General features: G+C 44.0%; 1 protein-coding gene and 1 long non-coding RNA gene across 3 annotated transcripts; both read left to right on the forward strand.

The window, feature by feature from the left end:
- Positions 1-16253: 16253 nt before the first annotated feature.
- Positions 16254-24767, forward strand: LOC132536213 (uncharacterized). The gene is made up of 3 exons (XR_009547874.1): positions 16254-16272; positions 20245-20308; positions 24737-24767. It is a non-coding gene; the product is annotated as an uncharacterized LOC132536213 (long non-coding RNA).
- Positions 24768-45474: 20707 nt separating this feature from the next.
- Positions 45475-56890, forward strand: LOC132536212 (apomucin-like). Of its 2 annotated transcripts, XR_009547873.1 has the most exons (4): positions 45475-45546; positions 50912-51657; positions 56611-56642; positions 56730-56890. XR_009547873.1 is itself a non-coding variant. In XM_060183795.1 (3 exons), the coding sequence occupies exons 1-3, from the start codon at positions 51543-51545 to the stop codon at positions 56880-56882; spliced, it is 300 nt and encodes a 99-aa protein (XP_060039778.1). In that variant the 5' UTR covers positions 50867-51542; the 3' UTR covers positions 56883-56890. The 2 variants fall into 2 exon arrangements, 1 of the variants encoding a protein (XP_060039778.1); XM_060183795.1 differs by lacking the exon at positions 45475-45546 and having other exon boundaries at positions 50867-51657.
- Positions 56891-71811: the final 14921 nt, after the last annotated feature.

The raw sequence follows: 71811 nt of genomic DNA on the forward strand, positions 1-71811 counted from the left end.
GCAGATGTTGTGGTGCTCATTCATGCATTTGAAATGCTGTCTCCTAAGTATTTCTGCCTGTGACCATTGAGTTTAGTGAGCCTGCTGGAACCTGCGGGGACTGGCGTTTTTCCAGAGGTGACCCCAGGAATGCAGGACCTCAGTCTGCTAGGGGAAGAAGCTGCTCAGCTGTGTGGCAGATGGGCACTGACTGAGGTGTTGTGAAAAGTAGAAAGCTTAGTTCATGAGGAGAGAAGCTGCTGTCAGCAGGTTTCTTTTTGGCGACAGGAACACTGAGCTGGATGGTTGAGGACTGAGGTGGATTTGGGCAGTTGCGCAAGAACTATCCTTCAGAAGTCACAGGCAGCAGTTGCAAAGGTATCACAGCATGGAACTGGATGGTGTGAGAAGATGTTGAACATAGATATTTTAAGCACCTGAACAGAGGCTGTGGTATAAAAGCCAGCCATAACAGGATTCATTCAGAAATATTCAGAAGGTAATTTCAAAAGAATAGAGAGTGTGTTGGGCTGGGGAGATGGTACTAGCATTAAAGCTCCAAACATTCAGTCCCAAGATACATGAAGCCCTAAGTTTAATTCCCAATAAGCCATGGCTGATCAGTGCTCTGTTTGAAACAAAAACAACAAAAAATCAAGCAAGCAAACAAAAACTAAATTAAATAACACTCTGTAGAGGTAGCCATGAGGGGGCTTTAAACAAAGTGAAATCAAATCTCCTACAGCTAATGGTTCTCTGTCACTACCAGTGCCGGCACCTGCCACCTCCTTGCAGCTCTTTGCCTGCATGATTTTCTCTCTTCAGATACTGGCCTGCAAGTAGAGCTGCACAGAGGATATATAAACAGATCACCAGTGCCTCCTTTCAAAATACCCAGTTAATGTATTTGTTTCTCTAAACTGGTCGGTAGGCCTGCATCCATGAAAGCTAAATCGTAAAATCACGGGTTTCTTGTTTTTTACTCAAAGAGATGTGAATAAAAATATTTTTGAGGCCTACAACCCCACAGAGTCTATTCTTCAAAGCTCTTTCTGGACTTTCTCAGATTGATTTACACTGATGGGACCTTGCTTGTGACTACTGGGGAAATTCTAACCTTCCCTTCAGTTATCTTTTTGCCTTTCTGTCATCCCATTAACTCAATCCTCCAAAGTTTTACAGAATGCTTTCTCTAGAAGTCAGTTATAGTTGGAAAGGCTTCTTCTAAACCCTGGAATCACCTTCTCCTATTCCCATATTTCAATTACCAGAAGCCAGGCTCTAAGGACTGAAGGGTAAGCTCTGCACCTTAGTGCTTATTTTGTTAATTCAATATTTATTTTTCTAGAGAAGGAAATTGAGAAGAAGGAGACAGAGACTCCCATATCCCTGCTTTAGAATCTGTGAAGCTTTCCCCCTGCAGGCAAGGTTACGGGGCTTACTCCCTGGTATCCTTAGGCACTGTAGTGTATGTATTTGTATGTGGCAGCCGGGCCATGCAATGTATTGTTTAAATTTCATGGTGAGAGGGTGAGCAGCCCCACAGTCCTGGCACAGTAGTTAGTGCTCAGACTACCTCTGGGCCTCTTAATCCTTTCTCACCTAGGCACATCCACAGTGTGGATTTGTAGTGCAGGCACTGAGCCCTAGAAGTTACCCTGGAAGCCAAAAAAAAAAACTATGCAGGGAGGCAATTTTCAAAATGTTTAATTTTTTAAAATTTCTTCACCTTCTTAATTTAATTTATTTAAAAAAGGAAATATTCACAAAACCATAGGATAATAGGGGTACAACTCCACACAATTCCTACCACCAGTACTCCATATCCCATCCCCTCCCCTGCCAGCTTTCCTATTCCTTATCCCTCTGGGAGTATGGACCAAAGATCACTGTGGGATGCAGAAGGTGGAAGGTCTGTTTTCTGTAATTGCTTCCCCGCTGAACATGGGAGTTGAATGGTCGATCCAGATCCATACTCCCAGCCAGCTTCTCTCTTTCCCTATTAGGGTGGAGCTCTGGGGAAGCAGAGATCCAGGACACATTGGTGGGGTTGTCTGTCCAGGGAAGTCTGGTCAGCATCATGCTGACATCTGGAACCTGGTGGCAGAAAAGAGAACTAACATACAAAGCCAAACAAATTGTTGACAGTCATGGACATAAAGGCTGGAATAGTGCAGATGAAGTGTTGGGGGGTACTCACTGCAGACTCTTGTGTACTTCTGCTTTCAGGTATATATTTTCCCTAGTTTATGGATACATGTGAAAGGCTGGAATAGTGCAGATGGCGTGTTGGGGAGGCGGGCCCTCCATTTTGGAGATAGCTAATAGGCATATTTTAGTAATATTTCAAATGTCCTGTAGCTATACTAGTTTGTTTTTTATTTTTCCTCTGAACCTGAAATCTGATATGCAAGTGGATCCCAGTATTGTCTGGGGAGGTGATGTCATGGCTGGAAAAGGGACAGAAAGCTGGATCAGGGAAGAGAGTAGTTCCATAATATGGGAAAGGGGTATAAATATTGTTGACTGTAAACCCCATCAATTTGATATGGACTGGGGCCAATATTCAACTTAGGAGCCTATGTGAATTCTGCATCCCTGTAGATCTGAGCTCACATTCTGTGGTCACGAGTAGGAGCATTCCAAGCTGCCCCAATATCAGGACCGATCTTCCTTAGGTGTAGCATAGCTTATGTTCTCCATCCTCCAAAGGGAGGATAGAACATTCTCTACCATTGTTGATCCAAGGTGAGGACAAGGTCCTATGGGGGGCCCACATAGGGTTGTTTTTGATAGAGATGACTGGTAACAATGGAGAGAGGGAATTATTTGATGTCTAGGCCCATCATGTCTGTTTGAGAATCTCAGGACTCCCCGAATAGGGCCCCAGCTGATGGGTTGGATTGATAGTGACTAAAAAGTCATCATTAACGTAAGTCAGTCTCTTGCCCTTATTCAGGTTTGCAGTCCTTGCTTTGTTAAGGTTAGCTTTGGAGTGAGTAAGAGAACTGTAATAGGAAGGAGGTGAGGAGGGTATCTAAGTCTAATTAGATACTATTTCATTAGGAACTTTATACTGACTCACTGCAGACTGTTGTGTACTTATGCTTTCAGGTATACATTTTGCCCTAGTTTATGGATGGTGTGAACATATGCTCTATCTCATGGGACCTGGTCTATATCTAGGTTTTGGGACTTTGTTGGGAGTGAACCTCCTGGGATGGAATTAGAGAATACTATGGAAGGAAAGGTCTCACCCAAGTAATGAAGCTGAAAGTTGTCATTCCACACCTGAAGTCTCTTGACACAGTCTGAAGTGAAGCATGCTGAGGTGGTACTCGTTACATTGATTAGGTTGGGACTGGCAAATGCAATATTATCATTATTGTTGTTAGTAGTATTGTTGTTGGATAGGACAGCCAGAAATGGAGAGAGGAGGGGAAGATAGAGGGGGAGAACAAGATAGACACCTGCAGACCTGTTTTACCATCTGTGAAGTGACCCCCTGTAGGGGCGCAAACCCAGATCCTTATGCTGGTCCTTGCACTTCAGGTCATGTGCACTTAACTGGCTGTGCTGCTGCTCAGCACCCAGGATCCTTTCTTTATCCTTACTTCTTTTCATTGTAACTACTATGTGTCATGATGTCTTCAGGTTTGGGTTTATCCTGTTTGGGACTCTCCTGGCCTCTGAAATCTTAATGTCCTTTCTGTTGTTGAGAGCTGGGAAGTTTTTCTCTCTTAATTCCTCTAGGATATTTTCTTCCCCTTCCTCTCTTTTTTCCTCTGGTAGGCCAATTATGAAGTGTTACTCTTTTTGAGATCATCCCATATGTCTCTGTTATTGTTTTCAGTGTCTCTCAATCTCTCTTTTAGCTCTTTTACATCCTTCTTTTATTTCTCTAGCTCATCCTCTCTGTCTAGTAATTCTTTCTTCTGCTTCTGTTAATCTTCGTTCCCTTCCTTTACCTTCCTTCTTCAGCTCAGTAACTTCTTCTGCTAGTTGGCCTTTTAGCTCAGCTATGTCATCTTTCAGTTCTCTAATTACCTTGAGGTAGCTGGTATTTTCCTTGAGGGTCTCCTCTGTTGTTTCCCTATTTCTGATTGTCCTTTCCTCCATAGTTGTCTTCATTTCTGTGATCATCAGGTCTATTAGTGTTTGCATACCTTTCTAATCTAGAATTACTTCTGATTTATCTGGACTCTGTTCTGGGGTCTTGTCCTGATTCATTGTGCTAACAGTTTTATTTGCTCTCAATTTTACCTTCTTTATTTTTTCATTGACGTGGTTTGTAGTTTTCTGTCCTATCATTCTTAAGTTGTTGTGTGTGTGAGTATAAGGGCACACTAGAGTCTTTTCTCAGATGAAGTCACAAACCCCAGAGTGTATAATAGCAGCTGAAGCAGAGATTGATGCAGTTCAATCAAAACCAGTTAGCCAGACAACACCACCACTGTAAAAACAACAACAGACATTATGAAAAGAAGAGAAATGAAAAATGGAAAGGCAAGAATAGACAATTACAAAAATAAGCCATCAACTATAAATTCTGAGATAGTGGGAAGAGAGAGTGAAGGAAGGGGAAAGAGGCACAGGGAGAGAGATAGAATCATAGAGAGTCCACTCCGCTACTGCTATAAGCTCACCCATCTCTGACTCGTTTCAGGAGTCAGATCCTGGCATCTGCTTTGAAGGATTCTGAGCAATGAGTCAATCCTATTTCTGAATTATGCCATTTCCCAGAATAACCATAATAATTCTTTGTTGTGATAGAGATAGATGATACATAGGTAGATTGATTGATAGATAGATAGATTGTTAGATAGATAGATAGATAGATAGATAGATAGATAGATAGATAGATTACAGCACTAAAGCTTGCTTCAGTGAAGTGGGGGCAGGGTTCAAACCTGCATTAGACACATGGAAAAGCCAATGCACTATTCAAGTGAGCTATTTCACCTGCCTAGCAAAATCTTTGTTTCTTAGTCTTTTTAAAAGTTTTTTTTAAATATTTATTTATGGGAGTTGGCAGTACTGCAGTGGGTTAATTGCATGTGGGACAAAGCACTAGGACCAGCATAAAGATATCGGTTTGAGCCCCTGGCTCCTCACCTGTAGGGGAGTCACTTCACAGGTGGTAAAGCAGGTCTGCAGGTGTCTTTCTCTCCCCATCTCTGTCTTCCCATCCTCTTTCCATTTCTCTCTGCCCTATCTAACAATGCTGGCGTCAATAACAACAATAATAAGTACACAAACAATAAAAAACAACAAGGGCAACAGAAGGGGAAATAAATAAAAATCTAAAAAAAATATTTATTTACTTTCTTCTTTGTAGAGACAGAGAGAAATTGAAAATGAAAGGGGATACAGGGAGAGAAATATACCTGCTACACTGCTTCTCCTCTCATGAAACCTCCCCCCAGAGGTGGGGACCTGGGCCTTGAACCTAGGTCACTGTACATGGTAACCTGTGTGCTCAACTGGCTGCACCACCCACCATGCTCTGCTCCATATAATATTTAAATATCTTTGCTAGGGGCTGAGAGAGGTCGGATGCATACCTAGTAGGGTGCTCCTGGCCCAGATGAACCCTGGTACCACATAGGACTACCATAGAACCAGGGGCTGGGCAGAGGTACACCCAGTAGAGTGTATATGTTACCATGTGCAAGGACCCTAGTTCAAGCCCTCAGCCCCTACCTGCAGGGGTTAAAGCTTTAGGAGTGGTGAAGCAGTGCTATAGGTGTGTTTCTGTCTCTCCCCTCTCTATTTCTCCTTCCTTCTTAATTTCTCTCTGTGCTATTAAATCAAATACATTTATTAAAAAATGAGAGTCACAGCACCAAGGGGGAGTTCCTGTATCTCTGAGTGAAATTGGGGGGACTACTTAGTAGTTCATGCAGAAGACTTTAGTGCTTGAGGCACCAGAGATTCCAGATTCAGTCTCCAACAGCATAAGCCAGAGTTAAGCAGTGGTAAGCTAAAGAAGGAAAAGGAAGGGAAGGGAAATACAGAAAAGGAGAGGAAGGAGAAGGAGAGATATATGGAGTATAGTGGTGCTTTTGTATGACCATTATGCTATCTCCTCAGTCTTTTTTTTTTTTCAGTTTTTTTTTTTACCACTTATAGACCAAATTAGAAAAAACCACAAATCCCCATTCATCCACCCTCCAAATATAAACAATAATCGTACTCTGTCTCTCACAGTTTGTCTGTTCTTTTCTACTCCTATTTTTTTTGAAAAAAAAAATTTTTCTCTGTTGTTGTTATTGTTGTTGGATAGGACAGAGAGAAATGCATAGAGGAGGGGATGGCAGAGAGGGGGATAGAAAGATAGACAGCTGTTAACCTGCTTCACTGCCTGTGAAGCGACCCCCCCTGCAGGTGGGGAGTTAGGGGCTTGGACCAGGATCCTTATGCTGGTACTTGTGCTTTGTGCCATGTGTGCTTAACCCACTGTGCTACCGCTGACTCTCCAGATGTCTTTTCTTAACATAATGGCGTTACCACTATAATCGATTTTACTTTTTTTTCTTCTTAATATTGTGTTCAGGATCTTTGCCAGTTAATAACATCTAAACTTGGAGGCTTGGGAGATAACTTAAAGTTTACATAGAAAGCTTTCATGCTTCAGGTTCCAAGGCTTCAGGTTGAATCCCCAGCTCTCCAGCATAAGTCTGAGCTGAGCAGTGCTGTGCTTTCACTCTGATACACACACACACACACACACACACACACACACACACACACTTATTTATTAAGTATTTATTTTTTTACCAGAGCCTTGCTCAGCTCTGCATCATGGTGAGGCAGAACCCTAGAGCTTCCAGTATGAGTCTCTTTCCATCAGCATTATGTTATTTAACCCTGCCCATTCTCACTCTTTTTGTATCATTCCATTTCTCTAGCTTTCATTACTAAACATAACAATAAAATAAAATGTGATAAAGTAGTAAATAAATAAGTAGGGCTTGGGCAGAAGTGACTGCCTAGTTATCATCTTTCTGTCTTTATACCTATCTCTCATTAGTAAAGAGATATTTAAGAAAGTAATGGAAAATAAAAATATTTTTCAAAGAAGCCCTTCGACTGGGAGAGCATTGACATCTTTCTCTCTCCCCATAACTAAATATAATAATACAATAAAATACAACTATTTAAAATAAAAGAGAGTGGGGGTAGAGAGCATAGTGGTTATGCAAAAATACTTTCATGCCTGAAGTTCCAAGGTCCCATTTTCAATCCCTAAGACTACCATAGTCCAGAGCTGATCAGTGTCCTGGTTAAAAAGAAGAAGAAGGAGGAGGAGGAGGAGGAGGGGGAGGGGGAGGAGGAGGAGGAGGAGGAGGAGGAAGGAGGAGGAGGAGCAACATACCTTGTGTGACCCATATTTGAATGTGGTATAAAACTTTGTGAGTTCTTTAAATAAAATAAAATAAGAAGAACTTGTGCTTAGGAGTTCTGCTGAAGCCTGTCATACCTGTGGCTTTAAGAGCCCAGTTTCAGTTCCCCCGCACCCGTTGAGCTTGAGCTGACAGTGTTCTGGTGTTTCTCTGTATGTTTTTCTCCCTGGATCTGTGTCTGGAAAAGAAAGTGAAGAGAAATTTGGGAGAAATATGGGAGCCCTTTGGTTGGCTGTAAGGTGTATTCTGCTCTGTGACCACAAGGTGGCAACATAACACAGCAGGGCCCCTCCTGGGCTGGCCTTGATCTCATTGCACTGCCCCTTGGTCTGGAATAGTTGTTACTTTGGACAGGGTGTTTGCAGTCTGTTCCCAGGATCTGTTCCTGGGAGCTTCCTTCCCAGGAGCTAGAGAGAGGTAAAAGACGGTTCACTGGGCATGGCACCAGGTTTACGAGGCTGAGGCGCCAAGTTCCCTGTCCTGGTGAGGTGGCCACAGAGACAGAAGGGTCCTGGAGCTCTGCCTTTGCTCCCCCTGTGTTTGTGTCATGGGTGTATCCCCTTCCATTTCTTGCACTGCTCCAACCCCTTCCTGGAAAAATGATCTGAACACCTGTGCTGGGCTGCTGGGCTGTGAGGAACCTGCTGGAGTTCCCAGACTTCCCTGCACAAGGACCAGGGTTGGAGGCCTGGGGGTTCCCCACCTGCATGGGGAGGAGAGGTGAGGCAGGTCTGTGGGTGTCTCTTTCTCTCCACATCTCTATCTCTCCCCTTCCTCTCAATTTCTCAGTAGACTTTAAATTCAGAGAGAAAGAACAAATGGGATGTTGTTAGGTGGCAGGAGTGGGGTGAGCCATCAGCATCCCTGGGTTCCTAGTGTTGGAAATGATGTCCAATTAAAAATAGTTGTCAAGGCAAAAAATAGGAATTGAAGCAAGGCATTTATTTATTCTTTTGCAAAAGGGCGTGCCACCCACAGTGGCCTACAGGCAGCAGCATGTCCCCCTCAGCCTTCTCCCATCTTTTATATCTGAAGCAGAACTGTCTCCCCACCCCTGGGCTGGGCTTCAGAGCTCACAATCTCTCCATTGTCTAAAGGAGGAAAGGAGGAAGGGAGTATGAGGGTCTCTGCTGGAGGATTGGGAGGCACTGCAGGGAGCTGACCTAAAGAATACAAAACTACTGGCCACAGGTGGTCACAGATAACAATTTATAAAAAGAATGTTTGTACTAAACAGTTGTTCTATTCGTGTTCTTTTGAAGAGAAGACCTAACCATCTCTCACAGTCGATTGACTTTTTCTCTGCATGTTCTTTCTTTGATAACCACAGGAAGGCTCCCTTAACCTCCATGAAAATAAAGAGGGAAAAAATGTAGATGGGAAAGAGCTGCAGTTCAAGTCACAGCAATTCTGCTGATCCTCTGATTCCTTAGAATAAAGCAGAAGTGTCTAAACTTCTAGTTCAAAAATGTATCAGAAGTACAAGACAAAGTTTCTGAAATATGTTTCCCTAGTAGATAAATAACGACATAGTATTGCTTTAACGTTCCCTATTTCTACATGTCTCTATCTATACATACAAATGCAGTTATTTCTCTACCTCTCTGCCCATTTGTGTACTACAAGAGAGAAATTGAGTAATGAACATCAAGGTAGGAAGCAAACTCTCACAAGAATATACTAAAAAGTTACGTGTCACACTGTTTATTTGGAGTTATTCATGAATTTAATCATAAAAGAGGACTGGAAAAAAAAGCAATGGATGGGACTTGGGTGGTATAGTGTAGTGGGTTAAGTACAGGTGGCATGAAGCATGAGGACCTGCGTAAGGATCCTGCTTTGACCACCACCGCCTGCCGGGTTCCCCACCTGCAGGGGAGTCCCTTCACAAGCTTTGAAGCAGGTCTGCAGGTGTGTATCTTTCTCTGCCACTCTCTGTCTTCCACTCATCTCTCCATTTCTATCTTATCCAACAATGACAACATCAATAACAACAACAACTGGAACAAGGGCAATAAAAAGGGAAAAATAAATAAAAAGGGAAAATATAAAATGAACATAAATAAATTTTAAAAATTGAAGAAAAAAAAGAAAAAAGCACTTGATACCAGGTCTCATTATTAGATATTTTAACTATTAGGCCAGATTTCACTATTAAACATCCATGATCAATGTTGGTAAGTTTGCTTGATAACCCAGTGGACCAGAAGTCATTCTGCTTGTGTTCCTACATTAATGACTGGAAACAACACTATTCATTGTTTCCAGTAAAAAAAAGATTCATTTAATTCTACAGAACTTTCAAGAATGATTAATACCTATTCCCATAACTTCTTATTCAGTGATCTGTTATTGGCTATTTGCTTTCCTGTTTGGCTACTGTAAGCAGTGCAGCTGAGAACATGGGGCTCAGATACCTTTTTTTTTATGTGTTTGCCTCCAGGGTTATCTGTGGGGCTGGGTGCCTGCACTACAAATCCACTGCTCCTGGAGTACATTTTTCCAACTTTGATGCCATTGTTGCATTGCTGTTGTTGGAAAGGACAAAGAGAAATTGAGAGAGGAGGGGGAAGAGAGAGTGGAGAGAGAAAGACAGACACCAGCAGACCAGCTTCACCCCCAGTGAAGCGACCCCTCCCTGCATGTGTGGAGCAGGGGGCCTGGGGCTCAAGCCAGGATCCTTGTGCTTCCATGTGCAGTTAACCTGCTGCAATACCACCTGGCCCCCGGGCTCAGATATCTTTGAGAACCAGTGCTTCCATGTCTTTGGATAGAAGCCTAGGGATGGTATTGCTGGATCTTAAGGCACTGCCCTTTTTGTTTGTTTGAGGACTCTCCCTGCAGCTTTCCAAAGGGGCTGCACCAGTTTGCATTCCCAACAGCAGTGTCACTTCTCAGGGCTCCCTTTGCCCACACTTTCCCAGACCCCAGATCTTAAAGGTATGTTGATGTGTGAGCTGGAGTCTCACTGTGATCCCAATCTGCATTGCCAATGTCCCTGTAATGGGTTGGCCAGTCAGCAGAATTGTTGTGCAAATGACTTGAAAGCCTGGGGCTCTGAGATCCCAAATCCTGTTTCAGCACCAGAATCAGCCAGAGCTGAGCAGGGAGTGAGCAGCTGAGAAAAAAAAAAATCAAAGGCCCCTGTAACCTCTGAGGTCATGACCTTGGTGTCTTCCTGGCCCTTGACTTGGGCCAGTGCTGGTTGGGGACCTGGGTCTCCCCTTCACAGGAGCTCTTGGGGGAGCTGCTGGGCTTTGACACAAGACCTGCCCCTGCTTGCAGCAGCCCCTCAGTCTTCCCTGTGATGGTGGCCAGGAGGACACAGTCCAGGTCACCTGAGTGAAGTGACACTGCTGGGCCTTTATTGGGGATCCCAACACTGACTCACAGCCCCTTCATCCCACACAATTGTTAAAGAGATAATGTGGGGGGGGCATCTGCCCCCATTCTGAAAGTGCCTCACGCCAATCTCAACAATGAACTAAAAAGAGAGCATGATTATCCAAGTAAACTAAACTGTAGAGAAAACGAAACATGTTAGTGTACAAGAGAGGGAGAGGAATGAACTCACTCACTTTCTCCTTGATCACATGGTATTCCCCAGAAAGAGAGCAAGCCCCACAAGGTTCACCACTTTTAAAGCCAAAGGCCCCACCTACAGCTGTAACCACTCCCATTTCTGGGTTGTGCCTTCTCTCCCTCAACACCATGACTCATCCAGGAAAGACTCACCCCTGCTCTCTCTATGCCCTGAGCCTCTGCCTCCTGCTCCTGCTCCCACTCCTGCTCCTGCCTGATTTCATGGTTCCACATGGGTCTGCACTTCTGCTCTGAGAGGAGGCACCGGGACCCGGGTTGGAGACCACACCCCAAGTCCACCAGGAGTCACAGTGCACAGGGGGATCCCGTCCTGCTGGATGGTAAGAAGGGGTGCACTCAGTGATGTGGGTCTGAGACCTCAGCCACATGCTATGACCTTGAAGTCACTGCTTCCCACCTGGAGCTTCCAGAAGCTTCTTCAAAGGCGCTTCTGCTTACTGAGGGTAGGAGACCGGGTGTCTCCATAGGTTACAGAGACAGTGATTGGGATTGTGCCCTTATGTCAACTCTCCCATAAACCTGGAGGCCCCCATTAAGATGATGGCAAAAGGAAAACAGACAAACAGCAAAAGCTAGAAGGAAGGCAACAGTGAGGTGAACAATGAACCTTTGAAAGTTCACGGAAATGTTTAGTGTGAGATGGCCTTTACTCTGTGCTTCATTTTGTCCCTCCAGGGCTGGGACTCCACACCTGCCCAACTCCACCATTCCTAGAGGCCGTTCTTTATCTTCTTCTTTTCCCATTTTTCATTTGATGGAGCACCCAGATGGATGGGGGAAACAGTGTCACACACTATAGAGCTCAGCTAAGATAATGTACAAGGACCCAGGTTTAAGCCTCCGGTCCTCACCCGGGGGGAAAGGAGGCTTCACAGAGCAGTTAAGCAGAGCAGCAGGTGTCTCTCCCTTTCTATAATCTCTCTTTCCACTTTCAGTTTCTCTCTCTATTCAAAATAAAGAGAGAAGATGATCGCATGCAGCACTGCTCACCTGCTCCTGAGTTCTTACCCCTTCAAGAGGGAACCAGGGACTTGAACCCAGGTCCTCTACTATGGTATCATGTGCTCTCTACCAGATGAGCTAGCACCTGAGCCATGGCTTTTGCCCTGAGCCCTCTCATCACACAAGCCAGGGGTAGTGAAGTGTGGATGTAGACACACACATACGCACACACAGAGCCCAAACCTTTTGATTGCTACTGAGTTAGCTTCTGATGTTGGAGTCCTACAGGCCTTACCTATGAACATGACACAGCATAGCCAGGACTGAACACGTTAGGGAAATAACTGAACAGTCTGGGGCCTGGGATTCAGCATCCAAGATACACACAGATGCACTTGCATTTTCCCAGCAGCTGTTAGAAGTTCTCTTCCTTCAGAATGAACTGCATATTAGAATTTAAACATACTTCTGAAGGAAGCTCAGAGTTACTATTATTGAGGTGAGGGAGCAGAGATTAGTGCAGAGCACAGCGTTCTTAGCACATCAGTGTGCAGAGATGAAGCCTGGCTGCAGGTGGGCACCATCTGAGGAGTTTTTAGACCCCAGAGATTCTGTTCTGTCACAGGATGGACTTCCTCTGGGGGGCCGAGCTCAGTGCTGAATAGCTCCAGGTGAAACTCCCTGTGCTGCACATTTATTTGGAGGGACAGCCTCGGGGCTTCAGGGACATTGACATCAACTTAGAGAAGTAGGGTCAGTTAGTCCTGTGAGTGCCCACACACATCTGGTTTGATAAGAGCATGCTCAGTGAATATGAAGATAAGATTAAGACAGAGCATTGCCTGTGGTGGTGGCCAGGCTGGTGAGGAAGCCGAGATTTGGAGATCGGCACCACAGTAACAGTGTGTGGATTGTTGTTCTGGGGACCCTTCTGAGCAGCTCATGTTCTTTGGAAGCACATGTCAGGCTGTTCTATAACTTAGAGTCTTTCCATTTTTCCTTTAAAAACAGAACCTGATGTGACTGACTTGAACCATGTCTAAATGAAGGAGTGGGGCTGGTCTCACTGACACTGTGGACATAGACATGTTCATGTCTGGGTCCAGGACGTAACACCAATTTTAGCTAAAAATATCAGTGAGAAGTGTAATTTTCCCTGGACCTGGACAGTGTTGGAAACTTCCCCTGGAAGCTGCATGGACATGTCTGAAACATATAGTCTTGCAAACCAAGGTCTCATCCAAAACTGTGAATGATGCCTGGCAGAGGCATAATGTTGAGGTGGTTGTGTGTCTAGTGGTAAATAAAAGACAGGCGTCCATCAAGCTTCCTGAACAACTAGAAAAACCACAGCCCACATTTCTCCAGTTTAGGACCTATATAGCCCCCATTTGGAAGCAACCCAAATGCCCTTTGACAGATGACTGGATAAAAAAGTTATGGGACGGGGGTCGGGCGGTGGCACAGTGGGTTAAGCACAGGTGGCACAAAGCGCAGGAACCGGCGCAAGGATCCCAGTTTGAGCCCCCGGCTCCCCACCTGCAGGGGAGTCCCTTCACAGGTGGTGAAGCAGGTCTGCAGGTGTCTATCTTTCTCTCCCCTTCTCTGTCTTCCCCTCCTCTCTCCATTTCTCTCTGTCCTATCCAACAACGAATTGTGTCAACAAGGGCAATAATAATAACCACAACGAAGATACAACAAGGGCAACAAAAGGGGGAAAAAATGGCCTCCAGGAGCGGTGGATTCATGGTGCAGGCACCGAGCCCAGCAATAACCCTGGAGGAGGGGAAAAAAAAGTTATGGAACATATACTCAATGAAGTATCCCCTAGGAAAGTAAAGATGATGTTGTATCCTTTGGGATAAATAGGATTATGCTTGGTGGATAAGTAAAGAGGTAAGTGACAGCTACAGAATGGTTTTTGGCACTGGGTAGAAACAACTCAGCAACATAAATCTCAGGTCTGGTCTGTGGCACTGCATACGCTTGTGTCATGTGTCATTCTATCTCTTGTCTCTCTCATCAATCAACAAATGGAGCTTTGAAGTAGGCTACCTGGTGATCTATTCCTCTCATCCTAAATAAATACTTGAAAGAAACTCTAAATAAATTTATTTATTTCATTCTTTTATGAAAAAGCTATTGAAATCTTTTTTTCAATCATGTGTTCTTTTCTGTGAAGGCCTGAAATAATTTAGAAGGCCCGAATTAAAAAGTTCATCATTTCTACTAATGTATGAGGTTTAGTAATGTAGTATATACATTAAGTGTAACAAAGTATAAATATCAGAAATTCAGCAACAGGAAAGGGACGCTCAGCATTCTCTGAATGGCATTTGTAAACCCAGAAGTGAAGAGTGCAGCCACACTTGAGCCTCAGCTCTGAGGGCAGGACCTTCCTGCCTGTGGTGTGGTGTCTCCAGGGTCAGTCAGCACACACACTGCTCAGGCCCCTCTCCCCACCCTTGCTGAGCTGCCAGATGAGGACAGAGCTGCAGAAGCTCATGGGTTGGGCTAAGAGCAGAGGGGAGAATGACAGAGTGCTTCTCTCTGTCTCTCCGAGTTTGAAAGGAGCTTCAGGATCAAGCACTCAGTGTCCCTGCTTAGCCTGTGGGTGTCTGCCTACTTGCAAAGATCCAGGAGAGCCACCAGCAGAGACAAGAAGTCACTGGTTCTAGGCTGGCCCAGGAACAGCTTCGTGGTTACTTTCTCCTAAGACCTCCATCTTGGTTTTCCATGTGGTCGTGACTTTTACATTTAAAACCTTTTCATCTACTTGTCTGTAAAGCCAATGGCTCAAGCATGAAGCTTTAGTCTTTGTTATTCTCTCTCGTTCTCTTCTGAACATTAAAAGGGAAAAACAAAAGAAAACACGGGTCATCTGGCACAGTGTAATCATGCACAGGAGGCCCACAGATAAAAAAAGGAAATATGGACATCAGTATTTTGTGGAGTTGAACTTATTTCTTCCCAATTTCTTGCACTGCAGGTCTGTGCAGCAAAAACAAGAGTGGCATTCCTGTCTGGAGAGGGTGGAGAGGAAGAGAGTCAGACACCTATAGCACCGCGTCATAGCCCATGAAGCTTCTCCAGAGCAGGTGGAAGCAGGGAAAGGAACCCAGGTCCTTGCTCTTGATAACATTTGTACTCTAATGGGTATACCACCTGCATGCTGTGCAGTTGGTTTACTAGGGAAACTATAGATATTTATGTTTATGGGAAACTGTAAAGGCATAGGAAGCAAAAGGAATTCTTAGTGGCTCTACAGCCTAAATATAGAAATAATGTTGCTTATTAAATTCCATAATGTTGATCAGGCTCTTCCTGATGTCAGTCATCATACTCCTTGTAAGGAAGTGAGTTTGAGGGCCAGGTGGCCATGTCCTGAAAAAGCACACACATTACAGTGCACAAGCACACAGGTTCAAGCCCCTGTTGAAGCTTCTGGAGTAGTGAAGCAGGCCTGCAAATGTCTCTGGCTCTCTCCTTCTCTGTATCCCCTCCTCTCTCAATTTATCTCTGTCTCTATCCAATGATACATATTTTTTTTAAAAAAGGGAGTGATGTTTACTAACTGGAAATTCCTACAAGAATCAAAGAAATTTTCTAAAAGCAGGGGAGAGGCCCAAAGCCCTGTGTTCAAGGGAGATAGCATATGGCTCAGGGTGAGAGTTTCTACACGTAGTTTAGGGAGATATGAATGTGAACCCATCAGATGACTACAGTCTTGCAAAACATCATTCCTGGGGGCCAAGATGTAGCACAGCAGGTTAAGCGCACATGGTAAGAAGTGCAAGGACCAGGTTAAGGATCCAGGTTCTAGTTGCAGGCTCCCCACCTGCAGGGGCCACGCTTCACAGGCAGTGAAGCAGGTCTGCAGGTGTCTGTCTTTCTTTCTCTCCCCCTCTGTCTTCCCCTCCTCTCTCGATTTCTCTATGTCCTATCCAACAACAGCAACTATAACAACTACAACAATGGGAAAAATGGCCTCTAGGAACAATGGATTCATAGTGCAGGCACCAAGCCCCAGCAACAGCCCTTGGGGGAAAAATAAAAAGTTCCTCAGCATAAACAAATAACAGTTTCCCTCAGTTAATTGTCATCCTTACAAATGGTGTTTTCACAGGTCCCTGTCCCTTATGATTTACTGAGGTAACCTAGAAAAAAATGGTAAATGTAAAAGGATCATTCAGAATACCCTCAGGTACTGTATCTGGACTCACCATTTCATGGTCTTTTCCCACCCTTAAGGAACCCTTCCATCTGGAGCAGATGACTTCAGAGACCCCAGGGCAGCAGGTCTGCAAGGCCAGGCAGTAGAGAAGGAGCCAGCAGGGGAGAGGTGAGCCCCAGCCTTCCCAAAGTGCCTTCTCTGGGATGTCTCCCTTTCTGAAGCAGGATCATGACACAGGACCATTCGCATGTGGGGGGTGCGGGGGTTCAGGGAAGGTTACAGGCAGGGACCCAATTCTCATCCCAAGTCATTTCTAGAAAGGTATTTTATTTTGGGAATTGCTCTAGGTCAGTGTGGCCAACCCTTTTTCTGCCAGGGGTGACATGGATATTTAAGAGATAATTTACAGGCCCTACAATTATCAGCTTGAACATGAGCATTGGATGCTATGTGCTGACTTTGATTCCCAGATGAAATGACTCCCTGGGTCTCGTGTTGTCCACAGGCTAGAGGTGGCTTTTATTCCAGATGCCCAGATCCTGTCCTCCATGGGCTGCTCTGTAGGTGCATTGTTCTGTCATTAGAGCAGGACCTTTAGGGCCTGGGAAGACACCTTCCCCACCCCAGTGTGTGTCCAGTATCCTGGCCACCGTGGGAGCAGATGCACTGCCAGGCCTGTCAATCCATACTTGTAGTGGGGAACTCCCATGCACAGAGAGTATTGGGGGGGGTGAAATGGACTGAGCACAGCCTGGGCTGAAGTGGCCTTGACTCAGCTAGAATGTGGCTCTGACCTCACTCCACTGACTTACTTCTCACATATTGACTGGATGTTGATTGTCAGGACTATTTGTTTTTAATTCAACAGCTTCATATTCCCCCATGATTCCATGTTATGCTTCTAATATTCCTACTACAGAAAAAAAAAAAAAAGATTCGATAAGCTTTTGCATCAGTGGAAGGGCAAAAGGCTCTCTTAGATAAAGCACTACCTTGCTTTTGTATGACAAAGCCTCAAGCCTAGACCCTCCATGTTGAAAAAAGCTTTGGCACCATCTCTCTCTCTGTCTCTCTGTCTGTCTATTTGTCTGTCTCTTCGCCCCTCTGTTTTTCTGTCTCTATCTTGAGAAAAAAGATCTTACACCAAGAATGAAAATCGTATAACATACCTTTTATTAAGATGACTCTTTATTAACATATAGTTCAGCTTTTTGTTCTTGTTGTTGTTGTCAATAACATTCTTACTTCACTGAAACCTGAGGAAACTGTACTTGAATCTTGCCTTAACAGATGATGAAGGATGAAGTTGCATTAAATTAACTTGTTTAATCATCTCCATTTGCCCTGCCCCCGCAAAAATAAAATAGACCATCTATTGTCATCAGTCACAGAAAATCAGAGTCTACACCAGGGCATGTCTATCTGTAATTAACAATACAGCTGAGCCTGACAGTCCTTCTTGGGATGAGACTCCTTTTCTGACTGTCTGTGTTCTGGAGTCACTATTGTAAGATTGCACAAAGGCTCTGTTCCATCAAGGAATAGAGCGTTCTTGCCGAAAGCCTTTGTAAGAGACTATATTTGGGTTCCATTTAGAAGTCTTGGGTCTCAGGTAGGAAAACCAGGATGCGTGTATCAACTCATCTATAAACAAATATTCCCATGATGATGTAGGAGAATCCCCTGATGTATTAAATAGGAGTTTGCTGTCCCCTCCTGTCTGTCCTACTGAGCCTCAGTAGGAAGTGGACCTGCCCCAGGCCCCATATTTAGCTGTCCTCCATTCTCTCCAAGCCTCTACTGAGCAGACAGGAACCTCCTCCTCTGCTCCTCCCAGAGCTCAGTGTCTTGTTCACAGGTGTCCTTGCTGATGGGCGAGTCCCCTGGTTGGGATTCCATGGCATTACCAGGAACTCCCAGGCCCTGGGAACCCTGTTGGATGAGCAGAACTTCTCCCCTTGTATCAGCAAGAAGCCACCTGACAGCAATCCCTGTTCATGCAGATGCGCGTGGCCCTGGTGATACTGCGGTGCCCATCCATGCTGGCCCTGGGTGCAGCTCAGTGTCCCCCATCCGTGCGGGTCTGTAGTAGCCTGGGTGCCGCAGTGCACCACAGTACAGCGGGATGGCCCTGCATCGCCCCAGTTACATCTTCATTGCGGTGACTGGCCTCATAATATGTGTCAGTATCCCCTAGAGATGCCCGCTAGCCATATGCTGCTGGGCATTTCAGTGTATCTTTTCCCATTTGTTTTTATTATTTTTTTTTATATTTTCCCTTTGGTTGCCCTTTTTTATTGTTGTTGTAGTTATTAGTATTGATGTCGTCATTGTTACACAGGACAGAGAGAAATAGAGGAGGGGAACAGACGGGGAAAGACACCTGGAGATCTGCTTCACCGCCGGTGAAGCGACTCCCCTACAGGCAGGGAGCTGGGGGCTCGAACTGGGATCCTTCAGCAGGTCCTTGCATTTTGCGCCACATTAGTATAGATTGCGCTGCATCCTGCATGAATAAAGAGATACTGCATACAGCTCAACCATGAGTCCCTTGTCATCTGTTACAAATCCACTGCTCCTGGAAGCTGTTTTTCACATTTCATTGCCCTTGTTGTTGTTGTTGTTGTTATAGCTGTTGTTGTTGGATTAGACAAGAGAATCTTAAAGAGGACAGGAAGCAGAAAGGGGGAGAGAAAGACACCTGCAGACCTGCTTCACTGTTTGTGAAGTGACCTCCCACATACTCAGGTTGTTGTTTTCGAAGGGCTGGCTTCACGGGCGGGTAACAGATGACAAGGGACTCATGGTTGAGCTGTATGCAGTATCTCTTTATTCATGCAGGATGCAGCGCAATCTATACCAAGCTAAGCTAAACTAACACAACTACCAACTCACAACTCACTAAAACGAACAATGTTGTCTTTATATACTTTCCAAGTAGGGTGTAAACAAGATGTGACATACAGAGGGTGGAGAGAAAAGTGACTGGTGAAAATCAGGGTATGACAAGGAGAGGGGGCGGAGCAGGCAAGAATTCTACCACTGAACCACCAATGCCCTGGAGGGAGGGTGGTGCATGTTAACAGAGGTTATGTAAATAGAATACAGTGTTATGTAAATAGAATGCAGTGTTAAGCAGGGGGTATTTAAACCAAATGAAACAGAAAAGATTTTTAGAAGTAGAATTAGAAACATACCAACAACAGGTGAGGTTCTGGGGCCTCAAACTGGGATCTTTATGCCAGTCCTTGTGCTTTGAGCCATATGTGTTTTACCTACTGTGTACCACCAGCCCCCAGTATTTGCCTTTAATGACTTTGGTGTACCTTACTAATAATGAGACTATTTCTCATATAGACTCAGATTAATAATTTGATCAGTTTTTTCAGAAATGCATTTCTTTAGATCATGCTCAGAGCTATATTTATCTTTTAAAATATTTTTTTATGAGATGCCTGATTTTATATATATGGAGACAGAGGCAAAGGCAAGGATAGAGAAACAGAGAGACGGCATACCCAGCACCCATCTGGCTGGAATGATTCCCTAAACTCTCTCCCCTCTCTCCAACCAAGGAGATGTCCTCATCCCTACTCCCTGCCTGTCCTGGGACCCTCTGCCTAGTAATTACCACCTCAGTTTTTTGCCTAGTTAACATGAATTCTAGATCATTTGAGACATGGTCTCTACTCTTGAAAGTTGCTCACACTTTCAAGGCATTTACTCCTCGCCCCTACAATAAGGAGCACTTTGCCTGCTATGTGGATACAATATATTTCCTTGCAAGAAAATATTTTAAACTATGATCCATATTTAAACTTGATTTGCAAAGAGCTGAATTTGCTAGAATATATATCTCTCATTTACAAGGAAACAGTCACACTGCAAGAAGAAATACAAGTGTTGACATTAGTCTTTTAAACATATATTGTTCTTATGCATTCAGTTAAAGAGTTACTGAAATCAGCAATGTTTACTCTCCAACCATAGTGAAGTCTGTGGAGCTAAAAGAATTTATATTTTTAGTTGATTCATTCTTTGTGAACCTTAGGGAAGCTAAAAACAAGTTTTCTTCAAGTAGATCTTGTGAAAGGTGGGTTGTAACTCCAGTTTTTTTTTTTTTTTTTTTTTTAATTCAAGGTTCCTGCACAGCATTAGATGTGTCTGACTTCTAAGGAAAATGAGACTCCAGACACATTGATGGGTAAGTGTCAAGATATTCTAAGTTAGGATGGTTAGATTTAAAATAGCAGTTCAAAACTCTCTCAATAGCTGCTGTTTAGTATTAAGCTTTATTGTCTTCACACATTTCATCCATCCTGACCAGCCCTTACTGTGGCACAAAAGTCAAACCTGACTTCCTAAAAGTTTTCTTTAATACACTGAAGAATATACCAATTTGTAAATCTTGGGAACAATATAGTTGTTGGGTCTTTCTATTCATTTTGTCATCACAGTGTAATTTGTTTTAGGTAAAATGCTTTATTAAAATAATGAAAATAGAAAACAGGCATTGTACAATGTAAAGGCATCAATACCCCTGTCCCAAATTCACCTGTTCCCAGTGTCTTTTTCATCCCCTTTCCACATTTTCGGCTACATGTTCTCAGGAAAAAACAAAACAAAACAAAAAAAAACAAACCTCAGACCTGCACCTCTGCACCTCTAGCCATGCTTGATGGTTGCTAGCCAGAGAGGTGAAATCTTCTCTCTATTTTTTTTCACCAAGAAGTGCTGTCTTGAAAAAATGTTTTGAGAGAGAGGCTGGGTGGTGGCACACCCATTAGAGAGCACATGTTACAATGCTAAAGGACTCAGGTTCAAGCCCCTGTTCCCCACCTACAGGGGGAAAGCTTCATGAGTGGTGAAGCTGTGCTGCAGGTGTCTTCCTGCATATCACCCCTTTCCCTCTCAATTTTTGGCTGTCTTTATCCCATCAATAAATAAATAAAGATAATAAAAATTTAAAAAACATATATGTTGAGGGGGCTGGCGCTGTACCCTGTTAAGCACACATAGTAGTCAGCACAAGGACCTATGCAAGAATCAAGGTTTATCCCACTCCCCACCTCAGGGGGGTTGCTTCACAATAGTGGAAACTGGTCTGCAGTTGTGTCCATCTTTCTCCCTCTCTCTCCACTCTCAATTTCTGTATTATCCAATAAAATTAAAAAATAGGCCGCCAGAAAATGTGGATTCTTATTAAGCCCAAGGAATAAATAACCCTGGAGGCAAAAAAAAAAAAAAACAGGAAAAGAAAAAAAATGTTAATTGATTTATTCATTTACTTCACTAATCATGTATTTCTTTCTTGATGTTTAAAGAAATACAGATTACACTCTCTATTCCTCACAGCTTTTTATTTTCAGTATGGGATTCCGCTAGTCTATTTATTTATTTATTCCTTTTGGTTGCCCTTGCTAGTATATTTCTTTACAAAAAAGGCCCTTGTATTTCTGAGACTCCTTTCAAATGAGGTCACACCTCTGAGTCTACACAGAAGTATTTCTTGAACCCCGGTTCCATGGCAAATTGTCCTCAGCATTTGAACATAGAGAGAGGCTAGTGTCCAGGCTCAGGTGTTCATGTGCTGAACACCTACACTTGGTGTTTCTCAGACTGAGTTCCCAGCCCTCTTAGTGATGTGCATTTACAGTCCAAGTTAAATTCTCAAGAAGATCAGAGTTGAAAGATACTTTCCTCTCTATACCTCAGAAATGAGCTCCATTTCCCAGACTGCAAGCTAGAGCAATGTCAGAGGACTGTGAGCTGCTTAGTGCAGCATCCTCAGTGCCCATCTGCCAGGAGCCATTTCTCTGCTTAATAGATGATAAGCTTTGAGACAATGGAATCCCTGGAGACAAGTGTTAATTCCCCCATGGGCAGGCCATTTTCCCTCAGGTAAACCATTTATCAGTAATCAAGTGAGTCAACACACAGTTTGGTTTCTGCCATTTGTTGCAAGGAACATTCTGCTTTGAAGTTTGCTCCCCCTCCCCCTCCTCCAGCATTCCCTCTCCTTCCCTAAAGCCTTATAATGCCTGTGAACACAATCAAATTTTGCAGCTTGATCAGAAACCTGTCTTGCTTCGTTGTTCGTGTCTTGTGTCCCTTTCATTGCAGGTTTTTTAGGTTCCTAGCCCCTGTTCACCGCCCTGCTGGTCGGGGCACCCATCCAGAATGATGTTCTGCAACTTTCTTTCCTTCTCCTCCTCCTCCTTTCTCTACTCTCTCTCTTTCTCTCATTAAGAAATGAACCGTCCCACCTACAAAGGAGTCACTTCACAGGTGGTGAAGCAGGTCTGCAGGTGTCTGTCCTTCTCTCCCCCTCTCTGTCTTCCCCTCCTCTCTCCATTTCTCTATCCTATCCAACAATGACAACATCAACAATAATAACTACTACAACAATAAAAACAACAAGGGCAAGAAAAGGAAATAAATAAATAAATAATTTTAAATGTCTTTAAGAAAACATTTTAGGAAAAAAAAAGAAAAAGAAATGTACCACATTTTTAAAACTCAAATCCACACCACAGCAAACTGTCTTTCTCTAATTTGGGAAGGGCAAGGGAAAGCAATCCTGAGCATGAAGTACTAGCCACTGTTTTTATGCACAGTTACTCCCTGTGTCAGCTCTGGCTTTGTACTTGGCTTCTGGGTTTTCAGTCCCCTGTGTTCTCTCTTTGGTGACTTCATGGGCTGGGAGGAGCAGTGGGATGGGAGCATAGAGCAAGGTGCCTGCTGTTCTTTTGTAGCCCTGACAAGGAGAAGGACACTCTAGGACTGGCACAGAGCTCCCACAGCAAAGTTCATTTTATTGTGTAGGTAGCCCCAGGTTCACACCCTAGGTGCACATCAGATCAGCTCAAACAGCACAGAGGGGAGACTCCATGATCAGTGGAGGCTTGCAGTGAGCCTGGATCTCTTATCTCAAAACCTCTGTCTCTCTCTCTCTTTCTCTGCCTCCAGGGCTATTGCTGGGGCTCTGTGCTCTGCACTATGAATCCACTGCTCCTAGAGGCTATTTTCCTCTTTTGTTGCTCTTGTTCTTTATTGTTATTATAATAGTTTTTGTTATTACTATCATTGTTGTTAGACAGGACAGAGAGAAATCTAGTGAGGAGAGGAAGAGAGAGAGGGCAGAGAAAGACATACACCTTCAGACCCGCTTCTCCACTTATGGGCCAGGGGCTCGAACCGGGATCCTTAGGCCAGTCCTAGAGCTTCACACCATGTGCACTTAACCTGCTGCACTAGCGCCCGGCCACCTTGTCTCTTTATAAAGGATTCAAAAGAAAAGATCTTCTGGAATAGTGGGTCACAAGACATAGCAGTTAAGTAAATAATAAAAGAAAAGAAACATTTAAAGTCTCTTAGACTGACCTCATGTGTCAGTATAGTGAGCAGAGCAATTCCACACAATGCATTGCAGTTATTTAATCACAGCAGCCATCAGTGTTCCTACCTTCATTTGTTTGACTTCTTAACAGATCTCTGTAAAGGAACAGTTTAGAAGGGCAATGTAAGTTTACAGGCAGTGGCATATCTGGTAGAGCGCACAGATTACAGTGCACAAGCATCCAGGTTCAAGTCCCTAGCCCCCACCTGCAACAGGGAACCTTGATGGACAGTGAAACAGAACTACAGGCTCCAGTCTATCTCTCTACCCCCCTATCTCTCCTCTCAATATCTCTTATCTTTATTCACAAGAAATAATAAATCAAATCTTTTCTAAAGAAGGACACATTTAGTGTCAGAACTGACAATAATCTGCCATAGATATAAAGCTCTCAATGGTATTGGGCATGGATGAGCAGGAGTGTTCTCAGGCACGATCCTATCAGAAGTTACTAATGGGCCCAGGAGAAGAGCCCTCTTACTGCACAGTCACCTGCTTTTCCTGTGCCAGATCCAGGTTCAAGCTTAATCCTCATCACATGATGGAAATAATTGTCAGTGTTGTGTTGCTGCTTTTCTCTCTCTCCCTCTCCCTCTCCCTATCTTTATCTTTCTCCCTCTCTCTCTCTGCTATCCTGTAACTCAGTGGAGCTGGTTACTGGCACCATGAATTCACTGGTCTTGTCAGTCATTTTCCTTTTTTTTGTCTATTTTATTGAATAAAGATATATTGGAGGGGAAAAAAGAGAATAGAGAATGATAGACACCTGCAGCGTGTTTCATCTCTAAGCATGTTGGGAACTTGGACTCAAACCCAGATCCTTGCACATGGTCATGTGTGCACTCAGCCTGGTGCCCCACCTCCCAGCCTCTTGTTGTTATTTTTGATCTATCTCCCTCCTCTACTGGAAGAAAGACAAACCCAGTGCAATGTCACCCCAGATATCACGTAATATAAAGTTCCTATTGCACCCTGTACCAAGGGATGTCTGCATTCTAAGCAAGGGAACCTGGGAAGCCTGCTCCCATGGACTCAGCAATTTCTATGCCTGGGCACCTGCTTTCTGTAGGGTTTCCCTGGCTGAGTGCAGTGATCCTCCCACAGACACAGTGGCTCCATCCTGAGGCCCAGTGGGAGGACCTAATGCACCATGTGGGCACTAGCTTAAGGTGAGTTGGCCTGATTGGTACCATTCTTCAGCCTGAGTCTGCATGTTGACTGTTCTCGCTGTAGGGCATCAACAAGACTGTGGATAGGAAATGAGTGAGCTGCCAACTATTGAGCTGCTGAGCTGGAGACCACAAGACTCCACTTCTGTCCCCATCATCGCAGAGCCCTGCCATCTGGAGCAGACCTCTGAGGAGAACTCAGGTCAGTGTGTCCTCAGGCCCAGACACTGAGTAGGAACCATCAGGGAGCACTGGTGAACCCCAGCCATTCTGCAAGTGTCCCCTCTGGGCCCATGACTGCCATCCTGATGTGGCTCCTGACATTGAAAGCCACCTGTAGGGGTGAGGGGGTGGTACAGGCAGGGACCAAGACCCACCCACAGTCCAACTTGGGGACACTTCCTGTTGTGAAATCAGACCCAGCTCACTGCTAGGGAGGGTGTTTATTTTTCAGTGGCTGTAGGTAGATAGTGGCTCCTCCTCTTTGTCTCTGGAGCCTCTCTCACACAGGACTCTGTCTCTGTGCACTGTGTCTCTTACCAGACCAGAGTGCAAGAAAGTGAAATGTATACATATCATAAATCCTCGCATTTCCCCTTGTAAAGGGCCCAGGGATTTGTACTCAGTCTTCATGCTGGGGAACATGTACTCTCTGTTATCCCAGATTCACCCTGGTCCCTTTTGGAATTTCTGAAAGCAGCAAGGTGTTCATTACCTCCTGTTCGTGAAAGGCTCAGGCTGTAGCTAGAGGACCGACAAGTCCAGGCTCCCACAGTGGATTAAGTTCAGACATCACAGAATATTAAGGGAGCCATTGTGTTAAAACCTTGGCTGTTCAACTTCAGTTGAGAAGTCACCATAAACAACCTGTCTGCATTGCCTGTCCTGACCAGTCTGAACACTTGCTAGAGTCTGCTGGTGACTGGTAACTTTGCAATAGTTACTCAACTCACACAAGGTAGCAAAGGGTATTGATGAGGTGCTTTCTGGTCATAAATACATGTGGCAGTATACAAATATATATATATATATAGAGAGAGAGAGAGGAAGAGAGAGAGGGAGAGGGAGAGAGACATGAAGGAGGGAAGAGAAGGAAAGTATAAAAAAACAAAAGAAATGAGAACTAAGGAACAATCTGGCCCATTTGATGTCAAAGAGAGAAATCTGACTGATCCCCACTAAAGAGAGACCAGGTGGCAGTGCTGGCCTTGTGATTGCAGACAGATAGACACTGTGTCACACAGGGACTGTGGGCCCTTTCCCACATTGGAAGCCCAGAGCGGGCCAGTCAGAGTCAATGTTACATTAGAAGCATTTGAATGAAATGTTGGTGTCAGGTAAGTTGAGACAGCAATGCCTTCTAGCTGTGGGAAATACACATACACAGACACACACACACACACACACACACACGCGCGCGCACGAGCGCGCGCCCAACTTAGGCACACACAGAAAGGAAATAAGCAGAGGAATTAAAAAACTGCCATGCAAAAGGAGACAAATAGGTCTCCAAAGTGATGAGTGCACAGGTGGGTCCAAATCCGGGAGCAACCCCGAAGGTTAACAGAGGGGAGTGTTTTAAATGCTTGTGGTCCATATACACAAGGGAAGTCTACTCACCCATTGAAGATGGAGAAATCATCCTCTTGCGTCCTGCTGTATGGAACTTCAGGTGGCCATGTTTAGTACCATTTGTTGGAAGGAGAAAGATGAGTATTTGGCAATCTCACTTATAGATGGAACTTAAGAAAAAAGGAAGAGTTTCAAGGCCCTGGCTCCCCACCTGCAGGGGAGTCTCTTCACAGTCAGTGAAGCAATTCTGCCAGTGTCTATCTTTCTCTCCCCCTCTCTGTCTTCCCCTCCTCTCTCCATTTCTCTCTGTTGTATCCCACAACAACATCAACATTAACTACAACAATAAAACAAAAAGGGCAACAAAAGGGAATAAACCAATAATTATATTTTTTAAATGCCCTTTCCCTTCATTTAAAAAAAAATTAGCAAGAAAAAAGCCAGATACATGGCAGAATTTAGACTGGGCTTGGCCTGTTGCAACAAGACCAGGCCTTGTGCTGTAACAGGAAGAGGAAGAGTGGGTGCTGGAGATACCCACTCTGCCCAAGGGTGGCAGAAAGGCTAAGATGGCTGTGGAGTCAGTGTGCAGGTGACTGTCAGAGATGGGGAGAAATTGTGCCCACTTGATAACTACTATTTTTAAATCATTCTTTCTCAAGTAGAAAAAAAAAACTGAAAGGAATTTTGAAGATTAACAATAGGCTGTTTTGAGTTGAGGTAGATTCATAAACCAGTGTTTCAGAAATTGATATCTTCCCTTTTTCAAAATGTGTTGCAACACCTTGTCTTCCACCGGAGTCCACTGAACTCCCTGCACCCCATCTGCAGACTCTGGGGACTAAGCACTAAACTCTAGTTTTCCACACAAAGAACTTCTACTGTCCTTAATTTAAACTAGATTTTATGGACAGATGTTACTTTCCTAATTCAGGTGGCTCACTTATGTATTGTTAGGATTAAACTGAAGTTATGTAGAATACAGTTTTTAGATCAGTATATAGTGCATAGTAATAGCCTCTCAGTCATTTATTTTTATTTCCCTAAATGTATTGTTCTTAATTTTACAAATACCTCATGTGTTTTAGATTTTGCCCATTTGGCTTTGGCTGGAATTCAATTACTCTGCCGGTCCTTGTCTCATCATCTAGTGGGTAACAACCTTTTCCAAAATGGGCCAGGGAGTGAGTTACTGTTGTTTCCTTTCTCTTAAAGTTAATAATACCGGGTGGGGGAGAGAGCATAATGGTTATGCAAACAGAATCTCATGCGTGAGGCTCCTAAGTCCCAGGTTCAATCCCCCATGCCACCATAAGCCAGAACTGAGCAGTGCTCTGGTGTTTCTCTGTGTGTGTGTGTGTGTCTCTCTCTCTGCATTGCTCTCAAAAAATAAATAAAATTAATTTAAAAAAAAAGATTAGAATACCATTCCAGGCACACATGAGAAAACTCCATTTATTCTGGACTATGAATGCCCTAACACAGTAAGGATTAATACTCTTCTGAAATCGCTTCTAGAAAGGTTTTGCAGTACATCTGGTGTCTCTGCTAGACTTATTTTATCTCCAAGAATTTAAAGTATTAACTTAGTGCTATTAGTCATAGGAAATATTCAAAGGCTGTAGCAATACAAAAACCATCCTTGATTAGGTAGCATCATGAATGAATCTCAGCTTGTAAGGAAGTGTGTATCTGTATATATACACATACACATAGTTGTATGAGAAGTTTTTGCTAAGGAACTCAGTGTTCTAAGAAACATTTAAGATTGTTTTATATACTGCATAATCCTGAAGTGTGAGGGCTTTATTTACATTTATGGTTTTTCATTCCATCAGTGAATGTCCCTCTCTAGTTAAGTGGAATTGTACTGCATTTATACTTCAAGCATTATTAACCTTGTGGATCTAGGACCTCCTGTATGCTTGATTTCACCACTTCTAGGCTGCTTTTTTCATTCAGACAGAGGGACAAGAGAGGTGAAGAGAGACAGATGGTGTACTGACTACATTCAAACTTCTCCTGGTCCATTCTCTTCCCATGTAGGGCCAGGGCCCAATTCTGGGCAGCCTGCTCTACTTGGTGAACTATGTGTGTTAAAGGGTTCATTTTCCACATTATTTTAAACTGTTTTTCACAGGTAGCATTTGCAAAACAGTGTCTTGGAATGAGGATAGGTTGACTTTAGATGCCAGTTATAGGCATAGCTGCTCTTTACAAATTAGTGAAAATTCAGTTTTCTACATCATGGATATTACTTTTCTTTATTATAAATTCCCTTTTCTTTATTATTCCTCACTCCTTCTCTCTGTCTCTCTGTATTATTTGTTTGTTTGTTTGTTTTACCAGAGCACTGCTCAACTCTGGCTCATTTTATGATGGTATGAGCTGCTGAGCCTGGGACTTTGGAGTGTCAGGTGTGAGAGTATTTTTGCAGAACCAATGTGCTCTCTACACCTGCTGGAACAGTGACTTCTTTGTGTCAAATTCTTCTCAAGAGAACATACCAGAGCATCATTCTGGCACATTCAGTGCTGGAACCAAATTCAGGATCCTCTGCTTGCAGGTCCTGCTTTCTGACTTCTGAGCTCCCTCCTGGGTCACAGTAATTCTGCTTTTAAAAACAACCAGAGCACCTCTGAGCTTTGCTTGTGGTCATGCCAGAGGTTCCACTGGGACTCCAGAGCCTCAGGCATGAAAACCTTTTGTATAACCACTATGATGCCTCCCAGTCGCTGCAGTTGTGTTTGCAAAATGGACTTGTAGCACCAAGGTTTGGTGCAGGGACCTGAAGGAGCAAGGAGCAGCCCTGAGTGCTGCCATGTAGCTGTTGTGAGCTGAAGCTGGGTTTGGAGGTTAGTTTACCATGTCAGGAAAGCTTCATGGAACTCATTGAGACACCTGTGCTTTTCCTCCCTTTATTATGCTTTCATCAAAGTCTAAGTGTCCTTTAAAGGAGGCTTGGTACTCTTCTCTTTTCAGACCCACTAGAATTCCTTTCGTCATGGTACTCTCAGCATCATGACTGCCATTGGTTTGAAGCTCATCAGTAACTCTTTAGAATCACTGCTGCTTGAATGTTGCTAACATTATGCTTGTTTACACTTGAATTGTGGCTTCTGGTGGGCAGAAGATGTGTGCTTTCTTTCCTCTCTCAGAGGAAAAAGTCGTGTCTGATACTACGCAGTTGTAAAATCACTAGTAGCCACAAACAACTTTTCATGCTTCTCTTTTCTGTTTTCATATTAGTATAAGTAGAGATTGTTCTGGCTCTGTGCATGTCTTTTTTCCTTCCCAAGGTATTTTCTGATTGAGTATGATATGTAGTTATTTTCTGTTGTTTTCATTTTTATAACTTACAGGTTTAAATTTATTCTGCTTTGCAATGGCACTTAGTCTTCCTGAGTTAAAACTGCAAAAACTGTTTTAAAAAGACCAGAGGCATAAAGGAGGAAAATGATAGTTATAACTAAATATCTTTTTTAACATTTGTATTAGGGATTTAGTAATGCTTTATAAGATTATAAGATGCACAGCCATGATGTGACACCAGACCTATTGCCAAAGTTCTGTACTGCTGTCCACAAGAGGAACAACCATAGTTTTCACAAAATCTTAGAAGTTAGCTTGGCTGCTGCTGTTTCTTTCACTTTTTTCCAAGTTCATTTGTTTCAGTTTTCTATATTCCTTGTCCAAAAGGACATGGTGCTATCTCTTTTTTTAAATTAGAAAATATTTTTCTATTAACTATATACCTGAAATTATTATTATTATTTATTATCACCAAGTTTATCAGTGGTGTGGTAGAATGAGTAATGGTCATTATTTTTCTGTTTTATGGGTTAGAACAGAGAGAAATTAAGAGGTGATTGGGAAGAAAAAAAGGAAGGGGACAGGTGTAGTGGGTTAAGAGCCCATGGTAGGAAGTTCATGGACCAGTTTAGGAATCTACATTGGTGCCACCCACTCCCAACCTACAGAAGGGTCACTTTACATGGGGATGAAGCAGGTCTGCATGTGTCTGTGTTTCTCTCCCCCTCTCTGTCTTCTCCTCTCAATTTCTCTTTGTCCTGTCCAAAAACAATGACAGAAATAACAATAATATTAACTACAACAAAGATAAACAACAAGGGCAACAAAAGGAAAAAATAGCCTCCAGGAACAGTGGATTTGTAGTACAGGCACTGAGCCCCAGCAATTATCTTGGGGGGGTAATTAAATAAAAAGAGAAAAAAGAGAGAGATGGACTTTTAAACGTACTTCACCACGCATTAAACATTCTTCTTGCTGGTGGGGAGCAGGGGCTCAAACCCAGGTTCCTGTGTATGGTAAGAGCAGTGTCAGCTGTGTGCATCACCAGCCATGCCCCATTCTAACATAGTTATCTAGTTGTCTGTTTTAGGTTGGTTCCATATTTTGACTTACCAACTATATAGCTATATAAGCATAGCTGTGTGTCTTGAGATTAGCATACAATTTAATATTAGAAATTAAAGTGCATATATATGTTTTTAACAGACTATTTACTTATTATTGGACAGGGCAGAGAGAAATCTAGAGGGGTGGGGGAGATGGAGAAGGCGAGAGACAGAGAGGCACCTGCAGCCCCGCTTCACTGCTCTTGAAGCTTTCCCCACCTCAGGCAGAGACCAGAGGCTTGCACCTGGGTCATTGTGCACTGTAACATATGCGCTCAACCAGGTGTGCCACTGCCTGCACCCTAAAAATATAAATATGTAATTTATATTTTTAATGAGAGAGAAAGAAAAAGAAAAAACAGAGCACTGCTCAGCTCCAGGTTATGGTGGAGCTGATAATTGAACCAGGGACTTCAGAGCCTCAGGCATGAAAGCCTGTGACATGCAGAACCATTATGCTGGCTCCCCAGCAGGGACAGTGAAAGATAAGGAAGTCAGATGAGTGACATGCCTGGAGACAATCTGAGTATTCAAGACTATGGGAAGTTCTTAAAAATTGAGAAAAGTGGGCAGTTTGTGTATCACCCAGTAGAGCACTTAAGTTGCCATGTTGGTAACTTTGGTTCCAACCCCAGTCTCCACCCGTGAGGCGGGGAGGGGGGAAAGTTTTATAAATAGTAGAACAGTTCTGCACCTCGGTTCTTCATCTTTGTCTCTACATACATTCAAAATGAATAAATAAAGTAAACACAGCTGATTATGATGTTAGAGTCCTGTAGCTAATAAAAAATGACATAAATGATATATAAATTATATATGAATAAAATAAATAAAATTAAATGAAGACAGCTGATAATGATGATAGAGTCCTATAGCTAATGAGCAGAAGCCATAGCATTAACGACAACAATGAAACATCAAGAAGAAAATGACACATTGGCCTCTAGAGGATTTCAAATATTATGAATAGGGTACAGAAAAAGTACAGGTAGTCAATAAATACATAAAAATATTACACTTGTTCATTTACTATCTAGGAGGTGCAAAAGAAACTCTAATGTTGATTGTATTTATAAGTAGCATAAAAATGTGCGTCACTATTTAAAAATATTTAAAAAAAACTCCCATGCTCAGTGATTTGGGACTGAAATAATTGTTTCCATCTTTTTTTAAAGAAGATTTTTTAAGGTGCATTTAAAAAATTTTTATTTATTTTCCCTTTTGTTGCCTTTGTTGTGTTTATTTTTGTAGTTATTATTGTTGTTGTCCTTGTTAGATAGGTTAGAGAGAAATGGACAGAGAAGGTGAAGACAGAGAGGGGGACAGAAAGACACCTGCAGACTTGCTTCACCGCCTGTGAAGTGATTCCCCTGCAGGTGGGGAGCTGGGGTCTAGAACCCAGATCATTACGCCTTGCATTTCAGCCACATGCCCTTAACCCACTGCTCTACTACCCGTCTCCCTGTTTCTATCTTTTTTATTGCCTTTCTGAGCTTTTTAACTTTTTATTTATTTATTCTTTTGTGCCCATGTTTAGTTGTAGTTGGTATTCTTGTTGATGTTGGATAGGACAGAGAGAAATGGAGAGAAGAGGGGAAGACAGAGATGAGAAGGGAAAGATAGACATCTGCAGACCTGCTTCACCACTTGTGAATAGACTCCACTGCACGTGGGGAGCTGGGATCCTTACACTCGTCCTTCTGCTTTGTGCCACCTGTGCTTTACCCACTGTGCTACCGCCCGACTCCCGACCTTAAACTTGTATAATTTTCAGGTGTGGTAGTAGTGTACACAGGTTTTCATTTTTTAACTATGATAAAAGCATATTCTGACATTTTAGAAATTTTGTACTTTTTATTTTGGAAAATGTGCACTTGATTGTTTAAAAATGTCACTTCTCTTTGAAAGACCATTCATTGAATGTTATATTTTCTGAAGTTCTTAGTAGACAGTGTAGCACTAAATCATCCTAAAAAGAGAAAGGGCAGTCAGGTTGAACAGTGACCTTCATTTCCCCAGGAGGCCAGTTTTGACCTGTGACCTTCTGACTTGCACATGTTGCACAGATACCAGTGTCAGCATAATGAGTGGCTATTCCATGACCATTTGTCCCCACACTTGGCATCTGTCTGGGAAGTGCTGGGCTAAGGAGTAAAAGGCTAGTAGCTGAGGTCCTATGGTAGTAGAGGTGTCACCTTGAATTTTGCAGTGAAATGTGCTGATCACAGTAATAGCCATCCAGAAATCGGAAATGCGCCATCTTTAGTCTCTGCTACTGTCTCCTCCTGGGCTGACAGCAGACTCAGCCATGTCCTTGCTCTGGCCCATGGAACATGGACAAGTGGGAAGGAGGTAGAGACCTCAGTGGCTGTCTGGCTGTGGGAACTCTTCTTCCAGCATTGAAGAAGCTCAGTGCCACCCTGTAGAGGCTTGGGGAACAGGCAACACACAGAAAGTAGATCCAGTTGAGCTGTTAGCTGCCTGCAGACACATGGGACCTCAGCTAATGTAGAGCTGCCCAGAGGAGGCCACCAAGGTTTCATGTGAGCCCTGAGCAAAGAGAGGGGTCATATAAGGCACAGAGTCAGGGATTGATATTTATTATAGCAATACAATCAACAAGAAGATACATTAAAAGATTCTATAACTACATACATACAGTGAAAGGAATAAGAGAGAGATTTCTGTGGAAAGACTCTCAAACTAGGATGTAAGAAGGCATCAGGGAAGATGACTCAAATGAAATGAGCTGGATGTGGAATGTTGACATTTTTCATATTGACCCCACTAGACAAAAAGTTTAAAAGAACTGCCTAGTCAGAGGGCTTCATGTCTTCCACCAGGAAGCTTACACATAGATTCCAGGACTGAGAACTAAGTCAAAATCCTGCAAAGGATTAGGAAAATAATTGTTGTCAGTTGGATATCATAAACTGACAGGGAAAAGAAGTGGTCAGTCCTTCAAAGGGGAAGGCTGGCTGTAGGCATTCCAACAGACACCCAGGTGGCCTCACTGATTGCAGACTTCCCAGGGGAGCCCCCAGCAAGGTGCTGAGAGGAGCCCTGAGCCCTTATCAGCTGAGCAGGGTGTAGACAGGGGGCTGTCTGGATCCTGCTCAGAGAGGCCTGAGATGGTCCATCAGTGAGCCTTTCTGTAGGGGTCACTCTCCTGGCTAAATTGAATTATTATGAAAAGAATTAAATATATTAAAGCCTAGTCAGCATATAGTAGAAACCTTTCCTCTCTATACAGCAAAAATCTGCAGCCTCCACCCAGACTGTGCTGCCACCAGGAGAATGAGTAAAGTCCTGCCATTGTTGGGATGGGATTCTCTTCTCCTGTTTTAATCAGCCAGAACACCTTGTGTCTCACACAGACTAGTTGCTCGAATTAATCTCACATGGCCTAGGTTCATCCAGACTCATGGTGTAGATGAGGTGTGTCCAGGAGCCTGGTCACCTTTTAACCACTGGCATCAGTCAGGAAGGAGGCACCTACATCTAGCAGGAAGGGGACCAGGATGGAGGGCCTCACTTCTCCGTGTCTTCCTTGTTAAGCTCTTTGTGGTTGCCAGTACAAAGCACGGGCATGATGCAGGAGAACTGAGTGGATGATGGGGTGGCTCAGGGCATAGTTGTAGAGTGACAGCTTGTGGGTGGCCCTGTCCCCACAACCCATCAAGTATTCAATTATGAGCTCAGAGGCAGTGAGGTCCAGCAAAGGTGGCCATGAGGGGCCCCCGTGCAGATAATTGAACACGGAGCTCTGCCTGATGCTTTCCACATCATGGAGGGTGGAGACAGTGTCATCCCTCTGGTCCACAGCCACCAAGATGCTCTTGTGGTGGCCTCTGTCAACAGAGATGCCCAGGGTCCTGGTAGAGTCATCCCCAGTGCAGAGACCTGTGAACATAGTAGTGGGATTAGCAATGGACAAAGGAGGGGCCCTAGGGAGCTGAGTCAGTGAGAGGATGAAGGACATAGAGAACCAAGGGGCGGAGGGTCTACTTCCTAACTGAAACCTTTGTAGAGGGACGGATGAAGAAAGCAAATCGAGTCTTTAGTGTAGGAGATGATTCCGCATATCAGCAGGAAAATCTTTGAGGATTTGAGAAAGGAGACCTGGACTCCCTACTTTTTATTGATTTGAAGGTGTGTTAACTGGCCTTGTCTTTTTTTTTTTTTTTTTTTTGGAGAAATAAGATGTTTCTAGAAACTTGGAAGTAGAATTTATGCTAGGTCACTATTCTGATGTATATTCTGGTCCCATTTCCCCAGTGAGGCTGGTTTTCAGTGTCATGAGCTTGTTTTCAGGAGGGGAGAAATTTCCAGAGAGGTGGCACTTGCAGCAAAGTGCTCAATTTCCCTCTCCTTTGCTGGTCCTGACCTGGGATCTGGGCTTGAAGAGGAACTAACCTGGGGTGTCTTCAAATAGCTGCTCCAACAGGAAGGACTCCTGGCAGCTGGAATCCAAGCCAGAGACTTCCTGTTCCTTTGACTGGTCCTCAGTTACAGGCAGTGGAGCCATTCCATTGTCATGGTGGTATTCACCATCTGTATGGAGAGAAATCCAAGCATATGTTTAGGCTGAGGTGGTTGGGATGAGCCCATCATGACCACAGGATTTAGCTAGAGTATGGCAAGGAAGCAGTGTCTTCCGGGGAGACGTGCATGGCTTTCTCTGGGGCTACTGGGTCCTTGCCAATCCTGCCCCCCACTCCCTCCTTGAGATTGATTTTCAGTGTCATGAGCTTGTTTCATGAAGGAGATATGACATGGCAGGAGGCATATGCAGGAACCCAGCAGGTCCCCTCTCCCCTGCTGGTCTCCACATTGGAGGCTGCAGGAGTCATGTGCTTCTAATGGAAGCCCCTCCGTGGCTGGCATTTGGCCCACTTCGTGTTCATTCAGATGTTTGCCACCTACATGGAGAGAAACTGAATCTAGGTCCAGGATGACCATGAAGAGACTCACCTCACTGTAGAAGATGACAGAAGGGCCTTCTTTGGACCATCTGTGCAAAGAAGGCTGTGTTTCTGTGTCCATGAATCTGACAAGAGACCCTGCCCTAGCATGTGCCCAAGAGAAGAGTTGACAAAGTAAAGAGGAAGATTCTGTTATACATTCCTATGCCTAGAATGCAATGAATTCCTCATGAGGAAGACCTCTATAGAGCAGCCCTGTCTGCCACAGAGAAGTAAAGAAGCAAGGGCTGTCATTAGAGCCTGTTACAGAGCAGTGAGTTGGTCAGTGTCTGCTGAATGCATGGAGGCCTATTGCCTGCACTTTTCCCTGTCAGAAGGTATTGAAGCTAAGCTGGAAACCATTTTCCCTGAGCCTTTGCAGTTAATGTCTCACTCCAGTCAGCCTCTTTGTAGATTGCCCTGACACTCACCTGCAGGTGGCTCTGTGGTTTCTTCCATCCTGGAACTCACAGACCCCTGATCAGGTTCCTCAAACTCCTGGGAGAGAAAGAAGTCAGGGTCACAATAAGCCTATGGAGTGAGCAGTGGAACAACATATTTCCCAGCAGCTCTGTTTCCCTAGAGAGAGATAGAGCCCTGTGTCCAGTAACAAAGCTACTTGACCCCTGGGAGTGACTGTGGTTTTGAGTCAACACTGTAGATTTTAGTGAATCCTTGGATTTTCAGTGCATGTTTAGAAGTGTGTTGACAAGGATATGTGGATTTCTTCCTGCTTGCTTTCTAGACTCGGTATATACACACAGGTAACTCCCAGCTGATTAAATACTTTTTAATTTAAAATGTCAACTATCTAATCAAATGCTTTGAACTGCCCCCTCCACGTGAGAAGCATTGGCTGGTGTATGAAGAAGCAGGAAAATGGCATCAATGCTGCAGAGTGAAGGCCAACCCTGATATGATGCAGTTTTCAAATTATGCAAAAGAAGAAATAAAAAAAAGAGGGTTAGGCAGTTGTGCTGCTAGTTCGGCACACACCATACCAAGTTCAGAAGCCAGGATTGGGTGCCACTGCCCTGCCAGAAAGCCTTATTGACATACTAAGCTGTTAATGAAGATGAGAAATTAAGGAGGAATTGGTTTGTGATAGATCATTAAAAATGATCCCATCCTAATGCAATAAAGAATTGTAAAAAGAGCACACAGTATCCAAGGGACATGCAGACAGAATCCATAGGTGTAGTATATCTGTAAGTGGGATCTCATGAGAATAACATAGTGGGACCTCTTAGCATAATGTTTTTGCAAAGAGACTGTCATGCCTGAGGCTCCAAAGTCCCTGGTTCAATCCCCCAGACCACTATAAGCCATAAGTCAAAGCTGATCAGTGCTCTGGAAAAAAGAAAGAAAGAGAGAAAGGAAGAAAGAACCCTCCTCAGGGCCAGGTAAGGCAGTATACCTAATTAAGCACACACATTACCATGGACAAGGACCCACATTCAACACTTAGGCCCCACCTGTAAGGGGAATACTTCATGAGTAGTTAAGCAGTGCTCTAGGTGATTCTGTGTCTTTCCTTTTCTATCTCCCCATCCCACTCAATTTCTTTCTGTATTTATCAATAGTAAAACAAACAAAAGAACTCCAAGGGAAGAAGATGGTGTCCATACCTGAAAATGGGGAAAGATTTAAGATGGGAAAGAAAAAATATCCAAGGTCACATGACTGAAAGATTCTAACTTAATGAAAGAAGTACATTTACAAATTGGAGATGATGAGCATGGAACTCTACCCCTATAGTTGTATAAGTTTATTAACCATTATTCAGTCACTACTGAAATTGTGGGTAAGAGAATGTCTTAGTTCCCCATAGTAAATATCTTAGCTATTGTACTGCAATTACAGAAAACAAATGATACTCAATGTACTTTCTTTTGCCACTGGGCTTGGTGGCTGCATCATGACTCCACAGCTCCTGGCTGTCATTGTCTTCTTTTTTCATATTATTTGATAAAGGGGAAGCAGAAGGGGGAGAAAGGGGCATAGACGTAGAGAGACACCTGCAGTACTGCCTCAACACTCATGAACCTCCCCCTGCCACAAGTAGGACTCAGAGACTTGAACCCAGGTCATCTTGCATGGTAACATGTGCACTCTACCAGATACACCACTGCCTGGTCCCTCCTAGCTTTCTTTTGATCCAGTAGCATAAAGAAAACTGAGCTTGTTATTTTCTCTTTAATTAGTAGAGTCACCCATTCCAGGGGGAAATAATCCACAGGGAGCAATGCAAACCACTCTGTATATGCAAGAGAATGTTGCATACAGTTTTGACTCCCTTTTTTTGTGTCTATAGAGATGTCTGTAAGTAGGAAAACACATCTTTCTGGATGATAAGTGTTGGATTCTTCCGTCATCTCTAGAGCACTTTCTATGTAAAGCAGGAACATGGGATGTGAGTTCTAGTGTTAGAAACACTCACACAGTTGCCTTCTGCCTCCTCTAGGATGGTGTCCAGGTAGTCGAGAACGGCAGTGCAAATTTTTCTAATGGATTCCACAGTGACCCAAAAGAGAGAAGGAAAAATGATCTGTTAAACTATTTTCAAATGAACTTGTGTTTGGCTAATCATTTCAGCATTTTTCAATGCTTTTTCAACATAGCAACTTTTTGAAGATATGTGCAAGATCTAATGAGAGAAACAGTATGCAAATGTATTTCCAGAGAATGAGACAGATCCAAGAAAACATGTCTATGGTGTCAGGTCTCTGAGACCAGGGCTGCAGATCCCATCCTCCTGGCAGCTTTCCTGCCTGGAGTCCAGGCCAGAACCTCCCTGGGCTGTAGGGCTGGCAGGTATATTTCCTTTGAGTACCAGCCCATGAAGAAATCTGCCCTTAAGTCAGGGCCATTTAATACATGGTGCAGGGTGATGTTAGCTCCCATCACAGCGTGGAGAGAAGGGGGACAAGAGCGATGGGCATTGACTGCTAGGACTCTGCATTCTGAGAACTTTAAGATTTGAAATACATGAAATAAGGACATACTCATAAAGCTTGTTGTACCATTGCTCCATCTTCTCAACTGACCTGAAATCAAAGAGAAGGGGAGAAAAAAAGTTAAAATGCACAAAATTCAAACAAACATATTATAATGCCGGCCAATATAAACAGCATCATTGATTGTTATCGGTGGGACTGTGTGATCCAGGATGCCTGTCCTGGTCACTGGGTGCTGAGGGGTCCTGCTCTTTAACAGTTTGCTGGGATGACGAGGAAATCTTCTAAATGGAGGAGAAATTGGGTTTGGGATCAGTTGGTGGTGCAGATGGTTAACTGCACATGCTACCATGCACAAGGACCTGGTTTAAATCCCCGGGTCCCTACTTGCAGAGATCTTAGCAGCTACATGTGTTTGCCTGAATCAGAGCCATTGGAGGACAATGGAGAGCACAGAGCTGTCCTTGTGGGGGTCAGAGAACATGTGGCTAATAGACCCCCAGATGGAGCTGTGCTCCCCCTAAGAGTCATGAGGAGACAGGCAGGGCCTGGCTGCAGTCTTACTGAAAAGAGACCACGAAGCTGCGCTCAGCCCAGCCCAGGACCAGTGATGTGTGGGCTCTCGCGGCTTTCTTCATGCTGGTTCCACCCTCATGTCCATCAGGGGCACCAAGTACTTGATTCTGAAGTGACTCTTGTACCTGGAGAGGGAATAGAGCACAGCACTGTAAGCTTCTATCCCAGCGATCTGCAAGCATCTGGGTTTCTCCTAAGGAGATGGTGGGTGTATTTCTTGCTTTTAGTCATTTTTTATTGGGGGATTAATGCTGTATAGTCAACAGTAACTACAATAGTTTGTACATATATAATCTTTCTCAGTTTTCCCTGAGAGTTCCCCATAATAATACAACCCCCACTAGGTCCTCTGCCATCCTTTTCCAGGACCTGTATTCCCCCCCCACTCCTCCACCCCAGAGTTTTTTACTTTGGTGCATTACACCAACTTCAGGTTGAGCAGGTACATACTTTGTGTTGGAGATGAGCAAAACCTTGGAATATAAGATCAGTTGCCTTTTCTGCCACCTCCGACCCTTCTGGAATTTGCCAGAGCCGAAGAACTGGATATGGCCATGAGGCAACATTAGGTTCTTCTCTTCTGGACTACCCTCCTCCACAGAAGAGCTGCAACACAGCAGACCCACAAGGCAGTTTGTCACTGGCAGGTGGAACACAGGGGCTCCTGCTGATGTCAGCACTCACAGAGCATTACAGAGGAGTCTAGTTCCCCAGAAGGGCTCAGCAACCCAATTCAGGAGTCTTGAGCTAGACAGAGCTCCTGTGAGAGTTGAGGTCACTCAGGGCTTGGTGGTAATGGAGGGAAGCTTAAAGGACAGGGCACAGGGCCTGTCATTTCAGTGTCAGGGGACAAGGAAGTAGCAGAGTCTCAGGACCTGGTAAAAAGGAGACACTGAGAGGGAGTGAGGGGGAGTGAGGGTATAGGGGCCCTGGTGCTTGGTGCTGGGAGAGGACCTGAGTGGGGGTGAGAGTGTTGTGCAGACACCCCATGTCAGCAAATCACACTGTAGTGAATTAACACTGACCCCAAAATATAAGGATAAAAAAATGTAAGGGGACACTAAGAGGTCAAAGGAGAGAGGATGAGAAATGTTTCAAAGAACCAATTCAGGGACACAGGGCCAAGGCCTGAAGGCAGCACAGTGTCTAGAGTGTTGTGGAGCATAATCAACCCCAAGTATCATTTGCAGTTTTTGCCTCAGTGACTCTGCCTCTCTCCCTACCCATTCCTCTCCCCCTTTTCATTTCTCTCTGCTTCTTTTTTCTTATTTTTTGTTCTCTCTCTATTCCTTTCTAATAAAAATAATTTTAAACAGATCTATGTGTGACCTATAGGGGTCAGATTGCATAGATCCAAGAGTGTGAAGAAGTCATTCCATTGTGGTCTCAGGTTAACATACACACTTAGATAACAGGATTCTGGAAAACTGACTCTAATATTCTTTAAGTCAGTCATCACTTTGGGGTTGAGGGGGGCAGGAATCCATGATCAGCCGAGAATAAACCAAACATTCAAATGTTTCTCAACTCAAGGAAGTACTAAGCTATTCCTTGGCTGTGCCCATAGTAAGCCCACAGGACTCAGATGCTAACAGTTCAAGCCTGCTCTCTGGCATCAGCAGAAGGGAATCTCATGAGCACAATTAACTGTTGATAACTATGGCTGAAGCTGAGTATTCTGTCTGTGGGCATCACACAGAGCACGTCCTGGGACCACCCTCCTCCTCCTCTGCTGGTCACACAGGCCATGTGAACAGACTATACCTTAAGCAGGGCAGCCAGCCCAGACACCCTGAAAGCCTCGAAGACTTTCTGATAGACACAGACATCCTCTACTCTTCACTCCTTGATGTGAAAGAGAAAGCTGGGCACAGCACTGTGCGCACTGTTCAGCTCAGTCTCCGAGACTGAAGATTCCGCTGTAGCCAAGGAACCTGGGCTGTGATGTCAGTGGTCAAAGGTCAGTGTCATAACTGAGAGTTGACAGAGTTACCCTCTGAAGCCAGTTGCACCTACAGCTTTGAGTCTTTTAATCTTTTTCTTTAGAGATGACTATAGACTTCCAGGCTGTTATTGGAAATAATAGAGATTGCACAAGCCTTGCCCCTATTTCATGCAGTGGTCATCATCATCTAATTATATAATTCTAAACAGTAAATATCACTGTAGGATATCCACATGGATGCTGTCACAGACACACTATTTCCAGGAGCATAAGTGTGTGTGTGTGTGTGTGTGTGTGTCTGTGTGTACATACACAAAGGCAATGTTATCCTCATAAAACCATTTTTGAAAGAATGAATCCATTGGCAAATGAGTTGGGGACATTCTTTGATGACCTGTGTGCTGAGAGGAGGTGGAGAGCCAGGAGGCCACCTGGCCCACTTTCTAGTTGAGAGCATTATAGAAGGAGAAAAGGAAGAAAGCCCAACCAGTCTTAAGTCCAGGAGGAGAATGATGTACCTCACCATGGAAATGTTTCCTTTACATACAGTCCTACATCAAGGATGCCTCTATGAGCAAAGACAGAAAGCAGAGAGGGCACTGAGTCTTGTCACATACTGTCTGTCAGACTTCTGCCTTTTAATGGACAGTATTTGTTTTAAGAGTCACCAGGGGCCTGGCAGTGGTGCACCTGGTAGCGCACACAAGGAGCCAGGGGCAGGACCTTGTTTTAAGTCCCTGGACCCTATTCCTGGGTGGGGAAGGGAGTGGAGAACACCTCCCAAGTGGTGGAGCAGTGCTGCTGATGTCTGCCTTTATCCTTCTCTCCCCATGTCTATATCTCTCTGGCGTGGCAAATTAGAAAAGGAAAAAGTGACTGCGGAGAGCAATGGAATCATAGTGCAAGCGTGAGCCCCAGCAATAACACTGGTGGTTAAAAAATAAAAAAGTCAGAATAATAAAATTATTTAACTAGACATCCTAGTCTGGTCATACTACATAGCAAGCTAATACAGTTTCTAAATATATAATTATTGATGGGAGAGTATTAGAATGGTATGGAGAAAATGGCTACTAAGAAATTAAAAAAAAAAAAAGAAACTGGTCAAAAACATCCCTGTTGGGAGTCGGGCGGTGGCGCAGTGGGTTAAGCGCAGGTGGCGCAAAGCGCAGGGACCGGCGTAAGGATCCTGGTTCGAGCCCCTGGCTCCCCACCTGCAGGGGAGTCGCTTCACAGGCGGTGAAGCAGGTCTGCAGGTGTCTATCTTTCTCTCCCCTTCTCCGTCTTTCCCTTCTCTCTCCATTTCTCTCTGTCCTATCCAACAACAAATTGCGTCAACAAGGGCAATAATAATAGCTACAACAAGGGCAACAAAAGGGGGAAAAAATAAATGGCCTCCAGGAGCGGTGGATTCATGCTGCAGGCACCGAGCCCAGCAATAACCCTGGAGGAGGGAAAAAAATCCCTGTCTTCTTTCAAAATAACCTGGTTCTGAAGCAGGTATTCATGGTTAGGCACTGTGGGATGAAACAGAGAGTTTCTTTCAAATGGGAATTTGAATCCTACCTCATCCCAGTCTCAGAATAGAGTCCATGCCTAATACATACACTTACTGCATCACTTCCTGGATTGCCTGAGACAATAGAGAAATCTAAAAACATCCCCGATCCATCCAGCAACATATCCAGCATCATTGTACACAGTTTGAGTCTTCTTTTAAGGTCAGTCTTCCAGCATTTTCTCTCCTTTTTCTTACCACTCTCTTTTTCCTTCCCTTAGGCTCTCAGTCTTCCTCAATATATTCTAAGACAGTAATAATAGAAGTGAATGAAAACAGATGTACAAAAATTTACAGATCTACTTATATCCCTCTATATAACACACTTGTGCTTATACTGCATGAACAATCTCTATACATTTAGAAATAAGTAATATTATAAGTCATTATCAAGACAATATATTAGATTCACTAAAACGGGTTATTTCAGTTTTTCTAGGAAGGAAAGGTATCTCAGGTATATTATCTTTTTGTTTATCTGGTACTATTATTTAAATTCTAGACACCGCTTTTTTTGTGTGTGCATTAAGTATCTGAGTGTCAAAGGAACTGAAAGGACTAGTTTATACCCCTTTGCCTTCATTATTTCTTTCTTCTCTTTCCTTTCAAAGAAATATTTTCCTTTAAGCAAAATGTACTCTTGGTTATCACAAATATAGTAATGAGAAAATGAATACATAGTATCTGGACAGAAAAGTCAATATTTTTATGCATGGTGTGTGTGTGTGTGTGTGTGTGTGTGTGTGTGTGTGTGTGTGTGTGGTGTAATAGAGAGAGGGAGAGAAACATGGAGAAGGCCTGTGAGTTTCCTGAGTCATAATCAGCTCTAATAATGATGCCTGATGACCCTGTCCCCAGAGAGGTTGCAAACCTGGCTCTAGACTAGCCAAGTTGGATTCATGTCTTGCTGTCCTGGTGTCAGACCAGTTCCTCTATAGGCCTCCAGCTTTATAAAGGCAAAGCCCTTCACAGAGATTGAACCCATTCTTCCAGGCCCTGGCAAATATGAAGAGGGCTGCACCCTAGTGTTTGAATTAAAACACCAGCCTTAATCCTGTTTCCCAAATCGAGAGGCCAGAATCTCATAGTAGGTCTTCTGTGGCGGCTCACCCTTGCTTCTGAACACTGAGACCAACAGGCCAACAACTTTCAATCCCACAGACAGTTCTGTCCTAGTTATTTTCTGGCTCAGATATGTTCCTTGTAGAAGGAATGGTAACTGGAGCTTCAGAGGCATGTGGCCATCAGTCCCCCTGGGCATTGCTGGGCTCCTACCTCTCCTCCCATGGGTGTTATGCCTGGACATTTCAGGACCCAGTGGGAGGTTGTCTGAGGACAGAGTTGTCCAGCAGCAGGGAAGGAGAGGAAAGAGCAGAACATGCTCAGTGTGGCCATGTCTGAGAGAACAAAAGGAGTCATCCCAGAAGCAGAGGCTGCAAGGTTAAGGGGTGGGACTTGGACCCACTGCTCAAGGTCTGTTTTCCTTAGTTATTATTATCTTTCAGCAGAGCTGTGCCTGGGAAAAAAAAGTTTAGCCTCCACAAGAGAGAACCCACTGGTGGTGGGGGAGGGTGTCTAGTTGGGCAGGAGTTAGTGGGGTTATTGAAGCCTCTTCTTAGCAAACATTCAGTCTGTGTCCCCATCCCCACACCCATAGATAAACCACTAGAGTGCTCACACAGTCTTAGAAATAGGTTTACAGTTTGTTTTTTTCCCCACACATTTAGACTCAATATCCCATGTATGAGTGAAACCATTCTGTAGTTGTCCTTACTCCTAACTTGCTTCACTGAGCATCATCTTCTCCAGTTTCAGCCACTTTATCCCAAGGGACACAAGGATATCCTTTTTGATTACTGCATGATACTCTTTTTTTAATCTAGGCATCTGTCAAAAGGACATTTTGGTTGTTTCCAGGTCTTTGCTATTGTGACTAAAGCAGCTGTGAACATGGGGGTGCACATATCCCTCTGAACCAGTGCTTTTCTGTCTTTGGGGTATATACCTAAGAGTGGAATTGCTGTGTCATGTGGTATTTCCTTTTTTATTTGTTTAAGGATTCTCCATACTTAGTTCACCAGTTTGCATCCCACAGGCAGTGCAGTAGAGTTCCCCTCTCTCCACATCCTCTCTAACACTAACCTTCTGTTGTTTTACTTATGGAGTCCATATCAAAGGTGTGATGGGGTATCTCAAAGTGGTTTTGATTTGCACATTTCTGATGATGAGTGAACTGGAGCATTTCTGCCTATGTCTGTGGGCCAGGGGTATCTCTAGAGAGTCACCTACTTGTATATTCTGACCACATTTTATTGTGTTCTTTTTGTTGAGTTTTCATCTCACCTTTCTCAATTTCTCTCTATATATGTCAAAAATAAAACAAAAATGACCACTAGTAGGGCAACAAAATTGAAAATAAATAAGTAAATATAAATTTTTTAAAATAAGACCACTAGCAGCTGTGGATTCGTCGTTCATGAAGTTACCAAGTCCTAGTGGTAATCCTGGTGTCAAAATAAATAAATGCCTTTAGAGAAAATCCTGGAGTCCTTGCACTTAAACATCATTATTCCTACTATGCAGGAAGAGCGCACCTAATAAAATTCAGGGCGCTGGGTGGAGATGGGCCCTTCTCCATGTGAGGGTAATGGAGAACTGCAGCCCCTGTCCCTGTCCTGCCCCTTGGGCTCAGAGCAGATTCGCCACTGCCCTTGGCGTGGGTCACACTCCCAGCTCATGCTCATCCTCACTCAGAGACAACTTTTCCCTCAATCCACAGCCCGCAGTGACCATGTTCAGCAGGGCCTCGAGACAGAAGTGCATCCTTAGCCAGGCCAGCTCAGCGCTGGGGAGAAGCAAGCCCAGAGAAGATGCTGCAGACAAGGTAGGCAGACAAGCTTCTCCCTGCCTGGTAGAGACAACCTGGCTTTGTCCAGTTTGCAGATGTGGTGGTGCTCATTCATGCACTTGAAATGCTGTCTCCTAAGTATTCGTTCCAGTGACTGGCGAGGTCAGTGAACCTGCCAGAACCCTGCAGGGACTGTTGTTTTCCCAGATTTGACCCCTTGAAAGCAGGACCTTAGTCTGCTAGGGGAGGAAACCGCTCAGCCGTGTGGCAGATGTGCACTGAGGTGTTGTGAAAAGTAGAAAGCTTACACCTTGAGGAGAGAAGCTGCTGGCAGTGGGTTCCTTTTTGGCGACAAGAACACTGAGGTGGATGGTTGAGGACTGAGGTGGATTTGGGCATTTGGGCAAGAGCTATCCCTCAGAAGTCATAGGCAGCAAATGCAGAGGCAGCAAGGCATGCAACTGGATGGTGTGAGAAGACACAACTGACATCCTGAGGACAGTGTGAAGGGGTCAGCTGAAAGGGGGTTAGGGTGGGGTTGTCCTTGTGCCTTGGCAGTAACTCAGCAAGAAGAGCCTCAGGCTTGCCTTTGTGACACTGAACTTGGATGTGTGAGGTCTTCTAAACCAGCACTGCTTGTGTGAGAGATGAGTTGCTTTGCCAGAGGATGTCTTTCTCCTTAAGTAAGTGCTTAAAACTGGAAAACAGAGTTTTTTTAAATGAACTGTAATTCAGGGAGCCTATGGCCATTGGAAGGTGTGTAAGATAAGAAGGATGTTGTAGCTGTGAATCTCAATGTTATGTGTATTTTTCTCCCTTTTAAAATGATTTAATTATGAAGGTCAAGTCCATTGGATAAGAGGGGTACAATTCCACACACAATTCCCAACACCAGATATCTCCAAACTACCCCCTCTCTTGGAAGTTTTCCTATTCTTTATTCCTCTTGGAGTATGGGCCCAGGATCATTTTGGGGTGCAGAAGGTGGAACGTCTGGCTTCTGTAATTGCTTCTCTGCTGGACATGGGCATTGACAGGTGGATCCATACTCCCAGCCTGTCTCTCTCTTTCCCTGGTGGAACATGGATATGGGGATTTGGGGCTCCAGGACACATTGGTAGAGTTGTCTGCCCAGGGAAGTGAGGTTGGCATCATGGTGTGTGTATTTTTTTTTAATGAAATGATACATATAGTAGTGCCTGTGGATAGTAAGTTGTATCTTTACACCTCCATGTGGATGGGTTTAGCACTGTATCAGATCACTCTGAGTGTTGAACCTAGTTATTTTAAGCATCTAAACAGAGGCTGTGGTAGAAAAGCCAACCATAACAGGATTCATTCAGAAATATCCAGAAGATAATTGCAAAAGAATAGAGAGTGTGTCAGGCTGGAGAGAGAGATGGAACTAGAATTAAAGCTCCAGACTTTCAGTCCCAAGATACATAAGGCACTTAATTCCATGGTGAATGGGTGAAGAGCCCCACAGCCCTGGCACAGTAGTTAGTGCTCAGACTACCTCTGGGCCTCTTACTCCTTTCTCACCAAGGCACATCCACAGTGGGGATTTGTGGTGCAGGCACTGAATCCCAGCAGTAAACGTGTCATTTATGACAAAGAGATGATACAGACACATGGGAAAGCTCCTTTTCCCTAAACACAGATTCCCTCCCCCATTTTATTTAATAGGAGTGAGAAAAATTGAGAGGTTAGGGGATATAGAAAGGGAGAAAGATTGACACCTGTAGACCTGCCTTGCCACTTGTGAAGCATTCCCCCCTGCAGGTGGAGAGTGGGGGCTAGAAACTGGATTCTTTAATTTAGTTTAATTAATTTATTTATTCCCTTTTGTTGCCCTTGTTGTTTTATTTTTGTAGTTATTATTGTTGTCATTCTTGTTGGATAGGACAGAGAGAAATGGAGAGAGGAGGGGAAGACAGAGGGGGAGAGAGATAGATACCTGCAGACCTGTTTTACTGCCTTGAAGTGACTCCCCTGAAGGTAGGGAACTGGGGGCTTGAACTGGAATCCTTATGCAGGTCCTTGGGCTTTGCACCACCTGCGTTTAACCCACTGTGCTACAGCCCGACTGCCAGGACATTGATTCTTGCGTGGGCCTTGTGCTTAGTAATATGTGCGCTAAACTAGGTGCACCACCGCCAAATCCTGACTTTTTTTTATTGTCAACTTAATACTTTACAAAATTGTATGATAATAGAGGTATAATTCCATACTGTTTCAACCACCAGAGGTCTGTGTCCCATTCCCTGCATTGAAAACTGCAGTCTCCCAAAGTTACCGATATGGGCTGATTCTACTACTTACCATCTGCCTGTCTGTCTATCTAAGATCTATCTTTATCTATGTATATATATTTTTCTCCATTATTTTTGTGGTCCTACCTTCACTTCCTTTCTAGGTCAGCCCTACACCTATTACCACTTAGAAGGTCTCTCCTTGTCACACCCTGATCTTCCACCAGTCACTTTTCACTCCACCCTCTCTATGTCATATCCTGTTTCCACCCTACTTGGAGAGTATAAAAACAGCTGCTCTTCTGATTAAAGACACTTGGAAATTGTTTTCCGGCTCCGAGATTTCCAGAGTGTATCTCCTGCGAAGTTAGTGTGGCAAGATTTCCTGATCCCTCTCCCACGCAGCAGCCTAGATCGGCTCCAGTTGAGATCTCTCCAAGCCAGAGAGCAATAGCTCCGGAAGAAGCACCCTCAGGCTATCTCGGCAGGTGTTGGTCGGTCAGTCTCTACCCCTGGACTGTTCTAGTAGAGTAGGGCTCTGGAGAGGTGAAGTTCTGGGAAGCATTGGTGAGATCATCTTCCCAGGGAAGTCAGGATGGAATCACAGTAGCACCTGCAATTTGGTGGCTGAAAGGCAGTAAGATGGAAAACAGGACAAAATGTTTAGTTAACAGGAACCATAAAGTAAGTATAATGCAGATGAAAGTACAGAGCTTAGGATAGAAGGGAGCTAGGAAGTCTATTTTAGGAGTGTTCCTAGGAACTTATGTCTTAGTAATCTTTGCTTGAGCTTATTAGCTAACATGGAGGTGGACTAACAATATTGTCTGAAAAGATGGTGTCAGAGTTGAGAGTAGTACTAGAAATCACGATTAGGGTAGAGAGTTGCTTGCAAATTTAACAAAAAATATATAAATGCAATTAACTGTTTACCTCAGTGAGCTAACCTGGGGCTCATATCTATTCATGTTTAGCACTAGAGCCTCTGCAACCTCCAAGTCCCTGTCAGGCTTAGCTCACAGTTGATAATCACATCTGAGAACATTCTAGGATACACTCACTTCAGAATCAGTCTTCTTTGAGTGGCAGAATAGGATAATCCAGCCTCCCTTTGGAGAGTAGTTCATAGTGAAGGTATGGTCCTGAGAAGCCCACAGAAGGGCTTATGATGTTGTTCCTAATAGATATGACCAGTGATAATAGAGAGAGGTCTAGGGGAGAATCTATGGGGTATTCAAGGATTCCCTGTCTAGGACTCCAGGTGATGATAACATGGCCTAATGGTGGCCAAAAAGGTCATAGATAAGTGAGCTAGTCTCTTGCCCTTATTTGTAGTCCCTTTATCTGATAAGATTAGACTTTCTCCCCATGTTGAGTGTAATTTGTTGTATCCAAACCAGTATTGGATTTATGGAATAGGGCCTCATGTTGGGGAGGAAATAGACCTAGGATTTTAGTGAGGTCTTAGTTAGCCTCAAGTTTTTCTTCAGTTACTTGATTAATGATTTTTTTTTTTTTTAATACCAGAGCAGTGCTCAGTTTTGGCTTATGGTGGTATGGGGGGTTGATCTTTGGTCATTGGAGCCTCAGGCATAGAGTCTGATTATGTAACCATTATGCTATCTCCCCCTCGTTTTTTAATGATTCTAATAATGGTTGTCATAGGGACAGTACTTGTCCTTTACTTGATGTGTAATTTTTGCCTGTATATCTCTTGGCCAGTTGTATAGTGTCTCTTCTAAAATTAACCTAAGGGTAACAATAATGCTGATGCTCTGTCAGAAGAGATTTAAAAAGATGGAAGACTATATCGTACTTAAATTCTTTTTGAGTTATTTGATACTCAACTACATAAAGTGATTGAGAGAAGTGAAGTAAGGGGTAGGAGAGGATGGTGTATAAGCCTAAATAATAAATATGTGATTGGAGAATTTATGATGCCTTCTTTAGGACATTCTACTAGAATACCAGGCTTATGCTATCTAAGTCTAATCATAAAGGGCTATTTATTAAGCACTTTTACTTTGAGGTATATAATTGTCCCTTGCTTATACTAGGTACATGTAGGCCCTTGCCTGTATTTAATATCTGTAATTTTGTTAGAATATGTGCCATCTGGAAACGAACTAGGTAGTCCCATGCAAACACAGACTTTCAAAGTTTTACTTTGCTTATTAAATGCAAGAAGCAATGGCTACTACTCAGATGGAGAACCTTAGCCATATGCCAGGACCCTGAGTTCCCACCCATACAAATAGCTAGCCTGAGGAAGTCTGGAGGGATGTTCCCAGATACCTCGAGATGGGAGACTATCCAGTGTATCACTGATCAGAACTCCAGCAAAGATTTTATGGATAAAACCACATGTAAAGGAACAAGAAGATCAAAGATGTTTTTAGTTGAACATACATCAGGAACAATTGTCAAGGTACAAATTACTTTCAAGGTAGGAGAGACACCAAGAATGTGTTGGCCTTACTTATGATAGTCTTCTCTTACTATGCACTTTTTTGATGCTCCAAGAAATATTTGTTTATTCTTAGGTCATTTTCTGCACAAACCCCAAAGCCCTCATGGAAGGAGTCAAACATCAGAGTTACAGATAGTTAATATTTTTTTTAAAAAATTTAAAAATGCATTTATTTATTAATAGTGAATTTTCCTTCCTTTTATTTTATTTCTTTAATGTAATTTTTACCAGAGCATTATTCAGCTCTTGCTTACAGTGGGGCTGGGGATTGAACTTGGGTCATTGGAGCCTCAGGCATGAGAGTGATTGCATAGCCCTTATGCTATCTACCCTTTGCCCTTTTAATCTTTATTTATTGGGTAGAGACAACCAGAAGTCAAGAGGGAAGGGGGTGATAGAGAGGGAGAGAGACAGAGAGACACCTGCAGCACTGCTTCACCACTCCCAAAGCTCTCCCCCTGCAGGTGGGGACTGGGGGCTCAAACTGGGTCCTTTCACATTGTAATACATGTGCCCAACCAGGTGCACCACCACCTGGCCTCGTGACAAAGAAAAGAAAGCTTCATGGAACTCATTGTGACACCTGTGTCAGTACCCCCAGCCATTGGTACTGACCAGGAGTGGGAATATTACCTGCTCAGAGGATTCCAATGCACTGACATCATTGTTTCTTAACCAGGAGGAACAGGGGCTCCCACAGCACCCATTCCACCAACTGAGAAAGAGACCACAGGCACAGAAGAGGGCACCACAGCAGGACAGTCCAATCAGGGCTCTAGGACCACTTGACCAGGCTCTCCAGGCAGTGCCAGTGGCTCCACTGTGTCTGGATCATCTGTGGCAGGGCAACACACCAAGGCTCCATCATCCCAGGGCTCTGGCACCACTGGACCAGCACCTAATGACTCTGGAAAAACAGGGCCACCTGAAGAAAGCTCTGGGACCTCAGGCAAGCCTCAGTAAGGATGTCAGTCCACAAGCTCATCTGTCCATCGACCTGGCACCTCTCAACCAGCTGCAGTGCAGACTAGAACCACTGGGCTATCTGTCATGGAGGCAGGAACCACAGGGTAATCCGTGCAAGACTCCAGGACCACCCAGCCTGGCTCAGCAGGCAGTAGCAGTGGATCCACTGGGGCTGGAACAGCAGGAGCAGGGCGCCAGACCACGGCTCCATCATCCCAGGGCTCTGGCACCACTGGACCATCTTCTGTTGTCTCTCAGACTTCAAGCCAGTCTAAGGAAGGATCTGAATCCACAGACTCATCTGTCATAGGATCTGATTCCACTTCAACCTCCTTGGTGTACCCATGGGCACCACTGGATTCTCTTCTACCCTGCTGGGCACTACTGCTTCCTCGGTGGGCATTGTCACAACCACAAGAGTTTTTCCTCAGGGATCCTCTGCTGACACAGCTCCAGCAGGTAAGCCTACACACAGTATATACAAACGTCTTTTTTCCCTTTACATTCTCTCTTAGGTATTTTCAGGCCATTTTGAGCTGTTAATGGCTTCCTGAGTCTTCTTAAAATAATGAAGCTTTCATATTCTAAGTCAGGTCATCATATATTCATCATTTATACATCATGTTCTGTTTAGTCTTTTTTTTAATTTCATTATTAGAAACAGAAAGAAATTGAGATGGGAGAGGGCCATAGAGGAGAGAGACAGACACCTGCAGTTCTACTTCACCACTCCTGAAGCTTCCCTACTGCAGGTATGGACTAAAGGTTTGAACCTGGGTCTTGGAGCACTGTAATATGTGTGCTCAACCAGGTGCACCACGACCTGGCTCATCAGGTTCTGGTCTTTTAATTTATCAATATATTATTTAGAATTGTGCTAGTTGTTCTTATTTAACCCAACATTACAATGAAATTATTTTAAATGCTTGCAGATAATTCATCTACATAACAAGTTTATTTTTACCCTAACCCTTGTGATACTTGCTCTTTAGTTTCCCCCCTCTTTCAAATGGAATTCTCGAGAAATAATATTTTTAGGTTTAATGAGGACTGAAGCTTAGGCTGTCTAGTCTCCAGTCCTGTTCTCAGCCCCTACCCTCCTCACTCCAGTGGCTATAGGAACAATCTGTGTATAGCACATACATCCAACCACACTCTGCCTCTGGAACTTGCAGTGCAAAAGCAATGATTATTAAATGTGACTCAGTTATTCTTCCATAAGTAGAATGTACTATCCACTCTGTTTTATGCTTAATAATAATAAGATGTAGCACAGACCTCACTTAGTAGCTTGGTTCACTGTGTTATCAATACTGCAGGCTTTATTTCCCCTTTTCATTTGTGATTAATGGTGGTTACAATCTATTAAGATTACAATATGTAGGTCCATGACATACTCCTTATCACTGTTTTTTTTTTTCACCTATTTCAAACAATTAATCACTTCTGACCTTTCCACTGCTACTCAGTGATGGTGGAGTATAGCCAAGTTTGTTACCTACATGAGTGTAGATTTGTCACACATAAACTCAACCAAGAATTAGAAATTTCAAGCTTTTTAAAAAAAATATTTATATTTTTATTCCCTTTTATTGCCCTTGTTGTTTTATTGTTGTATTTTTTATTGATGTAATTATTGTTGGATAGGACAGAGAGAAATGGGGAGAGGAGGGGAAGACAGAGAGGGGGGGAGAGAGACACCTGCAGACCTGCTTCACTGCTTGTGAAGTGACTCCCGTGCAGATGGGGAAAAGAGACTGGAACTGGGATCCTTACGCTGGACCTTGCACTTGGCGTCACGTGTCCTTAACCCACTGTGCTACTGCCCAACTCCTGAAATTTCAAGCTTTATTCAGGAAAATTGAGAACAGACATTTTAGAGTACATGTGTGGAGAGAAAGAGAGAGAGAGAGAAAGAAAGAGAGAGAGAGAGATCGAGAAATGAGTGTGGGAGTAAGTTACTGATATGTTGACGGCCCCATGTTAGCAGAGCTAGAAAGGGCCTGTAACAGAGCCTTATCAACTCCCAAGCCCTGCCTCCACCCTCTTTCTAAGCCATGCCCATACCTGTTGCCACTCCCATTTCCTGTGCATTCTTTATTTTTTTAACAATTTTATTTATTCATTTATTTTCCCTTTGTTGTCCTTGTTTTTTATTGTTGTAGTTACTATTGTTGTTGATATCATCATTGTTAGATAGGACAGAGAGAAATGGAGAGAGGAGGGGAAGACAGAGGGGGAGGGAAAGATAGACTCCTGCAGACCTGCTTCACCTCCTGGGAAGGGACACCCCAGCAGGTGGGGAGCTGGGGGCTGGAACAGGGATCCTGACACTAATCCTTGAGCTTTGTACCACCTGTGCTTAACCTGCTGCACTACTGCCAGACTCCCCCATTCTTTCCTTTCTTCCCCACTGGCTTGGGAAACATGTTCTGGCAGTGGTGCTCCAGGGAGTGTCTATACTCCCCAGGTTCTCCCTATCCATTCTCTGACCTGAGCAGCTCTAAGGGGCAGCACACCTGAAGACACAAAGTCTGTTAATGCCCCTCCCAGAAAGTGAGAGTATCAAGGATGTAACACGGGAAGCCTCTCCTTAAAACAGGGCTGTGGTCCAGGAGTGGGCGTGGTAGGTGGAGCATCTCACCTGTGGACCTGAGGTCCTAGTTTATTCCTGCCATCTCGGGTGCTACAGGGATACTGTGCCCTCTGTATCTGTCCCTTGAGGTCCCCTTCATTAATACATATGTCACTGTAACCACAGGACTGCCATCTATACTTAAGACTCAGTTACCATTGCTATTAGAGCTGCTTCTGACCTCTGTATACTCCAGGAATCTGAGCTGTGGATGCTAGGATAGAGAGTCAGTATTCAGGGGCTGGGTGATGGTGCCTGTGGTAGAGTGCATATGTTGCTATGAACAAGGACCCCACCTGCAGGGGAAGCTTCACGAGTGGTGAAGCAGGTCTGCAGGTGACTCTTGGTCTGTCTCACTCTCTATCTCCCCATCTCTCTCAATTTCTCCTTATCTATCTGCTAGCAGAGGAAATATATATATATATATATATATATATATTATATATATATATATATATATATATATATATATATATATGTCCTACAGCAAGGGCAACAAAAGGAAATAAATAATTTTTTTTAATTTCGAAAAAAAAGGTGTAAAAAAAGAAAAAGTGGACAGGGGTAGATGGCATAATGGCTATACCAAGAGACTCATGCTTGAGGCTCACAGGTCCCAGGTTCAATCCCCCACACCACCATCAGCCAGAGCTGAGCAGGGTTATCTATAGTCCTATGTTTTCTAGTCAGACAAAAGAAGTGGGTTTCATGACTTGAGTGAAAATACAGCTTAACTACTGCTTCATGAAATCAGATGCTATCGACAAAAATCTTCAAAAAAAATCTCAGTGATATATATATATATTTTTTCCTCCTCTAGGGTTATTGCTGGGCTCGGTGCCTGCACCATGAATCCACCACTCCTGGAGGCCATTTTTTTTCCCGCCTTTTGTTGCCCTTGTTGTAGCTTCGTTGTGGTTATTATTATTGCCCTTGTTGATGCAATTCGTTGTTGGATAGGACAGAGAGAAATGGAGAGAGGAGGGGAAGACAGAGAAGGGGAGAGAAAGATAGACACCTGCAGACCTGCTTCACCGCCTGTGAAGCGACTCCCCTGCAGGTGGGGAGCCAGGGGCTCGAACCGGGATCCTTACGCCGGTCCCTGCGCATTGCGCCACATGCGCTTAACCCGCTGCGCCACCGCCCGACCCCCAGTGATATTTTTAAAACTAGGTAACTTATCCCCCCCCCCTTTTTAAGCCCTGAATTGTAGCAAGACACATTTGTATGGTCAGAATTTAGTTAGAAAAGACAGACACCTGCAGCCCTGCTTTACCATTCACAAAGCTTTTCCCTGCAGGTGGAGACCAGGGCCTTGAACCCAGGTCCTTGCACACAGTAGTGTGTGTGCTTAACCAGGTGGACCACTGCCTGGCCCCCTAAAGAGGACAGTTTCAACATAAGTGTTTAAAATTCACTGCTTGCCCAGAATTTGAAAACTGAGAAAGCCCTTGGAACTGATCCTAAAGAAGTCTTGGGTGACCTGTAGGTTTACAGAGGCAGAATTTGGATTGTAAAACAGTAAAAAGTGGTAGCTAGAAGATCTAGTGACCACTCCCAGAAGCAACCAAGAATTACCCTTTACTTAAAATTATAGAATAAGACATGGGGGCCAGGCAGTGGTGCGCCTGGTTAAACACACATTACAGTGCACAATGATCTGGCTCCAAGCCCCTGGTCCCCACCTGCAGGGGGGAAGCTTCACAACTGGTGAAGCAGGGCTGCAGGTGTCTCTCTGTCTCTGTCTCTCTCTATCTCCCTCCCTCTCCCTTCTCATTTTTTCTCTGTCCAATAGTAAATAAATAAATAAAGTGGAAAAAAAGGAAGTATAAAAATAAGACATGAGGGGCCAGGTGTTGGTGCACCTGGTTAAGCACACACATTATAATTTACATGTATCTGGTCCCCACCTGCATGGGGAAAGCTTTGCCAGTGCTGCAGGTGCCTCTCTATCTCTCTCTCCCTTTTTATCTCTCCCTCCCCTCAATTTCTCTGTCTCTATTCAATAATAAAAATATTTTTAAAACTGATTTTTAAAAAGATAAAGGAAAATAATAAAGGGGCCTGGGCAGTAGTACACCTGGTTAAGTGCACATAGTACTAAGTATAAGAACCCAGTGAAGGATCTGGGATTGAACCCCTGGCTCCCCACTTGCAGGGGGAAGCTTCACAAGCAGTGAGGCAGGTCTGCTGGTCTCTTCCTCTCCTCTCAGTCTCTCTGTTCTTTTTTTTATTTTTTATTTATTTAAGAAAGGAGACATTAACAAAACCATAGAATAAGAGGGGTACAATTCCCATAACCTAATCTCCACATCCCACCCCCTCCCCTGATAGCCTTCCCACTCTCTATCTCTCTGGGAGTATGGATCCAGGGTCCTTGTGGGTTGCAGAGGGTGGAAGGTCTGGCTTCTGTAATTGCTTCCCCGCTGAACATGGGCCTTGACATGGGTTGATCCATACTCCCAGTCTCTCTGTTCTATCAAATAAAAATGGCCACTAGGAGCAGTGGATTTGTAGTGCAGGCAGAGAGCCCTAGCAATAACCCTGGAGGTAAAAATAAAAAGAAAATTAATTAAAATAAGACATGTGCTCATGCATGCTGACTAGGATGGTTTCTTCCTGGTAGATGGGTGTCATTTATGCACCTGTGGGAGCACATACTCAGGGACTCTGAAAGCCAAGGCCATTGGCCACTATCGCTGCCTGATCATTATACACAAATAACCTGTTGCATGTTGCCAGATGTAACCTCCATTTTATTAACTTCAGATTAACAGTGTGCCGTGGTCCACTGGGAGAAGAAAAAGTGGTGAGTATCCCATTTCTCTTTGCTTGAGTCCACACTTGCTGTCACCCCTCACTTGAATAACATGTGTCCACCTGACATGACCCATAGCCTGGAGACACATGGACGGCCAACTGCCACCAGTGCACCTGCATGGCTGCCAGGTCTGTGGACTGCAGACCCCGGGAGTGCCCCGCCCCACCCACATGTGGAGCCGGAGAGAAGGTGGTCACCTTCTCATCTAGTGATACATACCTGCTGTGACATTGGACACTATGGTGAGTCATACCAGCATGTTTAAAAAATATTAATAAAAACTTCAGAGGGTCATATAGCATAATGGTTCGGCAAAAAGACTTATTCCTGAGGCTCCTAGGTCCCAGGTTCAAAACCCCACACCAACATAAGCCAGAAATGAACAGTTCTTTGGTAAAACAGAAAAAGGAGGGGGCTGGTGGTGACACACTTGGTTGAGCGCACATGTTACAAGGTGCAAGGATGTGGTTCAAGTCCCCATCCCCCACCTGCAGGGGGAAAGCTTTGTGTCTCTGTCTCTTTCCCTCTCTACCTCTCCTTACCCTCTCGACTTCTAGCTGCCTCTATCAAATAAATAAAAGTAATAAAAAATTAGAAATATTAAACCAGCATGTTTGAACTGAAGGGCCTAGTTTACTTTTGCATACCTAGGAGATATTTATTGAGCTACTTGTACGCGGTGCTTATGTGACGTTTACCATCCTAAGAGATGCTAATAGATGCTCTGTTTACTGGGCTCAAGACCCTGTTCCCACCTGCACAAGTGGTGGAGCTGTGCTGCTGGTGTCTCTTTCTCTCTCCCTCTCTTCTTCTGTGGCTCACCTCAAAGGGCACCAGTAGGGTTGGTCACTAAGTACCGGGCATGGAGGTTCTGAGCCAGTGTCCCAAAAAGACATGCTTTATGACATTCAGATCTGTGAGCTGGAAATCTGTGGTTGTGACTAGAGGAAATAGGTGGCCCAATTCTCAGAGATCAGAGAAGAAAACCCAGAGAGACCAGAACCTCATGTTATGTAAATAACAGCACAACATCTTCAGGATTGGATTCTGACAACTGATTTGTCATCTTGGAAAGTTGTTTCATGTTTTTTTTTTTTGCAGTTAAAATCAGATTCCTTTATTGTATCAAAGTATAATCTGAGTTTTACAAAGTATTTTCCATATATATATATTTTTTTTCTTTCTTCCCATTTTTTTTTACCAGAGCACTGCTCAGTTCTGGATGATACTGCTGCAGGAGATTTAACCTGGTACTTTAGTGTCTCAGACATGAGAGTCTCTTTACATAACCATTAAGCCATCTACCCCACCTGTATTTTACATTTCTTAGAGGAGAAATATAATTTAACATGTTGTATAAAGGTAATATAATCTTCTAATTAATTAATTAATATTGAAAGCATATAGTTGTGAGGGAAAACATTTAATTTTTTAAGGACCACTATCAAGCAATCCTAAAAAACAGATGATTCTCAAGTTGATACCACTATAGTTTAACTCTTGATACTATCAAAACATCTAAAAGATATGTGGTGGAGCTGGGAAGACAGTTAAGTGGTTTTGCTAAAAGACTTTCACTCCTGAGGCTCCAAAGTTCCAGGTTCAGTTCCCAGCAGCAGTATCAGCGAGAACTAAACAGTATTCTAGTAATCAACAAACAAATTAAATGAAAAATAATAGCATATAAAGAAAAAAAAAGAGTGGGTGTCGGGCGGTAGCGCAGTGGGTTAAGCACACGTGGCCCAAAGTGCAAGGACTGGCAGAAGGATTCCTGTTCCAGCCTCCGGCTCCCCACCTACAGGAGAGTCGCTTCACAGGCGGTGAAGCAGGTCTGCAGGTGTCTCTCTTTCTGTCCCCCTCTCTGTCTTCCCTCCTCTCTCCATTTCTCTCTGTCCTATCCAACAATGACGAGATCATCAACAACAACAATAATAACTACAACAACAGTAAAACAAGGACAAAAAATGGGAAAATCAATAATAAAAAATAAAAATGGAAAATGGAAAAAATAGCCACCAGGAGCAGTGGATATGTAGTGCCAGCACCCAGCCTGGAGGCAAAAAAAAATTTTTTTAACTGTGAAAAAAAAACATTAAGAATGGGGAGTCGGGCAGTAGCACAGTGAGTGAAGCGGAAGCGGAGCAAAACCCAAGGACCAGCTTAAGGATCCTGGTTTGTGCCCCCAGCTCCCCACCTGCAGGGGAGTCGCTCCACAGGCAATGAAGCAGATCTGTAGGTGTCTATCTTTCTCTCCCCCTCTCTGTCTTCCCCTCCTCTCTCCCTTTCTCTCTGTCCTATCCAACAACTATGACATCTGTAACAACAACAATAATAATAACAACATAAAACAAGGGCAGCAAAAGAGAATACATAAATAAATATTTTTAAAAATTAAAAATATAACCCCTTGGATTTTAAATTGACAACTTATCTATCACACTGAAATTGTCATCTACCCTTCCTAATTTTTAGTTTCCAAAGGTGATCTGACTGGAGAATAGATGAGTTTGGTTTTTTATAAAATCTTTTTAATATATATATTTATTTTCCATTTGTTGCCCTTTTTTTGTAGTTATTTGTTGTTATTGATGTCATTGTTGTTGGATAGGACAGAGAGAAATGGAGAGAGGAGGGAAAGACAGAGTGAGGAGAGAAAGAGAGACACCTGCAGAACCTGCTTCACTGCCTGTGAAGCATCCCCACTACAGGTGGGGAACCACGGGCTCCAACTTGGATCCTTATGCCACTCTTGTGCTTTGCGCTGCCTGTGTTTAACCCACTGTGTAACAGCTAGACTCTCTGCTTTATTTTTTTTAACATAAACCTATGGTGATGTTTAGAAACTATGGAAACAGTAGGAGGTGGCTTGCAACACTGCATAGAACTTGCTGGCAGGAAACTTGATCCTAGATGCCATGTATGCCAGAGTGATGACCTGCTTCTTACTCTCACTAATAAATATAGAAGTGCATCTACTAAAAAAGAAAATGTTTTACCTCAAGTCATTTATATGAAAAAAAAAAGTTCAGATAAATAAATGTCAGTTTATTAGTCATCTTATGGTTTGAGACCCAGAAATAAATACAACTTTGATTTTCAAACAAAAATGAATAATAGGGGTCAGGTGCTGGTTCACCCAGTGAAGTGCATAGTACTGTGTGCAAGGACCCGGGTTTGAGCCCCTGCTCTGTGGCCCTGCTCCCCACTTGCAGGGGGGAAGCTTCACAAGCAGTGAAGCAGGTCTGCAGGTACCTTTCTGTCTCTCTCCCTCTCTGTCTCTCCCTCCTCGCTCTATTTCTCTCTGTCCTATTAAATAAAAAGTAGAAAAGAAAAAGCAAACAAACAAAAAATTAGGAAGCACTCTGGGGAGCTTGAAAGGGCACACAAGGAAGAAGATAATTTGTGGATCTTGCCTTTTGTTCTCATCTGATGAGCCAGTTATTCTGTGCCATGTTACCCTTATTATTTGTTATCCTTAAATTTAGACCGTGGTGGCCAGGTGGTGGAGTGCCTGGTTGAGTGCTCACATTATAGTGCATAGGGACCCGGTTCAAGCTCCCAGTCCCCACCTTCAGGGGGAAAGCTTTGTGAGTGGTGAAGCAGTCTGCAGGTGTCTCTGTCTCTCTGCCTCTCTATCTCCCCCTCCCTTCTCAGTTTCTGTGTCTCTATCCAATAATAACAACAACAACAGTTCAGAGTGTGGTGGTGACTGGCTGCCTTCTTACCATAAAATAACTTTCCTTGAAACCCTGGTATAGTAGAGTAACATTGTGATAAAAATAAAGATAATAATAGAAAATTAATTTACATGATAGAAGTCTACATCAAATTGGCATTTGAAATAAGAAAGCTCTTTTTTGAGGTCCCCTGTTACGGAGCACATGAGTGGAAACAAACTGCTTCTGGAAAGCTTTGTTTTCAGTAGCTTAACTTTTTCCTTTCCTTAATTTCCTTTTCTTTTTAAACTATCTCTGTGCATTGTTGTGTGTTTAACCAAGTATACCACTGCCTGACTCCCCCCTTTTTTCTCTTGGCTTTTCTTTCTTTGCTTATTTTTCCTTTCTTTCTTTTTTTTGCTTTTGGGCTTATCACCAGGTTTCAGGGCCAGCACTATGATTCCACTGGTCCTGGCAGCCATATATTTATTGATTCATTTATTTATTTATTTTGGCTAAGACAGAGAGAAACTGAGAGGGGAGGGGGTATATAGAGAGGGATAGAGACCTGTTTCTCTGCTTGTGAAGTGTCCCTCTGCAGGTGAGGAGCCAGGGCCTCCAACCAAGATCCTTGCATGGGTCTTTGTGCTTTTGTACTATGTGCACTACACCCAGTGCACCCCCACCTACCCCACCCTCCCATTTGCATTCCTTTAGAGGTGAGAGGAAATACAAAATAAGAGGCAAAATCTTCACCCAGCACTTTGTATAGGCCAGAAGAAGCTCTGCAAATGTCCCCCCTCAACTTAGAGGGAGAGGGGAGTTTCTCTGCATGTGATGCCTCTTTTTTTTTAAATTATCTATGTCTGGATTGACTGATTGATTAGATAGAAACAGAGAAATTGATAAGGGAGGAGCATATAGAAAGGGAAAGAGATGGAGACACCTATAGCTACATTTCACCACTTGTGAAGTTTTCCCTCTGCTGGTGGGGGTCCAGGGGCTTGAACCCAGGTCCTTGTGCACTATGATGTATGCACTTAACCAGGTGCACCACCACCTGCCCCCCTGTTTTTTTGCTTTTAAAGAAGCTCCCACTGATTTTTTTTTGTATACAACTCTCTATATATGCTATTCTCTTTTAAAGTTTTATTTATAAAAAGGAAACATTGACAAGGCCATAGGATAAGAGGGGTACAGTTCCCACCACCAGAACTCCACATGCCATCCCCTCCCAATGGCTTTCCTATTCTTTATCCCTCTGGGAGTATGGACTCAGGGACATTATGGTGTGCAGAATATAGGTCTGGATTCCGTAACTGCTTACATGCTGAATATGGTTGTTTACAAGTGGATCCATACTCTCAGCCTGTCTTTCTCTTTCTCTAGTGGGGCAGAGCTCTGGGGAAGTGGGCTCCAGGACACATTGGTGGAGTCGTCTGTCCAGGGAAGTCCAGTAGGCATCTTGGTAGCATCTGAAACCTGGTGGCTGAAAGAAGAGCCAAACAAATTGTTGACCAATCATGAACCTAAAGGCTGGAATATTGCAGATGAAGATTTGGGTTCTCCATTTTGAAGATAGCTAGTAGGCCTATTTTAGTTCTATTCCAAAGGGTTATATATTCCAGTGGGATATTATATTCCAAAGGGATATTATATTCCTACTGCTTTGTCCTCCTCTCAGGCAGTCTCATCATGCAGGTAGCAAGGGTGGGTCTGGGAAAAGCCCTATTTCTTTTTCTGGCTCTGAGATTTTGAACTTTACATCCTGTCTCTAGATTTTATTCAAACTTAAGTCTGTCTCGAAACCCTAACACCATCAACACAAAATGAGTTGAGTTAGATTCTTAAAATTTATTTTGGATTTGAGTCCCCACCACACCTGCAGAGGAAAAGCTTTGTGAATGGTGAAGCAGTGCTGCAGGTCTCTCTCTCTCTCTCTTCTCCCTCTTTACTTCCCCTTTCCCTTTTGATTTCTGCTGTTACTATCCAATAAATAAAGATAATAAAATATTTTAAAATTATTTTTTAATTTTTAAAATATTTATTCTCCCTTTTGTTGTCCTTGTTATTTTATTGTTGTAGTTATTATTGTTCTTATTGATGTCCTTGTACTTGGATAGGACAGAGAGAAATGGAGAGAGGAGGAGAAAACAGAGAGGGGGAGAGAAAGACACCTGCAGACCTGCTTCACTGCCTGTGAAGCAAACCCTCTGCAGTTTGAGAGCCAGTGTACTTAACCCACTGTGCTACCTCCTGACTTTGCTTAGATTATTTTTAAGGAATTTGTATTTACAATTAAATTTTGATTTGATAGAACAAGGAAATTCATACAAGGAAGGGAGATAATGGAGAGAGAGAAAGACACATACAGCTCTGCTTGCTTGTCAAGCTTAACCCCACCCCCTAGCAGGTAGGCACTGGGGCCTTGAACCTGGGTCATTAGTCATGGTTATGTGCATGCTCAACTGAGGTCACCACCACCTGTGCCTATTTTAAAATTATTAAACAATTTTTTAAGAATCCCCTCAACTCATCATCTGCACTATTCCAGCTTAGGTCCATGATTGGTCAATGATTTGTTTGTCTTTGAGTATTAACTCTTTTCAACCACCAGGTTCCAGGTGCTAGCATGATGCTGACCAGACTTCCCAGGACAGACAACACCACCAGTGTGTCCTGGAGCTCTGCTTTCCCAGAGCCCTTCCCCACTAGGGAAAGATAGAGACAAGCTGGGAGTATGGATCAACCAGTCAACGGCCATGTTCAGCGAGGAAGCAATTGCAGAGGCCAGACCTTCCATCTTCTGCATCCCACAATGACCTTGGGTCCATACTCCCAGGGTTAAAGAATAAGAAAGCTATCAGGGGAGGGATGGGATACAGAGTCTGGTGGTGGGAATCGTGTGGAGTTGTACCCCCGTGCTTTACTCAATGTTTCCTTTTTATAAATAAAAAATTTAAAAAGGGAGTTCGGAGGTAGTGCAGCGGGTTTAGCGCAAGTGGTACAGCATAAGGATCCTGGTTCCAACCCCCAGCTCCCCACCTGCAGGGGTCTGGCTTCACAGTCAGTGAAGCAGGTCTGCAAGTGTCTTTCTCTCCTGGTCTTCCCTTCTTCTCTTCTTCCCTTTGTCCCAGCTGCGTCCAGCGCGGCACCATGGAGCCCAGCGGCCTGCGCCCTAATGCCTCCTTGCCCCCACGCTGCATTGCATTGCATCGCACCTATAGGCCCCAGTGCTGGGGCTCGACCCCGTGCCCTGAGCACCTGGCCACGACTGTGCGGAGGCCCCCCGCGTGGAAGTACTGCTGAGGACTCGGGACAGTGCTGTGCCGGACAGCCTCGGCCAGGTCCATCTTGCTGGAGCCCATCTACTGGGATTCCTCCAATGCCAAGTAAGTGGCCCCAGGGGCCCTGTGCCCTCAATGGCTTGGGTATTGTGCCTGCCTGGGAAGGTGCTGGGTGGGGGGAGGGGCGAAGTCAGGGTGCAGCCACTGAGGGGCCAGAGTCCCCGGGACCCTGTCCCCAGGCAGGGACACCCTAGAAGGGTGGCTGTGCACCCCCAGATCCAGCTGCTTTTGGCTTCTGGGAGCAGGAGCGCAGGGACCCCGCCCGAGAGTCTGGGAGGCTGGCCTTCCCTTTCCTTCCTGCCGGGAGAGGGGTCCTTGGGTCCCTGGGCTTCCCCAGCATGTCCATGCCAGCAGCTCCCAGCACCCCGAGGGTGAGGACCCTCCTGCGCAGGAGGATTCCGGACAGTGTGCCTCCCGCCCACCCCAACCGCCCGGGCAGGAGGGGACCCAGGAACCCACCAGCCTGCTGTGGCTTCAGGAGCGGCCAAGCCCAGAGAACTTCTGTGCGCCCCCCCCCACCCGAAATGTGTGCCGGCTGTCCTTCCTCTCAGTGTGGTCCACGATGAGGTCCTCTGGGAAGATGGTTTGGAATCTTGAACTTCGAGTTTGGCCTGGGGCAACATGGCGAGCCAAGCTCCCAGACTAAGGTGAAGGCTGGGGCTCGGGGTGTGGGTCCAGGTTGGGGGTCTCCTGGCATTTCTAGAAGTGGAGTGTTTTCTCTACCTCTGTCTCTCTCGGAAGAGACATGCATTTCAGAGAAGTGCCCCAGGCCTGCTGGCGTGAACCCATGTGGAGCTGTGCTGGGCTGTGAATTGAGTCTGGGCTGAGGGTCTGGCACTTTGCAACCTGCTGGTCCAGGGAGGCCACTCTCAGTGCCCCCCCTACCCCCCCACCCCTTCCGGAAGGTTTGGGCCTGGCTGGGCTCCATGTGCGGTGGGGGTGGGTGGGGGGTGTCGTATGCTTTACATTGGCTTGTTCTAGCCCTCCCCCTCTAAGAAAATTGGATGAGTCCTGTTAATTTCGCGGGCCTGCTTGGCCCCGCCCCAAGGGACCCTGGGAGAGGGTTCCGGAGTCCGAGAGTTCTTGAGTTCCTGAGTTAGAGAGTGTCTGAGTTCGAGAGTAAGGGAGAGGGTTCTTGAGTTCGAGAGTGCCAGAGTTAGCCAGAGTTCCTGAGTTCCTGAGTTAGACAGAGTTCCGGAGTTCGAGAGTGCGAGGGTGCGAGAGTTTCTGAGTTCGAGAGTAAGAAAGAGGGTTCCTGAGTTCGAGAGTGCCAGAGTTTCAGAGGGTTCCCCAGTAAGAGAGTTCCAGAGTTCCAGAGTTGGAGAGTGTCTGAGTTCGAGAGTAAGGGAGAGGGTTCCTGAGTTCGAGAGTGCCAGAGTTAGCCAGAGTTCGAGAGTGACAGAGTTCCTGAGTTCCGGAGTTCGAGAGTGCGAGGGTGCGAGAGTTTCTGAGTTCGAGAGTAAGGGAGAGGGTTCCTGAGTTCCAGAGTAAAAGAAAGAGTGCTTGCGCCGCCGCAAAGAGACAGCAGAGTTCTGTTTGGTGATTAGTTTGTCTTAGTTTGTGAATCGTTGTTCCTGAATAAAGAAATACAGCTGCCCTGCCCAGCCGTTGTCTCCACGTCTCTGTTACCAGCGTGAAGCAAGCCAGCCCGGCAAGAGCCTCCGAAATTTTAACAACAAATGGCGACCACGAAGGGACCTCCGAAATTTTAACAACAGGGGGGTGCCTGGGGCTCTTGTGTCTGCTGGGACAGTCCTGGGGGGACTGCAGTCCGCCTGTGCACAATGAGATGGCCAGTGCGCTGGCAAGTGGGAGCTGCACTAGGAGCTGGGCAGAGCCAGGCAGGAGCCAATCTTGGAGCTGGGTAGGAACCGGGCAGAAACCGCGGTTTTAAAACAAAGGAAGTTAAAAAGGAAAAAAAATGTTACTTATTAATACAAAAAAGAGAAGCAGATCATGACTATGGCACATGCAATGCTGTGGACTGAATTCAGGACTTAATGCTGACAGATCCATTGCCGTAGCCATTCTGCAATTCTAGAGTATAAATAGGTTATTTTATTTTTTTGTTGTTGTTGTTACCAAGGTCTCATTGTCTCCCTTTCTTTTTTGTTCTTTTCTATTCTTTTCCACTCTTTCTTTATTTTTATTTATTTTTCCTTTCTGTTGCCCTTGTTGCTTAACATTGTTGTGGTTATTAATGTCGTTGTTGTTGGATAGGACAGAGAGAAATGGAGAGAGGAAGGGAAGACATAGAGGGGGAGAGAAAGACAGACACCTGCAGACCTGCTTCACCACCTGTGAAGGGACTCCCGGGCAGGTAGGGAGCCAGGGACTCGAACCAGGATCTTTCCGCTAGTCCTTGAGCTTTGCGCCATGTGTGCTTAACTGGCTGTGCCACTGTCCAACTCCAACTGTCTCCATCTCTTAACACTTTTTAAATAAGATTATAATATAGTACTAGCTGCATATGATATAAAATTTAAGATTATAATATAGTACTGGCTGCAGATTGGCTTTTTTGAAAAAAATCATGGTAATATTGTTCTCTTAACTGTACATCTTTTAAGTAATACAAAGACTTTTTAAAAATTTTTCTCAAATATTGTGCCTGGGGATCAATCCCACCCAGAACCTTGCACCTGCATGGGACAGCTAGAAGCCTACCCGCCAGTCTCCATTCTGTATCCTTTAAGAGAGGGAGATGGGAGTCGGGCTGTAGCGCAGCAGGTTAAGCGCAGGTGGCGCAAAGCACAAGGACCGGCATAAGGATCCCGGTTCGAACCCCGGCTCCCCACCTGCAGGGGAGTCGCTTCACAGGTGGTGAAGCAGGTCTGCAGGTGTCTATCTTTCTCTCCTCCTCTCTGTCTTCCCCTCCTCTCTCCATTTCTCTCTGTCCTATCCAACAACGACAACAACAATAATAACTACAACAATAAAACAACAAGGGCAACAAAAGGGAATAAATAAATAAAATAAATATTAAAAAAAAAGAGAGGGAGACATGCAAAGCACTGCTCCTCTATGCACGGAGTCCCTCCCATTGCCTGCCTGTGGTGTGTACTTGCAGTGTCGAGGATCAGACCCCCAGCCACATACTATATAAAGCATGTGCTTTACCCCCTGAGCTGCCTTCAGATCCTGAGTTTGATCCCTGGCATTGCATGTACCAGAATGATGCTCTCATTCTCTCTCATGTATAAAAAGTTATGTTATGTTATATTATGTTTTTAAGAAACGTATGTTATGTTGTGTTTTCTGTTTAAGAAACAGACAACCTGCACCTATATTTAGGCTGGTAACTGGACTCAACAGTAGTCCAGGCCTACTTAAAATCCAGAATCAACAAATTTAGAACCAAGGCAAAGGAGAGAACAGTTATACAATCTTTTTTTTGAAGACACTGAGTAGCTTCTTTTCATTGGTCTACATGTACTACAGAAGGGGGTAGAGGGGCACAGAAGCAGCACTCTAGCATATGCAGTGCTTGGGATTGGACTCAGGAACTACAATTTAGAAGCTCTGAGTTCTTCCATTGTGCAACTTACCCATCTTCAGAGATAGTTTTCCTTTGTTTTGTTCTAAAGACCTTATTTATTCATTAAGGAGAGAGATACGAGCAGGAAGGATCACTGGGGATTGAACTTGGGACCTCATGCCTGAGAATCCTGTACTTTATCCACTCTACCTCCTCCTCCCAGACCACTGATAATTTGGCTTTTATTGGAATTTGAACTACTGAAGAAACACTCTTGGGGTCCAGTTGGTAGCGCAGCAGGTTAGAAGCACATGGCATGAAGCGCACGGATGGGTATTGGGATCCCGGTTTGAGCTCCCCACCTGCAGGAATGTCACTTCAGAAGAGGTGAAGCAGGCCTACAAGTGTGTATATCTTTCTCTCCCTGTCTCTGTCTTCCCCTCCTCTCTCCATTTCTCTGAACTATCCAACAACAATGATAAACAACAAGGGCAACAAAAGGGAAAAATAGCCTTCAGGAGAAGTGGATTCATAGTGTAGGCACTGCACTCAGCAATAACCCTGGAGACAAAAAAAAAAAAAAGATTCTGCCCTGTGTGTGTCCTGCACTGGCAGCTCTTTTCTTGACATATTGGTTGTGTATGCATGTAGCTATGTCAAGTATAAACATCTTAAGGGCATACACAATAGAATGATCTCACTCTTAGTCTGTAAACTGCTCTATATCAGACTTGTTATCTCCATTTTAGTGATTATATCAGATTATCTGTTTACTTTTCAAATTCTGACCTTATGCCAATGATGTAGGCATAATTCAGGGCTATCAAATAAGACAGGCTTACTTTTAGCCGAAAGGGCCCTGTTGACCGCTATCTGAGTTTACTCTGATGTGGCCAAAACACTGAAGAAGCTGGAAACAGAACTACAAAGATGACAAAGAATTTCTAACATAACTGCTTTTAGTACATAGCTGCCAGTAAGAAAGAAATGGATCACATAAGTGATCAGACATTATAAGTTTCAGGGTCCCCAACAAGCTGGCTCTTCCCTGAGACAGGTACATTCTTATGAAGAATATTGTTTGCATTATCTATTTATTTATTGTGCTGAGCTGAGGAATTAACCAAGGGCCTTACACATGTACAATACTACAGTGCACTCCACCCACCTTATTATTTTCCACTCTGTATCCTGATTGAATAAATACAGAGATAAATAGAGAAGGAAAAACAATGGGAAAACACGAGGATATCATTCCTCCAGCCCGAGAGCCCCTTGGTGCTCCTAGTGAAGTTTAGATCTTCCCACCAACTGCCTACTAGCCTATTCTTTATACTCACTTACCTATCTACATACTTCTGTGTGGCTTAGGGGTCTCACACTTGTATGATCTCACCACTCAGCAACCCTCTCCTAGTCAATTTTCTTATTCTGTTGATTCTTGGGGGGCACAGAGGGAAAAGCAGAAAGATTAAAGAGACCACAGTACCACTCTACCATCCATGGAGCTCCTCCCTTGTCCCCAGTGCTCCTCATAGCACTGTGGGATCACTCTATTTATATTAAAAGCCAGTACACTGAGAGTCCCACTTTAGTGACTCTGCTATATTGGGTAACCACATTAATAGCAATCCTTTTTTGATATGAACTCATGTCTTTAAAGAAGCAAAATAAGTATACACTTAACTCTCTTCTTGATTTCTCCTTTACTCCCAGCAATTGTATTTGTGTCATAATTCTCTTTTATTCTAGGATTTTTTTATGTGGGGAGAAGTGCCTGGATCAACCAATTCAGAAGCTGCTCCAATCAGCAGATGAAGAAGCCATTACTGCATTTTTGGAAGAAAACTTTAAATCTCCCAAATGAATGATGACTCATTATTGACATTATGGTAACGTTTATGTTATCTATCCAATATGTGAAATGGATCTTTTTTAAGAAGCAGACCGAGGGATCAGGGAAATGGCTCGGCACCTCATATTCAGGAACAATCCTCTGGAACCTTGTTCTGGTTTCTCTCTTAAAGCAAAATAAATCTAAAAAGTAAAAAAGAATAGATTGGCACATGGAAATACTCTGCTATTTATTTTGCTTTTTTTTTTTAGAGGGAGGGGGTTTGTTTGTTTGTTTTGGAGGTAGTTTTGGGCAAAGCATGCTCTCTATACTGAGCTCTGTTCCAGGACCAGAATTGTCTTGTGATGTTATGGAAATCTTTGAAAGCTTTTGAAACATAACTTAAAATACACAGCCATCAGGGTTATCACTTGGAGCTCAGTGTCTATATGACTCCACTGCTCCCAGCACTTTTTGTTGTTGTTTGTTTTCTTTCTTTTTGATAGAGGGTGAGAGAGAGAGTGAAATAGAAAGTAAGAGAGTAGTAGCACTGCTCTAGAAGCTTCCACCCTGCAGGCACTCATATGGTGGCTGAAGTTTCAAACCTGGCTCCTTACTTTTGGTAACCTGGATGCTCACTGGATGAGTCACCTACCAGCTCAGAGTTCTTCACCACAAGAAGCTGGAATACGCATTCTTTTCAAATCCACACGGCGCATCCTCCAGGATAGACCACATGTTAGGCTACAAAGACAGTATCAACAAATTCAAGAGCACTAAAATCATCCCAAGCATCTTCTCAGACCACAGTGGAGTAAAGCTAACACTCAACAACAAACATAAAATTACTAAAAGTCACAAAATTTATAAACTCAACAACATACTGCTGAATAACCACCCAGTCAAAGAGGAACTCAAGCAAGAAATTCAAATGTTTCTAGAAACAAATGAAAATGAAGACACAGGCTACCAAGATATTTGGTACACAACTAAAGCAGTACTTAGAGGGAAACTCATAACTATACTAGCACTCATTACACAACAAGAAAAAGCTCAAGTGAAGGACTACACTGCACGCCTTAAAGACTTAGAAGAAGAACAAAGGAACCCTAAGGCATCCAGAGGGACCGAAGTGGCAAAAATTAGAGCTGAACTAAACAACATGGAAAATAAGAGAACCATACAAAAGATCAATGAAGCCAAATGTTGGTTCTTTGAAAAATTAAACAAAGGAGTCGGGCGGTGGTGCAGTGGGTTAAGCGCATGTGGCGCAAAGCACAGGGACCGGCGTAAGGATCCCGGTTCGAGCCCCCGGCTCCCCACCTGCAGGGGAGTCGCTTCACAGGTGGTGAAGCAGGTCTGCAGGTGTCTATCTTTCTCTACCCTCTCTGTCTTCCCCTCCTCTCTCCATTTCTCTCTGTCCTATCCAACAACAAAGCAACGTCAACAATGGCAATAATAACCGCAACGAGGCTGCAACAACTAGGGCAACAAAAAGGGAAAAAAAAATGGCCTCCAGGAGCGGTGGATTCATGGTGCAGGCACCGAGCCCAGCAATAACCCTGGAGGAAAAAAAAAAAAAAGAAAAAAAAGAAAAATTAAACAAAATTGTCAAACCCTTAGACTCACTAGAAAAAGGGAGATGGGCTTGAAGACAGAAAAGATATAGAATTGTAAATGATAGAGGAGATAGCACAACAGACACCACAGAAATCAAAAAAATTAAGCGAACCTTCTACAAACTACATGCCACTAGCTTAAGAATTTGGAAGCTTCTGTACAGCCAAAGAAACTATCACCCCTCACAGAATGGGAGATCTTCACATGCCATACATCAGACAAGAGACTAATCAGTAAAATATACAAAGAGCTCAGCAAACTTAGCACCAAAAAAGCAAGTGACCCCATCCAAAAATGGGCAGAGGATATGAACAAAACATTCACATCAGAGGAGATCCAAAAGGCTAACAAACATGAAAAACTTCTCCAGGTCGCTGATTGTCAGAGAAATGCAAATCAAGACAACACTGAGATACCACCTCACTCCTGTGAGAATGGCATACATCAAAAAGGACAGCAGCTACAAATGCTGGAGAGGCTGTGGAGACAGAGGAACCATTCTGCACTGCTGGTGGGAATGTAAATTGGTCCAGCCTCTGTGTAGACCAGTCTGGAGAACTCTCACAAGCTAGACATGGACCTTCCATAAGACCCAGTAATTCCTCTCCTGGGGATATACTCCAAGGACTCCATAACACCCAACCAAAAAGATATGTGTAAACCTATGTTAATAGCAGCACAATTCGTAATAGCTAAAACCTGGAAGCAACCCAGGTGCCCAGCAACAGATGAATGTCTGAGAAAGCTGTGGTATATATACACAATGGAATACTATGCAGCTACTAAGAACAATGAACCCACCTTCTCTGACCCATCTTGGATGGAGCTAGAAGGACTTAAGTGAACTAAGTCAGAAAGATAAAGATGAGTAGGGGATGATGCACTCATCAACAGAAGTTGAGAAAAAGAACAGAAAGGGAAACTAAAAGCAGGATCTGACTAAATCTAGGGTAGGGCACCAAAGTAAAAACCCTGTAGTGAGGGGGAGGGTGGACATTCAGCTTCCTGGGGGGTCTGGGGTGGATGGGGGTGGGAGGGAACACAGTCTTTTGGTGGTGAGAATGGTGTCTATGTACATCCCTATTAAATGGTAGTCATATAAATCATTAACTAATATGAGAGGGGAAAAATTGATTGTATGTCTTAAACTTTTTAAAACACAGAGTGAGTCTTTATAATACATAGGCTGAGTGTTTGATATGTTGACTCTCTCAAAAGCTAG

Source organism: Erinaceus europaeus (assembly GCF_950295315.1).
Source record: "Erinaceus europaeus chromosome 6 unlocalized genomic scaffold, mEriEur2.1 SUPER_6_unloc_50, whole genome shotgun sequence".
Lineage (NCBI taxonomy): Eukaryota > Metazoa > Chordata > Mammalia > Eulipotyphla > Erinaceidae > Erinaceus > Erinaceus europaeus.

What these genes read in the sequence shown, in the direction of transcription:
- LOC132536212 (XM_060183795.1), top strand. Translation starts at nt 51,543, where the DNA reads ATGGGCACCACTGGATTCTCTTCTACCCTGCTGGGCACTACTGCTTCC. An exon ending in TGCTGACACAGCTCCAGCAG is followed by an intron (nt 51,658 to 56,610) that starts GTAAGCCTACAC and finishes TCAGATTAACAG; the next exon opens with TGTGCCGTGGTCCACTGGGA. An exon ending in CACTGGGAGAAGAAAAAGTG is followed by an intron (nt 56,643 to 56,729) that starts GTGAGTATCCCA and finishes CATGACCCATAG; the next exon opens with CCTGGAGACACATGGACGGC.